The sequence below is a fragment of the Argopecten irradians genome, chromosome 1, assembly GCF_041381155.1.
Source record: "Argopecten irradians isolate NY chromosome 1, Ai_NY, whole genome shotgun sequence".
Classification (NCBI taxonomy): Eukaryota; Metazoa; Mollusca; class Bivalvia; order Pectinida; family Pectinidae; genus Argopecten; species Argopecten irradians.
In genome coordinates, this window is record NC_091134.1 from 27422741 (window position 1) to 27494829 (window position 72089).

At 34.8% G+C, this 72089-nt stretch overlaps 2 protein-coding genes across 6 annotated transcripts; one reads left to right on the forward strand and one right to left on the reverse strand.

Annotated features, from left to right (window-relative positions):
• The first annotated feature begins 851 nt into the window (after positions 1-851).
• On the forward strand, positions 852-32262 carry LOC138322669 (aromatic-L-amino-acid decarboxylase-like). Of its 4 annotated transcripts, none has more exons than XM_069266699.1 (15): positions 852-1099; positions 17708-17921; positions 21357-21470; positions 21702-21753; positions 21965-22029; positions 23128-23262; positions 24163-24273; positions 24626-24658; positions 24992-25153; positions 25994-26061; positions 26448-26518; positions 26872-26891; positions 27189-27287; positions 27739-27840; positions 29033-32262. In XM_069266699.1, exons 2-15 carry the CDS (start codon positions 17721-17723, stop codon positions 29540-29542), a joined length of 1743 nt encoding a protein of 580 aa, XP_069122800.1. In that variant the 5' UTR covers positions 852-1099; positions 17708-17720; the 3' UTR covers positions 29543-32262. The 4 variants fall into 4 exon arrangements, with proteins under 4 accessions (XP_069122800.1, XP_069122818.1, XP_069122791.1 ...); XM_069266717.1 differs by lacking the exon at positions 852-1099 and adding an exon at positions 3270-3446; XM_069266690.1 differs by lacking the exon at positions 852-1099 and adding an exon at positions 13868-14640.
• A 66-nt stretch (positions 32263-32328) lies between these two features.
• LOC138322689 (zinc finger X-linked protein ZXDB-like) lies at positions 32329-40955 on the reverse strand. Of its 2 annotated transcripts, none has more exons than XM_069266727.1 (3): positions 40698-40955; positions 32938-33290; positions 32329-32594 (listed from the first exon to the last, which is right to left on the reverse strand). In XM_069266727.1, exons 1-2 carry the CDS (start codon positions 40897-40899, stop codon positions 32959-32961), a joined length of 534 nt encoding a protein of 177 aa, XP_069122828.1. In that variant the 5' UTR covers positions 40900-40955; the 3' UTR covers positions 32329-32594; positions 32938-32958. The 2 variants fall into 2 exon arrangements, with proteins under 2 accessions (XP_069122828.1, XP_069122837.1); XM_069266736.1 differs by lacking the exon at positions 40698-40955 and adding an exon at positions 35006-35154.
• Positions 40956-72089: the final 31134 nt, after the last annotated feature.

Here is a 72089-nt window from a genome sequence, read left to right on the forward strand (position 1 = left end):
TTAAAAGTTGAATTAAAAATTTCTATCTCCGTTTTATATATTATATTCCATTGGAATTTTAACAAAGTATAACATTGATATTAGGTTAATCCCTAAAGAATAAAATGTATCGTATCCTATACGCGAAGCAGAGTCGATATCCGTTGAACATCGGAAGTATTGTCGCCCTGTAGATAAACACCGGAAGTGACACCAGAAATAGCATTTCCTTTAACATCATTTATGACATCATGATATACGAACAGTTTCTGAAACAAGAAATGTCTCATCATACACATTTATGTTTTGATATTGTTTGATTTTTTTTATTAATTTCAAACACTTGTTTTTTTAGATTTATTTATTTATTTACTTATCGTTTTTGAAAATGGTACAAAGGTTAGGACTCTAATCTAGGTCTTAAATGTGCATTATCGCCATCTGTAAGAGCAATAAATGATTCCTTTTGCAGTTTTATATTTAAAACAGTTATGATAACCAAGCAAGGGGAACAAACAAATGACATTCACATAAATAGCTCTGAATTACGGAAAGACAAAAAGTTCCAGGACATTTCTTGATAAAAGAGGTACAGATTCTCCAACACCCACACGAGGTATGCCTGATTAAATAAACGATTAGGTTTACATCTGTCACCGCGTCCTCCGCTTGATTTCACCATAAACCCCTGCATACGACACCGACCATATGCTGGCGACCGTCAGTTTATGGCACTCAATTCTAGCTTTATTTGATATCCAATTGCCCACGAAATGTTGATTGATAGTACAAAAGACGATTGGTAAATTAATATGTCAATACCATCGCACTTCCTTACGCTAAATTTCCTATCTGCATTAAATTTTATGGTAGGTTATTGGGGACTGGGCTTGTGTATTAATTACCGTCAAAGTCTTCATCAGTGACAAGCATCTCTATGGTGAGAGAATTGAGAGGTAATATTACACTGACATAACTACTTAATCACACAAAGTCCACTCCAATATCAGGTGAGGACGACCCCCATAGAGTGCTGGCTTTAACTCAGGTCTAGGACTACACGATGGAATCAATCGGAAGGTGGAAGTGATGGAAGGTGTGGCATTCTGATCATACAACTGTAAGTGTCCTACTCGTTTTTATGTATTGGGTTTAAAGTCTACATGATATTGTTATTATTTTGGATGGAATGAACAGGATATTTCTTACATTTGCTTCTCAAATTGAATTATAATTTCTAATGGTTGGCAAACATGATAAAACAGTTCAGAATGTCATCAAAGTGAGGAAACATTTCGAGTTATTTTCATCTTTAATAATGATAATAACAATGGATATGCACATCATCTTCAAGTTTTAACATTAGCTCATCAAAGTGCTTGAAATTGTAATCTCAAGACTCTTTGAGTATCACGTATTACTTTGTATTTCATCTCGTAATTAATACAAGACTGTGATATGATATTTGTATATATATTTAATGTACTCCACTTTTTATATTGTCCTATCTAGTGTTATTTGATTAAATTACAGTGAAAGAATTAGCTTTAGAACCAGAGTGCTCTTGCTAACTGCACTATGGGTTTATATAGACCTTATGAAATTCGTGGCTTATTGTTATAAGATTCTGGACTTAATTTCAAGTACGAACTTATTTTCGAAGATGACGAACATATTTTCCGTAGGGATTTTGTGGTGTAGAGATATGGTGTGGTGTATTTTCGAGATTTTGTATGAAATGTGCAATATGGGTTGGTTTCCCACAAACATATACGAGTTGCTTCAATTTGTCGCTAATGGGAATAACGCTAGCAATTATTATCAATGTAATCGTCTACAAAAAGAGGATTTAGAAAAAAGATATTTAGATAAATCTGTTTCGTGTACTAAAATTATTTATTCGCATCCGATCGCAGTTAGTCAATTACATGTATTTTGCGAATCCACTGATTTAAGTGTGTTCATTCGGGAATGCATGATCTCTGTCTCAATGGTAAATAAAATGAAATCGATGAAACAAAGCATTAAAATTAAATAACAGTTTTGCAAGTCAAGAGGAGAAAAATATATTTCAAGATAAAGTAAAAACTAAACAAAATCAACTAAATAAAAAAATGTCACTAACACCATGTCGTTGTCAATTTTACGGCTGTACGATTCTTCCCAATACATTTTTTTGCCATTAAAAAAAGTAAACGTAGTTTGAAGCAGATGTTTTGAAATGTATTCGATAAGGATACACAAATCATCAGAAATGGCCGATAATGATACTGAGTAGATGCGGTGTGGCTATGTTGATGTGTATCACTTTCATTTATAATTAACCTCTGTGGATATATCTACACGTCTACATATTATTTCAATATCAATATACAACGGAACCGAAAACGAGTTCATATGTACAACATGTAATAAAAGAAATTCACAAGTGAAACTATCAACCGTTACAGTAAGTAATAAAAGGAAATACCAATAACGGAATTAAAGCCGACATCATCAGTGAAAAAAATGAATTTGCGATTGATATTAACGCAAGCTAAATATCTTCCAAAATATGAGACATTCTCATCAGTAAATCGGTCAATCAATTGAAGTTTTGTACCTCATAAACATATCCTTATGTTCTCGCGTTGACTACATCATATTGATTGTCAAATCATTACATATGGGATTATATAAAACATATCCGGCAATGCGTAATAAAAACAATACACGTAAACAATGTCTCCATGTACATGACTGTGCAGCTAGATGCAGAAATTGACGGCCACAGATGGAAGGTTTGTACATAACGAAATCACGCTATATTTACACTAAATACAAAGCTAATGTTTGAATAGGGTTGATTTTCCTGATAGTTATAGTCGTTTGTTATATCCCCCCCTACTTTTTCTAACATATTCAAAGGAAAGAATGTCCATTACTATTTTAGTTTCTAAGTGCTTGTGACAGCATATCAATTTTTATTTATCTTACTTGTAATACCTGTTCCTTTTTAAACCTTAAAGGAAGGTTTCGCCAAACCAAAAAAAATATTTTTATGTAAAATGCGATAAACGGAAGAAAAGATGAAAAAACATATTAAAAATACATCAATTTAATTTATTAATGCGTATGAGATTGAACAAATGTGTCTTGAATACAAAATTCAAAGAAATCCTTGATTTATTACGATATCAGGCTGACAGGATAGTATGCAAATGAAACTGCTATGGATTTATGTTGTCGAAGTTTCGCGCATGCACATTGTTACGCAATAAAAGTAAACAAAATGGCTGAACGAAAGCGTGTGAGGAAAAAAATGCATTTTAATCGGCAACAAAGAGGAAGAAATTACAATGGAATCGGTAGCACCCTTGGATATCACTAGGAATGAGTTTCATAGATGGCATGTAGCAATAGAAGAGACAGAAGCCACAACTCAAGCGGAACTCGCTCGAATTCAGTTGGGACTCGTGTTGCACGTGGTGAGTTAAATTTTAACACATATGCCAGCGCACATACAGTGGCAGACTTACTACATGTACATACATGTTTAATGTACTAAGCTAGCGAGCGTATGTAAGTAACTTGGAATGTTATTAGATTATATGATATGTATAAACAATCCATCGCACTTCGATTTGTTGGTTTTTTGGTTTTTTTTACTTAACATGCCGTGGCAAGACTGTAACTTCTATCTGACATTTTGTTGCACCCTTCCGTTTGTTGATGCGGCCTCGTTTAGGAAAAATACGTAACGTTCTATGTAAAGCTTGACTTTTCGCTTTTTTAGAGGAGTATTTTCCTGGTCAAGCTGGGCAACTGACTACACTTATTGTTCGCTGTATGCATCGAACATGATGTGAAGTTTATATCTATGTACAGGATAAATTTCAATTTCGTAGTTTTTATATTTCATTTGGCGAATCATAGCTTAAACGTGGGTATTTTTCCACATACCATTTCGTGTTTATTTGAACGAATGCAGTGCCTAAGCGTGATCAGTTTAAACCTCCTTTACAATATAAAATACATATCTATTGTTGATTCCCTGATTGTCTTACAAATCATTTACGGCGTCGTACGCTCGTCCAACCAGCGGCAAATCAGCGAAATCAACCCTCATTGCTAAATACACAAGAAATATTACATTTGTTTTATGTTTGACCTGAGGGAAAGTCATTATTATTATTGTGCTTTTAGTTTTGTTCAGAGCGAGCATGTAATGGGCCATTAAATTTCAGCATAAGTACTAATTAGAAAGAACTTTCTCTCTGAAACAATGTTAGAAGATCCAGATCTGAGAACCTTTTTATTAGTGTTTTCCTTCATTTGACTTATTTATTAAATAAAGTCTTTAAATGCATCTTAGGGTTTTTTCTCATTCAAATTTTTTATTGATTTTCATGAACATGTTATTACACAGAACAAGGAATACAATTCATCACAATACCAATAATATGTCTTACATTACAATTTTGTATATATGCAACAAGTAACAATTGGACATACACATTTACACAAACCCTACAAGACCAACATTTCATCTATCTACAATATGTGAATTGTCAAAGAGACAACTAAATTTCAATGTTTTCTTTTTCAAACAAGGCATGCCATCCTCCCCATCTTATAAGGAATTTTGTATATTCATTTTTAGATTTATACATAACCTTTTCCGCCTCATAATGTTTATATATGTAACTTAAGTACTTCAAAACATACATAAATTTTCTTAATTCTACAGGGATATACATATTGTTTGAAAAGTAATGACATTATATTAAACATATTGTTATGTCGACCATGTAAACCAAGCAGTATTGATAATGGTGATAAACTAACATTGAAAGTGGTGCACCTTTGGTTTTGATCAGGTGCCAAAAGAAAAAAAAACACATGGCAAAATAACAGTTGACGACTTATTTAGACTTGCTAAAAGATTTAATTATTAAAATACTGGTCAGAGATTCCTTCTATTTATATATATACCTGGTATATTACTAGTAGTATGAAAATGCATGAACATGTATCATATAGTAATATATTACTTAGAAATACAACATTTTGTCCTTTGTAGTATGTTTGTCGTTTTGTTCAAACAATCCTCGATATTCTACGACAGTGAGAATTTGGATAATTGTGTTAATATCAAAGCTTGTAGTCTCATTATAAACATGTAGATATATCAGAGAATGAACAGACGGAGAGAAGGGCTGCGTGACGAGTGAGCGATACCTACTGTGGTGATTTGTATAGATCAATAGGTTAGCAAAATTATCATAAAGTTGTCGATATATCAGTCAGCCTCAAACTTCAAGCTTTTAGAGCCTTTCCTATTTGCTGTTTTCCGCTGTGAATACAAATTTGAATGCGTCATTTTTACTGCTTGAAATGTTCTTTTGAATAGGAAAATGACTTTGTATAGTCTACACAGGGACATTGATATTCAAATAAAATTGCATACATCTTGTTTTATATATGTATTGTTTGATAATATTCAAAGATTATCTCATTATCCACTCGGAAATTAGAGTAATGGTTTGTAATTCCAAACAGGAAGGACAGTTTGTTTATAGAAAAACTGTAAAGAAAATGCGTCGGTTAGTGTTTCTAACATCTACATGAATATTTGGATTTCTTGAAATTCTCAAAAATATGGATGATCGATTCTCTCTCTGTGTTACACAAGTTACATAATGAAATAAAGATAAATCATGTCTTAAACATTTTCGTTAGGACACGGTGAGAAATCCTATATTGCAGCAACTGTAGTTTCATTACATCAAAAGGCATTTTATAAATAAATTCCCTGTCTCTGTTTTTTGTCTGTGCATTTTGCTTTACCAGTTGGTTGAGACGGTTATTTGTTTAAACTATCACAAAAATTCCTTTGTTCACTTAACATTTTCAAAAACGTATGAATATAAAATAGTAGTTTGACCTGTATTACAGGATTCACAAACAGTAAAGGATACGTTTTTCTAAAAGAGAATATTCCCTGATATTTGAATAATTAGCTGTCAAACTGTATGTCTGTTTTAATTCCTCCAAACCGAAAATGTATCAAATGTCTTCAAGCAAGTCTGCTATAGTTCTTACTCCTTTCATATTTTCATAGTGAGGATTTGAAACCAGGAAAAGATGTCTTCTCTAAACCCAAAACACACTAATACATTTCGAAAAATTTCATTAGAAGGAAGCTTAAGTCTTTTCAAAAGTTAATTATTAATTAATATCAACATCAAAAAGATATGGCTACTTGGTTAACGATGAATGGCGCAGTTTCGAACGCACTTTCAATCTCCTCTAAATCTAGGTGGAATATGGAAAGTAGCGTTAATTTTCACCACCTGTGTATCGAACCAGGAGAAATCATCTTTGATCTTTATTAATCATGTTATCTATCACGGATTTGATTCCATTAGATATGACTCATGGATCAATTTTTAAGTGATGTTAACTAAGGATATTGCACACACCAATTTTGTTCCCTTCAGGTAGAAATGTGACTATAGCTTGATGTGGGTTATTGATAATTCCAGAATATATATTCATAATTTAACGACCTACAATGTGTAACAATAAAATGTCTAAATTGATTCCAGAAGATTTGAGGAAACTGCAGTAAAACCGTTCTACCCATAACTTTTACTGTTTTCCATGTTCATTAGGAATTTACCAGTATCTTCCACAGAACTGTAAACGTAGTTATTTAATCGCGGTCAAATTTAACCTAAAAAAACCTGTTAATAATGATTTATATGCGTGGATATAAATAAGCGCAGTTCGGTGATTTAATACCGGAAGTACCCTTATATTACAATATTTAGCCCTGTACATGAATTATTTCTTCAGAGACAGCACGAAAAGCGATATATGGCGGATGATGCGATAAAATGAATTTTTCATTACAAAAGGTTTGGGATGTTGTTGTTCAGAAATTGAAGTGGAAATCTCCTTGTTACCATCTCTAAGAGTCTATATATATGATTACGTTATGTAGGAATGTCTGATGTTATCTGGATGTAAATCTTTATATACACAACTAGTTATTTAGACATATGGACTGAACGACAAAAACTGTCAGTGATATAGGAACATTCTAGAACACGGAGTATAAAAATACATAGGTATTAACATTCCAACGTTGCAGACTTTATGCATTCAGCATCATTTCTGTTACAGTACAGTGAACGCAATAAATACAAATACAAAATGTGATGATAATTTATGTACATCTAGATTGATGATCTTGCATTTCTTGAAGTTGGTCATCACTATATTGTTTCGAAAACAGACCAGCACCCTAATAAATGTACATTTGTTTCCACAGAAACTCGAGCATTGAAAACCTCTAGGTAGGTATTGACGTGTACTGCGAGAGAAGCTAATTGTAACACCATTTTTATGTCCTAGTAAAAGGGACGTACATTCTTGTGGTGACGGTTAAAACAATAGAAATAGTTACACAGTTGTTTTACATGTCACCAACAACGTTTGTGTATGTGCACATGTTTATCAGCAGAAAAATAACGGCAGAAAACATCAAACAGAAGACGTATGAGAAGTGTAATACATACAAACGGGCATTATGTTAAGTACCTGTTACTCAATGGAATGCCATCCGGTGCTATGTGGGATAAGGTTTATATGGTCCAGCGTGGGAACTCACAAGACTTTGAACGCTCCTCTGCCTCTGCTAGAGTGGGTTTATGAAAACACACATTGAATATGACGTTTGATGCTATATATCTATCTATAATGACGATATATATCTATCTTTAAAACCGGTATAAAGGTCCACGTGGTTTGGAAGGAGGTACTTTATATTGTAATCTGAGACTTCAACTGTTTGCAATTATCGTTGGGTTGTGTTGTGGACGACAAATACTCAAGGTATGTGACGATTTATATCATCTAGAATTATCTTTCATCAAATAAGTGTTACTAAGTATGTTCTGCCAAGTCGTGCAACGTCATCAACATCTTACGATATATTTGTAACAACACTATTGTGACGTCATCATTACTTTTTGACATCGCCTAAAGGCCCTTGCCATTTTAAACAATACATCGATCGCAGGTTGGATTTCCCTCTCCAGATTCTTGATTAGATAGGTCTGCTGTGGGCAACGTGTTTCGTCAGCTTCAAACTGAATTAATGATTATTTTGATTGTTTGATAATTATCCTTGTACAATCAAGGTTACGTTTTAAAGCAAGGTCGTTTGCCATGAAAGGAAACTTTAAATGTTTTCTAAATTATTAAATCGTGGATTTTGTGTTTGTGGTTTTCATTTATTTCGTACTTGACATTGATTTCGTGGATGCTTATCCAGATTCGTTTTGGTCATAGTTTGTCAAAGTTTATAGTCAATACAAGTACATTTTGCATGTTTTCGTATACATATTGCTGTGAATAATCCACATGCTGAGATATATACACTTAGACATTGGTTCCATAGTTATGTACGTGGCATGATTGACAGTCGATGCTACTAATGAGATAGTGTCATTTATAATTTTAAAAATGAGCTGTTAATGTTTTGACGTCACCAGATGTCTTGCTGACAGTTTTCATTCATTTCATTTCATATTTTTTAATTCAAATATTATTCCATAAGTTATTAAACTTAAAAGTTATCTTTATTTAACGTAAAGACTTGTTAAGGAGGGACCATTTTAAAAGTACTAACCATTAAAAAGAACCAAAAATTAATAATTTATTTTCTTTTGTTGATAACAGTTATTTTAAGATACCTTTTTTGTACTTCAAAGATATTTTTCATATTTTGACCCTACGAGAGCATTAAGTACGTCTTTTACTCTGTGTCATGTAACTGTTCAATTGATTTTATCCAAATAAACAAATGAATTACACAATTAGGCGACGAGTCAGAGACTTTATTTGACAAATGTCCCGTTTTATGAATAAGATATTGACATCATGGAGTCTGGCCTATCAAAGTCCTCCCTGTGGGATGTGTGATGTAAAGAGATAGTGTCTACAATGTCCTCGTGAGCTGGCGTCTCGGGTAGATCCTGTTACAACCATCCTGCTGCTCAGGACTCGGAAATCCGATGAGTTTTCTCCGTGATCGTTATGAATTTCCGTATGTCAACAGTACCCGGTTAACCCATTGCGATATAAATATATACTTTATCACGTAGATTTATACACCCCTAAAATACATTAGAATTTTTATCTTTTTTTTTCAGGTTGGAGCATTTTAGCAAAATGTATGTTAAACCCAAGGTTGTTCAGGTGTAGAATTGATATGGTGACAGATTTTAAAACCATTAAAATAAATATCATTTATTTTATAACGAGTTATTGCTTCTTCACACCTTTATGACATATACACTATATGTTCATCATGACTTTTATCAGAAAACTAACGTACCACGCTTAAGCAGACATGTAAATTACCTTGCTAAAATGGTAAATAGATAGTCCAAACCTAATCGTGTTCTATATAAAAAAAAGATGGTTGCAGTTGTCTGACTGCACAACGTTACACGATGTGCAGTGTGCGCATGATGTGCGCATGATGTGCGCACGATGTGCGGGCGATGTGCGCACGATGTGCGGTCTTTGCTATGTGCGGTCGGAACCCCAATGCCGTCTAAGCGCCCCCTAAGTCAGAAGTACGCACGGTGAGAAAAAGGCCCTAGGCCAAGTGACCATAACGACAACCCTGTGTGCCTATAGTTTACAGTTCACAAGTCATTAATAATTACGTGTATGCAGGTACAGTGTATACCTATATCCCCGCATACATATTTACACTGTACAGTACATGTATATAAGTGTATGTGACAGACTTTTTTACCAATTACATTGGTTACACCACACATGTACATGTACATCTACGTACATGTAATATGCTAAAATATTGTATTTCATATGTAAAAAAAAGATCTGTATGTATGATTAAAATGTCTCTTGACAACATGAAATATATATATGACGCTAATAAATTTATTCAATCAGCTAATAAAGATTTATAAATCTACACAACTTAATATAGATTTCATGTTTATACATAATATATACGAGATCGCCCAAACTGACAATACAATGAATAAATCAAAATTAAATGTATATCAATCCAAATATATTTCCAATATTATGATGAAATATTTCATGTGTAGAAACATGTGTTTAATCAGAAATTGATTATTAGATTTAGATATCATTAAAATGACATTACAAGCAAATAAGTCTCCTCAACAGGGTCCGCTTATGGAATGATTTCGCAAATTTGATTGACCGATCGTCCCGATCGCACAGCTGTGCAAAAATGAATGAATCAGAAAGTAAATTTCATATTCGTAATGTAACCATTTTTTAGTTAAAACTATTTTTTGTATACGTTCAATTTCACAGTGTTTATAAATTAATGCTAAAATCCCGGAACATAATCATGTTCCCTTGAAACCTACCTATCGTTAGAATACATATGTATTAGACTATCTAGCTATAGAAGTACTACACTTGGGTGGCGGGATGGTGCAGCTGCGATATAAGCTTGCCATTCCTGTCGCCACCAGGCCAGACCCTTAATTGTTAATACGAATTTCTCAACTGAATTTTATAACCGTTGAGATTATCTCCTCCTAGTTAAAAATTCAGATATAATCGGACATGTCTAGAGACAAAAATTATAATAAAACATTTGTGACTATTGAAATTTTTTGTAAAGACTGTTGTCTCCCCAACACAGCAGTTACTTGATTCCCACTTCATAGTGAAGGTATTTTGTGTCATATTCATGAATTATTTTCCCTAGGTAGTCAGTTTTCCTTCAATACTGAAACCGTTCGCGCTCCATGTGGAATAACAAGCGTTAAAGCTATAATAAATAAATAACTTCATAAATATTGAATATAGATATATAGATATATGGCGTTTAGTAAGCAGGGCCCAGTTTCACAAACATTCCTTAAATCTAAGAAATCCCTTAACTTAAAAGTCTCTATTGGAAAGATTATCAAGAAGGCTCCTTAACTTAAGATTTTTTCCCTTAACTTTTGTAATGCATTTTTATGGGGAAATTTAAGTTAAGGAATTCCTTAAAGTTAAGGAATGTTCATGAAACTGGGCCCAGAAATCAGTATTGCAGGTTTTTCCATACACAGTGTAAACCATAAGTGATACCATCAAACTACCATGTGATGTGACGGTACTCGGAAATGGTCTGATTTAAACATACTTTATTTGTATCAAATTTATACAAATGGATCGGGCACAAGTTGTCCAAAATATTTTAAGCCCTCTGTCGATACAATTTGATATATACGGTAACATACACCAACAATATGACAATATATTTACATACGTACGATTTGAAGAGGGAGAGATAGATAAAGATGGAAGGAGGTAGAAAAAAGGCACAGTAAAATATACAGATAAGTCCAGGGGAGAGAAGGGAAAGGACGTTTCGTTTTCATTTTTAAAAGATTTAATTTACAAATGAAAATATTCCCCGATACTGACAGTAGATTAAATGATTTTTTTTTTAAATTAGATATTAACTTATGTAAACAATGGAAGAACCATCATCTCATGTCCGGGTCGAGTGACTCCAATTCTATACAAACCTTAGCGTAAGGCGTTCTATTTTACTCCAGTATCTATTGTATGAATGCTTGTAAAATGTCTGTTTTTGATATCTATGCCGGATATTATATACAATACAAACATGTCTCTGTTTTCCGTACTTTTCTAATGTATTGGAACTGTTGCTGAATAGTGAAAAGAGTTATTTGAATAACTCTGATGACGTGTTTCAGCAGACGGAGTAAATGAGGAATAAAAAGGTATCTGACAAAGGAAATGTTTCGTAATATTCACTGTTGTTTTCTTCTTCTTTTAGTTTTGTATATAAAGATAAATTTAAAAAGGAGGGGATTCAATATCAAAATAAATAATGAATCGTATCCAGTGTATACACAGCAGGAACAGATCCGGGTACCTAATTAGGTCGGACTAGGCGCGTTCTATATATTATTTTCTTTCATACATACACGTGTAATACTGGCTGGTCTAGGGCAATACACTCATGTCGCCTGAGACTGTATTGCATGGCTACCCATGCAATAAAGCCTCGTGACGTCACGGCGTCAACAAAATCTCTATTTCCTCGGTAAAATTTTAACATTTTTTTTCACAAAATTGACTGGTTTTACTATAAAAGATGCAAGCAACGGAATTTGTGTTGAAAATATCACGTAATTTTTCATGTATGGAAATTGACTTCCAGTCGTGGATTTCTTCGAATTTATTTCAAAATGGCGGGATATTATAGTTGTAAAATTGCAGTAAAACGTCGTGGTATGAAAGAAAAATACTCTTTCATAAGTGGATATGAAGGATAGGGATATTCTACCCTCGGGATCACAAAATGTTGCAAAACCCTCGGCAAGCCTCGGGTTTTACTACATTTTGTGACCCTCGGGTAGAATATCCCTATCCTTCATATCCACATATGAAAGAGTCTTATAGTATGTATACGTGTAATGCTTGCTTCTGTATTGTACAACGTATTGCCTCAGAAGGCGAAAACTGTATAAGGTATAGACTATAAACGACAAAAAAAAGTTTAACAAATTCTCGGTCATGATTTTATACAATAACATTTGATTTTTCTACAATATAATTGTGCTGTAGTATGGTATATTTTAAGATACAAAAAGCGTGTGAGTGTATCATTTTTAGCTTTTTTTTGTGCTGGTAATTAATTGCCTTGAATTTGTATGGATGAGCTATCATCTTATGTCCGAGTCGAGTGACTGCAGTCCTATACAAACCTTAGCGTAAGGCGTTTTATTTTACTGCAGTATCTAATTGTATGAATGATTGTAAAATGTCTGTTTTTGATATCTATGCCGGATGTCTATATACAATACAAACATGCCTCTGTTTTCCGTCCTTTTCTAATGTACTGGTACTATGGTTAAATAGTGAAAAGAGTTATTTGAATAACTCTGATGACGTAATTTCAGCAGACGAATAAAATTTGAAATAAAAGGTATCATTCGTATGGTGTCGGGAGGAGATTCGATATCTAAATAAATAATGATTTCCAATTCAGTGTATAAAGCAGGAACAGGTCTGGAGGTATATTATTGTATGTATAAGTGTAATACTGCTTCTGTATTGTATGACGTATCGCCTCAGAAGGCGGAAACTATCAATACTATTGGCTATAAAAGACAAACAAAGTTAAACAAATTCTCGGTCACGATTTTATACATTAACATTGGATTTTCTACAGTAAATTGTTGCTGTAATATGGTCTAAGTTAAGATACAGAAAGCGTGTGAATGTATCATTTTAGAATATGTACGCGCAGATAATTAATTGCCTTATACAATGTACTTGTATTTGTAAATGTATTATGTATATGCAAAAAATTAAAACTAGATCAAATTAAAATAATGAAAAGATAAGTAAAGAAATGCAAACAAGGTCATGTTAAATACGATAAATAAAGCTATCGTTTGGACCTGGGGTTAAATACACTAATGTCATCATGGATCCATCTAAATTTAGATTTCACAATATATCAGGGAATGTTCTAAACGTTAGCGAACCATGCTTGATATACTGCAAAACATTTTTTAAATATCCAATATTTGACGTCATTTGTATTTATTATGCTGTGTTTGAGAATTTCATTGAAGATTATGCTTGATGACACAATTCAATGACGTCAGGATGAAGTCGTTCCACATATCACTTCTTAAAATGTTTTTTTTATAAAATAGTGTCATGTTATTCTTTTTGTAAATTCCTTCGTGCATTGTACTCAGCAACAGACAGGTTTGCGTTATATGGGTAAAATGATATCCTCTTTTGTAAATATGTAAACCAGTGGGACCCGGAGATAGTAGTGTGACGTCCACGACGACCCAGCGATAGAAGGAAGTTAGGATGCTACGGATGGCTGCCACCAATATAAATGAGCATAATTTGGGTGAAAGAAGGGTTTAGGGATTGTTGTGTTTAATGTCATATTGAAAACCAGGTTAATTCTAACAACGTGCCCACAATGGTAGAGACTTGTAACACTAGCAGAATCTCCACCGAGTTATGGTCAATGTCTGGTAACTATCTCATGTATTTCGAACTCTAACATAGGCTAGAAACCCCTTATAACCGTCACTTGTCATGCAAACATTTTAACAAATACACCATTTTTACTTCTTACTTTGTTCAGCTTACGTTTCTATAGTGTTTCATGGCTTGTTTAAAACAATGAATGTCTATGAATGACATTTAAACGATGTACCTATTAAGACGAAAAAGTTTGAAACCCAATATGTGGCCTATACACTTTTTGAAGTTTCCATTGTTTTCGTCTCTTTTGTTTGACCATTGTTATTCTTATTGATTATAATACAATTAAGACGTACATATCCTATACCAGATATTACGTCAAAATAGGACAACACGATTTTTTTTAAACATTAAAACATCCTGTTAAGCATTAAGACATTAACGACTTCCGATCGTATCAGGAGGTGTGAGTGATCACAGAACGCCTACTGGCTATCCAGGTATATATAATGAAGGCACTATGGCTCAAAGAGTATAAAAACATACCGGGTATAGACACGGCGTACAGTAAAAACGGAACAAGTGACTGTTAGAACTACGTGTTTACGTCAAGTGAGTACTTTTTGTATCTTACTACCATATTCTAATTATTAGGTAATACATCATGTATTATTTCGAATAATTATTATATTTTATTACGAACTACATATTTTTTTCATTAAGTTAGGCAATATAACACGTTCAGTGTATTATTTAGAAACACACAATATATTATAATGTTAGGTAATATAACATGTATCAGATGATGTGCACCTTAGACGAATGGTTTCGACAACGTACATGTACTATACTGCACAACTTCTGTTAATAGTGGTCAATATATAGTTTTCTTCCCATGACCCTATTGGTGGTGATGACGGTACGTTGTGTTAGAGTTGTTCTTAATTCCATAATGAACTATTTCATTTGCATCAAGATTTCGACCTTTCTTTCATCAGCTTTTATATTCTTTTATCGTAGTATCAACACAGAGACAGTCGCCAGTGGAGTTGTACAGTCGTATTTTGTTAATGCGATATTTTAACTGTTTTTACCTCTTTAAAATTCAAATATCAATGACAAAACGTTATTTTACATTATTCACCCAGTAATTAGTTTTATATCTTGTACGATGTGGTTTTGCAGAAACATTTTCATCCAGATTACTTACCAAGATTAGCGCTAATGATTGTTGTAATTTCAGCTACACTTCCGTATCTCCGTGTTCAGTTCTACTCGAACTTTATAAGTGATATACTCGGTTTGGTCATACTTTAATCTAGAATGACTATGATAACGTTATGATGTAATAAGACATCTATTTGTCTCATCATTTCCACATTAATTTGAATTATTGACGTTGATGTATGATATTACTAATGTTATCTTTTTACATTGAGTATGAGATATAATATTACAGAATTGACTAAACCCATCTGTCGGGATATACAGCTGGTGTGGAAGTCACACAAAACAGACTAGGGTTAATTACACATCTTAAGCCTGGGCGGGTTAGGTTTCCTTTTAATATGCAGAGAAACAATTAATCCGGGTTTTTTTTTCATTTGGCAATTGAGAAAGATGATATTCTTTATCTTAGGTTATATATCGTCATAAATTGTGTATAAATATAATGACTTTTTAAGTTTAAGCGAAGTTTACGACCCAGTTTGCTATGTTTAAGATAGTTAACTTTAATTTTACCTTGGCTTGGTTTGATGTATTTTTCAGATATGTTTGCTTTTAAAAATTACAAATGAAACATTTCTCTTTAGTTTTTTGCACATCGTTTAAATGAGTTTTAGGCATGGTTTATTTTCATTATCCACGAGGAAAAAATCGGCAGCGCAATCTTACTAATTCATTGTTAGCATTATTGGCGGATTTTTATCCTTACACGATTGACAAATGATACACGTGATGATTGGCACGAATTTGGACGACTTCACAGTTGGCTAGGCCAGTAGGCCAACCCTGATGTCTGTTTTACTGTGGGAAGGGATTACTTCCGGTGAGGGTACACCTTCTACCATATACTACTCCCGAGTACTCACATCTGTGTGTATAACTTCCGGTTTGAGCCTATTGGATAGTAGGTGGAAGTTGATTAACCTAGATAAACGTACTGTAATTATAAATTATATATATATAACAATGTGATCAGATACGTGTTTTGTTACGCGCTGTATATAAATCAGACAGGGCTTCGAACGTTCAAAGTCTTCTGTGTTCAGGTTTAAATTTCGGAATAAAGGACAATAAAAACTCTACACCGAGGTACGTATACATTAACTGTTCCATTGCCAATTACAATGCAATGCTATGGTTGGTAACAATACAGAGAATAGTTGTTTAGTTTGTCTATGATACTTAAGTTTTACAACTTAGTGTATGACGTCTGGTTCATTGGGGGCGAAATTAGTATTAGTGTAACGCTTCATTTGTGTTAAGTAAGAGAGGCTTTGTTTTTTCTCCATTTACGAGAACTTTATATCGACAAAGTTTGACAGCTAGCAATCCTGGCATATTTGCATATAAAAGTTATGAGTATCTCTAGATATTAAAGCAATAGTTGTCTCTTAAATGCTCTAATGACAGCAACGCAGTGACAATTTAATTGGTTACAAAATACTGACAAATTCGATTTTAAAATACTTATGCATATTCCTAACATTATGGAAAATAGAGGTTATCACAAAAATTATCTTCCCGCAGCAATTCTTTCAACAGCCAGCATTTACTGCTTCAAACAGCAATTCTTTCAACAGCCAGCATTTACTGCTTCAAACATCGGCTTTATAAAACTTAGGAGATGGTATGCAAACTACAAGGCAAGCATAACCTTAATATGAACCTTATAAACTAATTGTGGATTCATTGAGTCCGGTAAAGAGGAATGTTTAGTTCCAGTATCTATAGCAATAAACCTTACTGTTGAAGCATAATTTGTTGAGCAGCTTGTGTAAAAGATGAGAAAACGTTTCAGGAAGAAAGCGCTCCAGATGATATATTTCTATTATCAAATTATGTGTATTGGTGTCTATTAATTGACTTTCACCGCTTGTTTCCGGTTATACAACATATAAGAATTTCTTCGAGTGTAATAGAATAATATTTAAATAAGCATGTTTAAAAAGCAATTTAAAAATGTTATTGACCTTTGCCAATATATCGCGATGAACAATAAATTATTTCAAATCTTTTCAGTTTTGAATTCTACAAAAGCGTATTGAGTTTTGTGGTCGCAGATAACAATAAATTTTTTCCAAATCTTTTCAGTTTGAATTCTACAAAAGCGTATTGCGGGCACATCAGTGTTTTTTTCTTATAATTTGAAAAAAAGAAATAATTACTCTATATGAAGCACCAGAATATAATAATGTCTTATAATTCACACCCTGTTTAATGAAAATTTTGTATCAGATTTTTATTTCTTTTGCACTTGACTAGTGTAAGATTTCACAGAGATACTTAAATCTACATCACACTTAAAATACGTATTGTTAATTAAAGAAACGTATTTATAGTGTTACTCGGGTCAAATCAGTCTATATTGAAACTTTTCTCCCCTCGCACATCCGGCTTGTGGTTTGTATCTTTCTATATCTGTACTAGAATCTGTTAATTATTATAATTACAGAAACCTGACCACAATGGATTCGTGTGAATTCCGTAAAAAGGGAAAGGAGATGGTGGACTACATAGCAGATTACATGGAGAACATACACAACCGCAGGGTCATACCGGAAGTTGAACCAGGCTACCTTAAAAACCTTCTACCGGATACAGCTCCGGAAATGAGCGAAGGATTCGACGATATCATGAAGGACGTAGAACGAACTATAATGCCAGGGGTCAGTACTCAGTGAACTTTTATATTACTGCTGTTATCATTCGCAGATCATTATTGCAGCTTTTCCTAAGTATTACTTTTTCTTCTTGTCTCTTTTTTGTACCCGCCCTGGCTCGGTTATGCGATTCTTACGTAATCTGTACATGACCTAGTTAGTTCGCCGACGAAGGAGAGGACGCTTTTACTCCCGGGGCAGCATGCTCTATCGTTCCAATTCATCTAATATAAATTTAAATTCGATTTCTTCAGTGTCCTGTCTGCTATTTTCAATTATTATAAACTGTGTAATTTCGCTATGGCAACAGTACACTTCGTGACATATCGTGCGTTCCATTTGCAGATACAACTGGTACGAACCCGCTGTATCTGTAATGGAACGCGCTGTACCAGCCGAACCGAACCGGTACTTTCAGAAGCGTACCAAATGTATCCAAGATGGCGGACCCGAGATTCTTCATTTGTCACCGGAATGTTTTCTTTGTTGAAACAAACAAGGCAGAGCGTATTTATATCCGATAAAATTACATGGATCGTTTATTTCAATGTGTGCTGATACTACTTAGGTATTATCTTTATATCCATTTCATTCGTTAACACTGAAAATACTTAGTTTTTATATCCGAAGCGTATTTTCATATGGTGCCGCCATCGAATTTGGCTGTGGGGTAGCACTTTAGTGCAACTGGTACGAATCCGCAAATGGAACGAATAGTATCAATAAAACAGAAACTTGTTTTCAATCAGCTTTTTATTTAGAAAAAACATATTGCAACAAAAATAGAGTATTAATTGTCAAACGTTGCATTAAAACTGAATTTTTATTTTTCTATTTTTCAACATCTTTACTTTAAAAACAGTCATTTGTATTCTATATCTGTAAGAAAAATGCTTATCGGTCATGGCCACCAGAGGACCCAAATTGACACTATTCCTTTGCATCGCCACTTTATGAATAGAAAAAAATCATCATCACTTTACACGAAACCTCGTGTTATCTAAAAAATGATAAGTTGCAAATGCATCCAACTCAAAGTATAACAAGAGAACAGAAATTTCTGTTCAAATATCATAAGCAATTTTGAGTATATTTGCCATAATGCCAATTCTTTGAGAGATATATATGTGTCAAATAATTAACATTGTAATATCTTTGTGAGTAACGGTATAGCAATTGTTTTGCCTTTCTCCTACCGCCTATACTACATCCTCGATACTCCAGGGGTTACCATCACTGACGTTATATCCACCCCTGAACTATCTCATAAGTAAAACTGAATGCAGTTCAGAAGAAATATCTGACCAATCACAGGCCTACGCTCGACTTCAAAGCCATACATTCAACCAAAATGTACCGTTTTCTACGATTCTTTTGATGTCCACCAAAGGACTGTATTACCTGTTCTGTTGCCTTCAGTTGAAATAACGATAGTATATAGTAACACTAACTGGAGTATTGGGGATGCCTATACCTATACACTATCCATATTACCAAAAATAGTCCGAACATCACCTGGTGACTTATAAGAAAGACGGGATGTCCAATTGTTTCAGACAACTGTAGAATCTAGATAAAATGAGGGTGAAATTCAAATTCAGTACGGACGACATCATGTAACACATAACCTTGTGTGTATCAGACGCACGTCGTGGAATTAATAATTCAGTACTTTGACTAAATTACCATTCACATATAGACACCATAGCTTGGGTGGATGTTAAAAGGAGATATTTGCCTTAAGATTGTATGAATTCTTTATATCTGCTGAATTGAGATGAATAAGATTATAATTGATCACCACGTAACTACACTGTAAAATGTTAATGTTTGTTTCATGTTCGATTAACGTGATAAGACAATTAATCACTTCCCGCATCGTTTAAATTTCGACAATCAAAAAGCTATAAAAACAATAAAATTCGTTTGCTTAAGAAGCGTTATAAAGAATGCATTATTATGACATAACTACAAAGTAATATGTGTGTGTGCTATATTTTATTATAGAATCATAGGCGTTTTAACAGGTCTACGCTGAGCCTAGTTAGGTTTGACTACAATCTCTCAAAATCTAAGTTATAATTCTAACTGGACACATATAGAGGATCTTACATGAGTGACTATGTGATATGGAATTTATCAAACGAGTTCAATAATTTGATATGCAACGAGCGAATGGAATATCAAATTATTTAACAAGTTTGATCAATTTCATATCACATAATCACGATTGTAAGATTCTGTTTATCACATAACTTTTATTAATATACATATATACACAACGTTATATTTCGTCTAAAACAGTAGAAATCCGGCTCGGATACATGTGACGTTTCCGTCTCCTAAAACAATCATGTGATGTCATATATATTTGATGATGCAAAAAAATATATGTGACGTCACAATAATGTTATTACACATGGGTCTTTCGATATTTACGGCATGGCCGTATAGCATGGCTGGACGTGCCAGTGAAGTGACAAATTTTGTTTCCCATTTAACAGGATTAGGTATATCATATATAGAGGAATAATACAAATGACTGCTGATGTTTTATTTTTTCATATAAAAAAAATACATAAATAAACAAAAATCCTTTCAGACGCAAGGTTGTTTACCAACAGTATTTGAGCTGGTGTGTTTAGTTGAGCACGAAAACTATTTCATTACAAACATTTGAATCGCGTTGTATTTAAGATGGTAACAGGTACACATATATTGACGTTAGTTAGTATTTACCAGCGTTGATACCAGCACAGTATCAAACAAAACAGGATGTAGTTTATGATCCTGTGTAACCCATCAGGGAGACGTCATCGTAACTAATGTAACTAATGTCCGTTTATTGTGATTAACCTACTAAAATTTTATATAGTATAAATACCATACCTAGTGTCGCCTGTATAATGGTAATTTGTCTTATAAAAATACCATGTGTCTTCGTATTACTGGTTAATATCTACCGTTATTCAAAAACATAAATATGAAATGGCACTATGAACTTTTTCTTTGTTTTAATATTTCCTCTTATCAGGTTTTCACTGTAAGGATACAGAGAATATATGGCAAGAACATAATACATTAAGTACTCTCATTTTGATTTAAGATTTTCAATAATTCTAGAAATTCATGACAGCTGTGGTTCATTAAGGAGAGAACGCTTTCTATTCCGAAGCACTGTTACCGTATCTTAACACATTCAGGAATCTCAGCGAAATTTATGTATATATTTGTATTAAAAAACACAACAATAAAACAGTTTTTGTATCGCCCTAGCGCTTTCGCGGCTCTTGTCGTTCTTCAGGGGTTTAAAATGTTTTGAAATGTTAATGTTTATATATATATATGAATGAATTAGCCCTTGCATTATTGAATTTAAAGTTTTAAAAAGTTTTACAAAGTTATTATGAATCTGATGTGTATATTTGTTTATATTTTTAGATTACGCATTGGCAACATCCCCATTTCCACGCCTATTTTCCGTCCGGGAACTCCTATCCATCTATCCTCGGAGATATGTTGTCTGATGCAATCGGGTGCATTGGTTTTTCATGGGTAAGTTGAACAAATCAGCAAACCTGTAATCAGTCAATCCAATAGCAATAAATGCAACTATGGCGATCTATCAAAATCACGCGGAAAATTGTTTTATAGTTGTGTATAGAGTGACAAAACATAGATGATACAGGAATAGAAACACCCATCCCATTTTAACAGAAGAATAATAGAAGACAATGTTTTAAATAAAGCTGACTCTGTAAGTAGTTGTGATGTTTATATTCCCAGGCTTCAAGTCCTGCCTGTACAGAACTGGAAGCTATCACTATGGACTGGTTAGGTAAGTTCATCAATGTATGAACTTCAAAATTATGATTGTATGTTTGATTGGTTATCTGCAGAACGCATTATTTCTTGATAATTTGTATCAGAAATTCTTTTCAACATTTACCTTTGATAGAGAATTTGGTATTTCCTACTTATATCATGATAGAACGGGCGATACTGCTATCGATATATATTTATAACATTTTGTTTTCTCATGTGTGCAGGAAAAATGATGGGTCTCCCGAAATTTTTTCTACACGGGTCCGGAGAAGGTGGTGGAGTCATACAGGTATGATAAAATTGGGCAACCGACACCACTTTGACTTCACTATCGGATTTGATGCTGACGTGGCTATTCAAGCTGTGCATTTGGAGGATGCGTAGTTACTGGATAGTGCATGCAATGTGGTTTTAATGGAAATCAATTCATTTTAATGTATTTGCGTGAAATCTACTAGCAGTTGCTCATAGGTTGTGGTATTAGGAAACAAGTTAGGTAGTTAATGTCTATATATATTTGTCTGTAAACTCAGAAACTGTAGATTTCATTATTTTACTACCTACATGTGTATTATGAAATCCTCAATGAAAACAATCTTTACACCACAGGTGTAAACCCCAAACTAAAATAACATGTTTGCTAGTGTTTTGAAATAAAACCAGCGGAGCTCTACCTTTGAAGACATGCTTTTCCCACGTTATCATCCACAGTATCCGGATTGGCATCGGCGGACAAAGAAGCTAACCGCATCCTCTGTGAGCACACAGGTGCTGCACGGGGTTTCGATACCTTCCTTATCGCCGGGGTTCGATATAGACACATGTTGTGTGTGTGGCCGATAGAGGGAGATGGGTTCAGTTTTTATAGTTAGAATGTAATATCTCACTAGGAATAGTTTATCCTCATCGTTATGATAAAGTGCAATTAGGCGTGAAGTAGCTCCAAACTTGTGCTATGAAAGCCGGGTAAACAAATGATAATTCAGTTGGATGTGAAATGTTTTAAAGCAATTACTTTATATACGACTAAATTATATTTAACACGTGTTTTATCACCAATCGCATTACAATCCAGTTTCAACATCAACAAACTTCAGCACGATTCTTTTAGTCGAATGCCGTCTGAAATAAGCTAGGCCTTTTCAATAGATCCAATCACGCTCATAATCCGACACTGATATGTGTAAAAACAACCAGTGAAATACCTTCAAATAGATAGAATAAAGAAACAAGATTAAAATATATGATAAATATTTTAGATACGTGATACCTACATTTCAGAAGAGCTGTATTATTTTCAATTTATTTACATATTTACACGTAATAGAGTTACTGATGACCAAACAGATGAGAGTTTAACTCTCTGATTTCTGTCTTGTGTTCCCAGGGCTCGGCCAGTGAGTGTATCCTAGTTACATTACTCGCCGCCAGACACCAGGCTCTACAGGAAAGGGAGAGTATGTCTCCATTGATCCGGAACGACACCAACCTACCCAAGCTCGTGGCTTATTGTTCTAAATTGGTATGGCATAGAGCAGATAAGTCATTTGTTAAGGACAAAAGAATAGATAAAACGTTTTAATTAAAGTTTTTTTTTTTAATTGTTCTGCATTTGTAACGCTGTATTGAATGTTAGCATATTGTATAAATTGTGTTGAGTTTGCCAAAATGATTTTAATCGTATGTTATAGAAACAGAGAGGGAAAAGAAGGAATTAAGCTAGTAATTCTAGGGTAAAACATCTATCTTATGGAAAGGGGATCTTGTAGTGGTAAAGTTTTTTTTTCAAAAATGCAAGGGATAGTTCAAAATGAAGGTCACCACGTGATATCTATGAAAATACCATTCATCTGTTGAAACTGCAAATCCTGTATTTTGATGTGGCGTTCCCACGACGTTAACACAAGTTTCACTTAAGTAGGCGTAATACACACTGGAAAAGAATGGAATGTTACTAAGAACACTATGTAAGTGGAACCACGTTCCAATATGATGTAAGGTTCCTCTCTGAGGACACGCATTCATAAACTCAAGTGGGGGAAACTCTCTCTAGTGTGTTGACGCGTGCATGCAAAGCAATATAGAAATACATAGGGTGTGATGTAGTAGGATTGGAGATAACACAGGACAGATCCTTATTACCTTATATATTTTTAATCTAAATCCACCTATATGCAATGTACTTTTGGTATTCTCTGTTCCTGTAACCTGGTATGCCTGTCATATTTTGTCAAGAAAACAAAATCCTCGGTAATCTATTTCATATCACAATATTATAAATGGGAAATATGATTTGTTGGAAAAAGAATAAATGTTTTACAAAAGGTAACAATCTGTTGATGCCTTTGTTTTAAGGACGAAGAAGCTAATTCTAAAGCAGAATTAAACAAACATCATTTATGAGGAATGATTTATTTTGTAGTCACATTCCTGTGTGGAGAAGGCTGGGATGTTGGGGTTTGTCCACCTACGTCAGCTGGACGTGGACGATAACCTGTCACTGAGAGGCAATGTCTTAGAGGCTGCTATACAGGTAATCTCCTTCCAATTGTATTAAAAACATACAGGTAATCCCCATTGTATCACAAAGAAGCTGCTATTCAGGTAATTCTCATCCCATTGTATCACAAAGAAGATGCTATTCAGGTAATTCACATCCCGTTGTATCGCAAAGAACAGCTATACAGGTAATCCATCCTATTGTATCAGAAAAATACCCTAAAAATTCGATGATAAGCTGGGCTCGAAAATAGCTTGAAAATAAGTCGTATTACAAATTTGGCCTTAAGAAATTCCAAAATATAGAAATCACATTATTTTTTCGAGATTTTTAAATGCAACTCCATTCATTGTTATTTCTTTAAATTGTTTTTTTTTCATTTCAGGAAGACAGGAAACTGGGGTTCATTCCATTTTATGTAAGTGATGGCAGCGTCAATTATTTGAATCGAGCTAGGGCTTCTCGACTAAATTAAACAAAAGAGAAAATGGAGAATTTAGGACAAGTATCTTAAATTGAAGATATCTAATGCCCTTTTTCGTTATGATATATATATAACTATAAAACTTTCTGGCATACCTACATGTACGGGCGTAATACTTATTTATCCTATTCAATACACTCATGTCCGCTAACGCTGCCCTCGTAACGTCACAACGTTAACATAATTACCATTTTGTTCGGTGAATTATAGGCCTAATGTTATTTTCAAAAGCTAAACTGGTATTACCATATCTGTGCCCTGTTACAGGTATGTGCTACCCTAGGCACTACTGCATGCTGTTCTTTTGATAACATCGCCGAGCTCGGAGAGGTGTGTGCCCGTGAAAACATATGGCTGCACGTTGACGCAGCATACGCCGGGAATGCTCTGATCTGTCCAGAGTTCCAGTACCTCATCAAGGGAGCAGAGGTACACAGACTATATCATAACACAATCGATAATCTTTACCCTTTCTGTCATACAGAAATTATGTCATATCTATAATGACCTTAGCAATAATTCAACAGAATTATATTTATGGAATAAAATGGTTTTGGGGTTTTTTTTAATGTAAAGCTGACAACTGTGAATTAGGATAGTGCAAGGCGAAATTATTGCATGTCTTAACTATCCTAGAAGTATCTAAATAAATGTTGTCACACTTGATATCATATATGTGTATGTATTTAACATGTGCTTGAAAAACAATGTCGATGACGAATTCCGATATTCGTTAAGCAAAATATGGGATGACTTTCTATGTAATAAGCGAGGATCTGAAATTTTCTGGCTATATACTTTCATTTAGGTGCAAAGATTTGTTCTCTTGGTACATTTAGAAGTTAACTATTCCATTTTTGTCAGCAGTGACACAGGTTATTTTTGTAATTCTTAATAACATTTCATTATAACTTAATGCGCCGCTCATCCTTTCATAAGGTTGTTTTAACTTCATTGTGGCCCACATTCATGTCGTTAACTATTACTAACTGAAGGTTATCAATTCACGCTCCCTCATTTGATATTAATGTAGAAGACAATCAGCTAACTTCCATATGACTCATTTCCCAGTCACAAAGACAAACCAATGTTTTACCAATGATCATTTTTATTGTTAAAACGAAGGAAATTAGTATAGGCTTCCACTAGTTTAAGTCAACATCTAGTACCTATTAGTCTGGTAAGAACAATCAATACTATTTATATGTCTAATTCTGTGGTGGATGTTTAATTATTTAAAATAACAATGACCTGTTATCTGTTTTTCAGAATTTGACATCGTTTAGTTGTAACCCTAACAAATGGATGCTTGTGAACTTTGACTGTTCCCTGTTGTGGTAAGTAGGTGTGTGTATTCTGGAGAATCATATGAAATTCGATGTCTTGGCCTAATAAATATATTATTTATTGTTGCTATGGTAATTCGTTTAAAAAGTTTATTTTGGTGACTATTTGTTTTAATGTTTACAAGCAATACCATATGTTTACGGCGATTCAATTTTCCGATTTTACAAACAAAGTAGTGACGATCAATAATTTTGCCAATTCTTTTGCCTACGAAATAAAAGTTTGATTACAGTATAAATGTGATGGGATATTAGCCAACATTAAATTTTACTTTAATTATAAAGAATCAAGTAACAACAGATAACGAATTGGAGACAATTTTGTAATGTACTTGTTCAAGCCAGCAAGAGTTACCTCCTCTTTAACGACATTGTAGGGTACGAGATAGACTGCTGCTGACGTCATCGATGACTGTAGATCCACTGTATCTGCAGCACAAACACGAAGGTACGTGTCTATAGGGTCACGTGTTCAGGATCTTCATTAGATCAATGTCAAAAGGACCAGCAGAACATGATGATAATTTAAAAATGCTTGCATCACATTGGGTTTGTTTTTTAACCTCGTTTTTTTTACATCAATTTTGTTTTTCTTACTAACATGTAGTTTTTTTCTTATTGTAAGAAAGAGAATCTTCTTTATCAGGTCTAGAAGTACTAGAAGTAATGCTAATATCTGTTTAATTCTTTTTGACATCTTCATTTTGGAATTTTGATATATTCACTTCGTTAAAGTTAATTATATTTGCATGTATCAATAATGAAATCTGAAATAACAACAGAATGATTGGCCTGTTTCAGATCAGACTATTGACTTACGGGTATGTATACGGCACTAATAGACATTGATATCTAGATAGTTAGTAATGACAGGAAAAATCATTTAACACAATGTTGACACATACAGTGATTATTTAAGGTATAATGTACTGCACGAAGGAAACATTTGATAAAATTTACCGCGAAATAAGATGGAATTATAATATTAACCACTAAATGAAGAATATCACTTAATATTAATCATTAACATTTCTTATGTAATTAATAAATTGCTACAAGCTGTAAATGTATGAATTATTATGGAGTTACATGTATGTATAGCTTTGTTTATGTTTCAGCATTGGGGTATACCGTTGAGCAGGAGATTTAGGGCTCTAAAACTCTGGTTTGTGATCAGATCGTACGGTGTCACAGGTCTGCAGGCTTACATTAGGAAGGTAAATAAAAAGATTTTGTATGAAATAAAATGCTAACAAGTTAAGGAGATCGATATAAAGTTGTTTTTTTTAAATCATATTAAATATTCCAGATAGTCGTTCTATACATTTTTGATATACATGGTTTACGTGTGATTATCTATTTATCTATCTCTCTATACAAAAATTCGATTTTATAGTTACCTTTAACTCACAATATATTTTGGTCCAAGCCACCACGCATATAAGAGAAAAACATGACGCATTGATTTCTAACAATTTGTTAATATCCTCGATGGTATCTCAATTTTATCCGGGACTAGATTGAATAATGTAAACTATAGTGATTTTCGAGCTTTGAATTACACGACTTGGATGATGCCGAGATTTGACCGTGTCTATATTCAAGCTTGAGAAAGCTTGTTGTTTTACATATTTTGATGCGTTATCAGATTGATGATTTCTTTTCCAGCACATCAAACTTGCTAAATTATTTGAAACGTACGTGAAGAATGATGCCAGATTCGAAGTGTCAGCACCGGTCCATATGGGTCTAGTGTGTTTTCGTTTGAAGGTAGGACTTACAATGTCATATTTGATCAATTCCATACAACGCTTATCTTGCAAGTTTGTTTGCTAAAAATTGATAATTTCTTTGTTTAGGTCCCAATATACGTAACTAGCTGCAAAAAGTTAAGTTAGAATCTGTTTTAGATATTTATACTATTGGATTATGTAGTTACAATTTAGATATACCAATAATATCTATAACAATGTCTTACTAGTATTAGTCCCGCAGTTGTTGAATCTCGATGGTTATAAAGATACCCTCATTTTAAACTGGCCGCCATAGAAGTCACGACTGTTTAACATTCTTCTAAATCGTGAAAAAAATCGAGCAGATTCATATATTGGAACTTAAAGATGCTCCACCGCTGACAAATAGTATTTTTCCACTATCAAAAACAGGAGCAGACGATTAAGTATTTTTCTTCTCTTACAAAAGTTACTTACTTTACACCATTACCACCAATGGAAAGTTTGAGCTTTTAATTTTACTTCAAGTTCAAATTACAAAAAATAATTAATTGCATCCCGAAAAAATTCCGTGACACTATATCCTATATGGAATGAAGTACTGATTGCGCATGCACCAAAGGCAAAAGAAATTAATTTATGTAATTTTTGTGTGAATTAGACATATATAAACACGATTAAACACCAATTATTCTGCAATTGATGAATATCATTAATGCTCTTTAAATGAACTGTCAAATATGTATTATAATCATACGTTGTGTAAAATATTTTCATGACAGTAAAACTTCCTAATGTATTATCAGTCGCATTACTTTCTTTGCTTAATATATTTGTTAACACATCACGATTTACAGAATTCTTTCCCGGTCATCTATGAATTTAAGTATGTTAGCGTTAATGAAGTATACAAAATGGACGTCAATTTAATTTACTTCATAACCTTGGTTGAAAAAGGGTAGTTGCAAAATATTCACAAATGTACAACAATCTTCTTTTACTCCCAATAAAAAAAATGTCCTTGTTTTGCTCTCATATAAATATTGAAATCTGTAATTGGTTGTCTAAAATGTACCAAAAATCAAATTATGAAATGCAAACCCATTTTAGAAACATTTATTCTTAATCTTATATTCGACCTTTCATTTTGAGGCGAAACAAAAACGATGGCAAATTATTCCAAGTATAGTATATATTTATAATAGAGAATGTTTCGTTTGATTTTCAAGGGAGTTAACTCGCTGACTAAAAAGTTAAATAGAATGATCAATGAGTCTGGACAGCTACATATGGTTCCCGCTCTAATCAACAAGAATTACGTCATTCGTTTTGCTCTCTGTGCCGAGGGTGCTAACGAAAACGACATTGAGTTCGCATGGAAGACAATTTCAACAATAGCCTCGTCGCTGTTGTCCAGGCCTTCAGTGGAGAAATCTGTGAGTGAACTAAGAACGTCGGAATCCGACGAGGAGGAGAAGGCTGTAGAATCGTCCGAGGATGACGAGGAGGGAGACAATGCCTTCATGGAGTTCGACAATGACATTATATTTGACGAGTCGACCACCAGGATGAAGAGTGTAATGTTTAGGCGGAGTACATTCCAGAGGATGATTTCTGATCCAAAGTGTTATGACCCGAAGGCTAGAGGGTTCTCTCGGGTAAGCAGGCGGAGGTTCATGAGCGAGTCGTGTAGTAAAAGGAACCCGTTGTCATTTGACGAGCCTATATTTAATTTTTGACTCTGACACAGTGATAACGGCTAGTCTAGTCACTGATCAGTCAGGACTTTGGTATTATGTTGTTGAATGGCTATAGCATACATGTAATATGACCGAATATAGATCTATCGAAAGTATGTTTTTCGATTGATCATACCAGTTATTATTAATGCATGTCATTGGGCCATTGGGTCTTGGATAATTGAAAACATCTAATTGCGAGTACCGATGATGCAGTATAGATGAAATCGCCATGGTTACACCGAGTATATCTTTAGCAAAATCGTCATGATTGCGACAAGAATGTCATTTAGCAGCGTGAGGAATATTAGTTTAAACACGTCATACTTAGATATATGATAGAAATTCTAGTCATATTTACGTTCAGGATGTTACTTTCTAATTGTCAGTTGGGCTGAACTGATTTAAATAATATATTTATCAAATAATAGCAGTATCAGTGATAAAGCAATCTAAATTGTCTATATATATCAAAAGAAGTGTTCATTCTATAATATACCATATGCATATGCATGAGCTAAGTTAATTATTTCATCAATAATTTTTCTAGTCTAAAAAGTGTCACCACCAAAGAATTAATGAAATCTGTACGGTTCCTACCCTAATATATACGAAGATATGATGTTACGATTTCATCGAAAATTAACATGATTTGTATAGAATCAAACCTCCACATTATGTGTATCTTATGATATTGGAGGACTTCGTCATGTAATATACATGTATGTCTGGCTATGCAAGATACCAGTATTTTGCAATATTATGCATGAAGAACTATATTTCGATCGGCTTTCTTCACAGTGAAATCGATAGTAAATGGAAAGAAGTATATTGACAAGTGGAGAAAACTTATATAACTTTGTTTCAGTAAGAAAACGATGGATCTTATATAGTTCTGTAATACTACTAAAACGTTTGGTTTTGCTAAATGAATTGCTTGAAGATCAACAAAGATATCTCTATGAAAAATGATATGGCACTGTTTGAAAGCTGATTCAGTACATTACTTGTGTATCATTATCGCAACGTCCAATTTAATCGAAAAATGTCCACATACGATGTACATCTTGACATTTTTCAGTAAGAATCCATTTATCAGCATGTACGTATTATCTATTAATGATAAAAACTAAAACCAAACAAAATTGGACAATGAATATTAGCATTTACATTCAATTCTGAGAACAACTTAATATTTAGTTGAATTTTTGCTTTGGTACAAAACAAATGTGTTTGTTGGTCACATGTTTTGGTATCATACATTTCTCATACTATTTGATTAAAAGGATGAGGATCCGGTTGTATTGAGGTATTATCTTATTATGTTATTAATTACTTGTTCACATTTCATCATGTACAATAGTCTACATAGAAACCTATATTATATTTATAGAGCATATTTGTATTAAATTTGTCGAATTATTAGTTACATTATTTATATTTATTATTTGGTGATTTATGGTTTCATTAAATTGAGGCTCTACGATATTATTAATAGTGCATATGCTAATACCAGATATAATCTTGAAACCACAGTATGTCCTAAAACTACTACTGGTCAGGGACGGGGATTGGTGAGTGCATATCATCTCATTTGAAATAGATTTTGTAGTTACAATTTATCTATCGTGTTCAGCAAAACCAACAAAACTTAATTTTAATGTTTGAGACATTGAAATTGTAACACATAGCCAAATATTTAAATAGGTAACCGTGATAAATGAGTCTCAATGTCATAGCAAAAGGAGGGTTGGCTTTTAAAATTGTACAGTAAATTTATAAAGCGGAGAATACCAAAGGGAGAAAACCTCTCGTGTCATGTAGAATTGAAATTATCAAATCGTTTGCGTCAAACTATTTATGGACGTTAACAAATATTATTATAATCATATGCGATAAATCTATATATAAAAAATAGTCTGTATAAAGAAGTTATGTATTTTACTATAAATTATATATCGAAAAATCTAGTAAAGTATTTGGTGTGTATTATCAATCTATAAGATTTAAAAGGGATGCGTCAGTATTCTATTAAGCCCTCCTTGATAAATAATTCTTACTTTAAAAAAAACCCAAGAAAATCATATTTTTTTCCTATTTTTTTAAAACTTTTTTCTTTCTTTTTTAATTTCCATCGAAGACATGCAATTCTTCCTATACCTATCGTTTCCCTATGCTAGACCGTAGTTATTAACAGAAGTTCATAGCATTGTATAGATCGAACTCATTGTTCTCGAATGGCCTTGTTACCTTTGAGTGAACGAAGCACTTTTGACATTGTTGTGTAAAACGTTTCGACAGAATGGTTTTGTGAATTTGTAATAAATAATTTGTTTTATTAATTATTATTGTGTCTAACGTCACACAATCACTTCTCCTTTATATTGTGACGTAAATCCATACTTCATGTAGACTAGAATACTCTTAGCCAACCTTTAAAAATTGTATTTACATGCCAAACAACATATCGCGGCAATTTGATTTTTCAAAGCACAATTATAATTGTTATTTAGGACGTCTATCCATGTAAAACTTGTACCACTGATTTTATTTTTGTTGGCGATTTACTTTGCCACATTAGGCAGTAAAATTAACCGCATTCGTAAGAATTTTACGGTGATTTGAGTTATTATGATGAGAGTGTTATGTAGTTTATGTATACATGATTGACGTGTTCAATGTTGTTATTATGTTTTAGAATAAAAGATTGTTCTCTGTGATGTTTTGGCTTGTACCTTTATTACGCCATCAACCTTGAAGATGTAACTTTTGGTTTGATAAACACCTTTATCACACAAAACTTTATTTATACAAAACAATAACTATTAATATACACGCAAAAAGTATTCCAAATTTTGTTTTGTCTTATATAATACATCCCAGCTTCTGAAAAAGCATATAACTGCTCTTTGACGCTCTGGTACTTCTGTGACCACTTTGTAGCATTGTATAACGTAATCAAATACTGGACGACCCTCTACTGCACAAAATCAAAACTTCATTGTTCTTCGACTGTTCCAGATGAGTATTGTCCTTGAGTGTTGAAATGACACTGGAAATAAAATTTAAGAAAAGTTAAAAAACAAATCCCTGTCCTAATGATTTATAGCATTTTACCTTATTACAGTTCAAGAGATATGTCTGATGATTTTACCAAACGTGTAGCGAATAACGATTCAGATGAGAAAATAATAGAGATATGCCCATTTAATTCAATTAAATTCAAAATACATTAATATCGAAAGTGAATTCAAATAACCATTATACAATAATTCATGACGAGAAATCTTACAACGAAATGGGTCCTTCTAAAGGTATATGGAATGACCGCTAATTGATATTTGAGACATGAAAACCGCACAATAGAGCCATGAAAAGTCGATCGTTACGCGTACCTGATAAATATGATAATGTGATCAAGGCCTCTGGTAACAACACACGCCTCCCGTCCTTCCACAGCTGAAATAGTCAAAATCGAAACTCATACAGTTCTGGCGGATGTAATGCATGGGATATTGTACCATCTGTCTGGGTGGTGCCGGCGTGGCTGGTGGTGCTGTTGCGCCGGGTTTACCAGGAGTTTTCCCGGCAGCTCCTGCCCTCGCTCTTTGAGCAACTGGTTGTGGAGTCGGTGGTCCTTCGTGTTCAACTTCCTGTGGTTCGCCGCCTCCAGCGCCACCTGCCGCTTGTGGAGGTGGATACATATCTAAACAGTAACCGCCTTCTGTTTGGCAACCGTATCTTTGTTCTGAAAGGAAAAACAACAAAATCATTCTAGAAAGTTTACATATTTTAGATAAGTACAAAATTGATAAGGATAACTTATGCAAAGTTTTATTTTACAATTTTCTGTTTCAAGATTGTTATTACCCTTCTTCATTTTAATGCGGCGTTACATATTGCGTGAAAGTCTTTTTCGTGAGAAAGACTATCAAGAGCTTTTGTGATTCTGTATCGTCTTCGGTAAGATCACATATTGAAAGCAATTACATTTGTAGTTTGAAAATTTAAATACAGACTAGCAAACATTATGTTGTATCTGGAATATTTATATACTCATTATATACTATAATGCTATAATTTCTTGAAAACAATTTTAATTTGATTTATATCATTTTTTCACGACGTTTGTTTCGTTTTTCCGCTACCTAAAGCTGACAAAATTTGAAGACCTTATTTACCTGTCGTCAAAACATAGATATCGCTCAATATGCTGAATCCAAGCAGACACGCATACGCGAGCAAAAGACGACACGATATATTATGGATAATATTTGGTTGAGTCAAAGACAAAGATATCTACACAAATGACTCGTGATAGAAAGATACTTTACTTTAAAATTTCAAAATAGGATCGATTGAATTGTGATGTAGCCTGATTGTTATGTTACGAAAACATTATATACAAACACATTATTTTAAATACCCTATTTCCAGTTTTAATTCTAAAGTGAATGCGTATATACATATATGAATTAATTCAAGCGTAACGACGCACAGGCTGATAAGTGGGAAGAGTTTCTATGTGTACTTCACACGGTTTGGGCAGCTGTCCATCATACCGTTTTAGCAAACGTTTACCAACCTTATATACTTGGACATAAGAAATATATTTATGTCATTTCTGTGTTTATGATTCATAGTTCCTTAATCCGGATGTTTGTCATTTTGGTGAAGGGGCAGTGGAGAGTTAAAAAAACTAATTCAAGAAAAATAACTTGATTTACTTATCCATGGAGATGACACAGTATAAAGTCTTACTACATATGTTTACTGCTGCTTCTATTTTATAGAGTTTTCCTCTATATGCTATTTTGTTTCTTTTTATTTTCTCTGCAGGCCAATTTCATTTTTTCCCAGATTGCAAACATTATATTTTCTCTGCATTTTTTTCCCAGATTGCAAACATTATGAACTTTATGTAAACGAAAATGAAAAGAAGTACGTATAACTTAAATTTTACAAAACTAAAATAACTTCGCGGCGAATTATTGAGCGCAAATAGGCAAGAACCAATCTTTTGAATACATATACACTACTTAAAAGGTAGTACACTATACGATATTAGACAATCTCAGAAACCGCACAATTATAAAATTGGCATTTCCAAAATAATATCTTTTTTTACTATCCCCATGTATATATCACAGGAATTGTTTCCATAATTAAATATTATGAATTTTTATCAACAGTACGTATGCCTACTGTCAATGACTATGTTTTAGTGTAATTTCGAGTTCGATTGAACTATCTCGCCGGAACATGACGCGAAAATGTATATCTCGTAAAGATTAAGTGGCCTACAGTACACAAGACGCTAATTCTACATATTTACTTAAGTAATAATTTCTATGGTTTTCGTCATTGTTTCACACATTAATAAAACAATGCCTAATATAATGACGACATTCACTTATCTTACGACCGGACAACATCAATATAACCAATAGCTTTATAGCCTACCTTGAAAGCTGTCGTAATAGTCAAACATATCAAAAAATCCCAAACATGGCGAAATAAAAATGGTGAGAGCACAGAGAAAGATAAATCCGAAACTGGTCACCATTGTTAGACCTTAAGTGATCCTGGGTCGTACGTGGTTTAAACTGACCAGTGTGTTTCTACCCCTCCTTATAGTGCTAGCGGTGTGTGGTTATCTTTATAAATACGTCACTTTCTCCGCCGCAGGACCAAAATTAATTACCTGTTTTGTGGGGGAACACGAATGGAGCAAAGAGTGAAGCAAAACGATCAACAAAGAAAATAGTAATTCACGTAAAAGGCACTGTTTTATTACTTTCTTTTATCCTATCATTCATCTTAGTTGTTTTTAGCTTCAATCTATACCTGTTTAGAAAAGCTTTTTTAATAATTTGGTCGAATGCCCCCTTAAGTGCCTCACTAGGCCATCACCTTTGATCACAAACTGTAACAGTGCATTAGAATAATATATTGTGATTTATTCGGGCAAACAACCACAGTGACACAGATATATATAGAGGACTGGTCAGTAGCTATTAAAAGACTTATTTATTGCGTTTTGTGCTAATCCACAAAGCATGGAATTTCCTTTAAAGAAAGCCGTCAAATCAGGCTAGACTTTCTTCTTGGATAGAAACAAAATCTTAATTTACAGTAATTTTGATATAAATTAATATTCAATATTCAAAATGACAATTGTAGAATTTTGTTACTATTTTTTATTTGTTTACATAAATAACTGATTTTGCTTGTTTTCAAGTCGAAAATTTCATTTTTGTTTCTCCCAACAAAATATAGCGTCTACACCAGGAAATCTTTAAATCATTATCAATATGTTACATAAATAATACTTATTAAGTCACTGATATTGTATCCTTCAATGTTTTTATCCAATTCGGCTTGAAAAATATTTAAAAATCAATTTTGAGTTTTATTTATCGACCTAAACGGGACAAATGTAAAACCTGAAACTATTTATATCACTTACTATCTTCTATTCTTTCGAATCATGCTACATGAACAAAAAATACAATAAACGTTCAATTATGGAAAATACATGTATGCCAAAATGATATTGATTTGTTTTTTTCACTTATTACAAAAATTAGTTCATTCATTTCTGCAAAAGAGCAACACGGCAGCAATTTGGAACAGTGGTAAGTAAAGACTATGTTAATAGCGACTTTATGTATTACGTTTTAAATAGCGAAGGTGCAACATATTGTATACCGGGGTTTAATATCTATATTTTGATTGCTTAGAAATTCTTAAATTATTAAAAATGTGGAGTTTGGTCGAGTTAATGCGATGTTTCACTAATATTTCTGCGATGATAGCATGATATCAACATCATAGTGACATCAGATGACCCAGATGTTCCATTGTGGAAGTAGAGGATTCTTTCCAAACGATTATGAGTTAACATGGTCACTGTTTACTCACTGTTTACAACCCAAGAGTTCGTATTAAAATGTGTCAATATAAATTAATAGAGGACATTTTTTCTGCATTCTACCATTAACATTGTTGTACTATTTTATATGAATTGATCAATAAATCTTAGAATGAGTGCGAAATAATAAATGGGAATGTGCAAGTCGCCTATAATTAAGCATTTTTTAAAATCATCTTTCACATTATATGTTATTTTCACTGTATTCGATATTCACTATGATAATTCATCACCTCAGGTTGACATGCATGTATATATAGAAAATATACCATTGTCACTCAAGCATGACGAGAACATTAAATCGCAAGTAGACCGTATTAATTATCTGGACATAATGTCCAGGAGATCCAGCAATATGGATTTCATCTCGCCTTTGTTCACTCGAGTATGTGTGTGACATTGGTCACTTGGTAATCTATCACAGGTCGGTCGTAGTATATCACGACAGCAGTTATGTAATACCTTACTGTGTGTGGTATGACAGTGGAGAACATAATTACATAAACTTTATATCAATTGTATATAGTTGGTTTATTTTACTTGCCATTTTCTTATTTACAAGTCTTTCTCGCCTCTTTATCCATTCCGGGTGTTTTACCGTCAATTTCTATTTACACATTTGGTTCTAAGTGTTAAGTCATTGGTGGTGATTTAGTTCTTAAACCTATTATATGAGTAACATTAAGGGCATTCTTGGAACATATATGATAATAAATGACTTATATGCATCCTTGTACTTAGCTTAAAAATTTATCAATTTAAATGTAATTCTGTTTGAACATACAAACCAATACTGGAAACCAATTTCCTTATGCGTGCGATAATTTTGCGATCAAAGTAAGCTTATCTCCGCCAATTAATATCTTCCGCGATTCAATCTAAATTCATTTTATTCCGTTGACATTACGGTCCATCAGTACAAATTACAACATGTAAAATATACAATTGTTTGTTGACTTCAACCTTCGCGAATATGCTTTGCAATGGAAATCGCAAAATTCAGGAGCCTTTGTTTATAGAACGTAATGGAGGTAAAGGAAGGGTCAGTAATTGTCTGTGAAATTTTCACTATACCATAACCACGAATCCGAGGCTGGACATTCCCGTAAGTATTGATGGATGTATTATTCATTTAGTTTATATTGATACAATTAACATCATTAACTGTTGAGTGTTAAAGTGTTTTAAAAGGTCACGTGCTTTTATTCATATATTTTCTTATAAAGGTAAAAAAACAATTAAAACTATCTGTGAAAAAAACGCATTTAACCTAGTACAGAAATGACAGAAAATATGAATATTTATGTCCGCGAAGGAGCTTTCCGACACTTATTATTGTCGCAAAATACATGATACTGGACATTCGTCTAGAAACATGTCTCATCAAAACAGTCGCAGGTCGTGCCTCATAAAATCCTTACACTAAAAATACATACGGTATTCACCGAGTGTCGCCTAACCTCTGTAACACAAACTCACAATCGTATTGTCATCTGTCCTACAAAATCCTCATGCGGACAACATAACAAATCAATTCTACTTATGGTAACAGTACTAGTAGCTATGTGCAATGTGCAGTGTATCTACTTGAACGTGGATTTATGGGCTTTATATTGTGTAGAATGAAGGGCGACTTTGCAGGTTATCTGCGATACATATGTTTCTAAAATGATATATATGTAACTCTGCAAGCGAAGGCACATGACACATGTTTTATGTCTTGTGTACATATTCTCCATAACGAGCCATCTATAAATAGTCCGCGGTAAAGTTTTAACATGGCAAATCATGTTGTAAATATTGATACACCAAAGACCAACCAAATCTGACCTTAATCAATTAAAGTTATTTTCGTTGCAATACACTCTCTTTGCGTACTGCCTCTTACGAATAGGTATCAATTGTGACGTCACAACTTTGTTAGTAAAAATGACATTGTTTTCTGTGTAAAATATGACTTAACACTTCTGTGTAAAATATGACTTAACAATTAATACCTCCACACAAGAGCGGATAACTCTGTAATATACAAATAGAGAATATAGAATGTCGTATGAATAAGACATAGTAGCATAATCCACACATATTTTCTTTTAACTATTCATTTATCATTGTCAAGTTGTCGTAGATAAAAATACATTACAAGGCGGGAGAAATTTTGACGTAATTCGACGCAATTTTAAAGAATCCCTAAATATACAATTCCACGTGTAAAACAAGGTGTTGCTTTCAATGCTATTTGATATGATCAAATGGAAACAGTTTAGATGAAATAATGTTTACTTCGTAATTTCAAAAGTTGCTATCATTTTATTTCAGAGTTCTTTTCCAATATAACATTTAGACGAAATAAGTCTACGGTTTAACAATCATTTATCTTGAACTGTTAACCCCGGATAAATGCACTTGATGAGTAGAAAGAATGTGTGATATGTCCATCTAAGGCAACAAATCAAAAGGCGTTTGACGGGACGTGATATTGTGTTAGAAGGCGTAGCAGAAACTACATAGCGCATCAAAATTAACAAAAACCAGCATATCCATGTCATATATCCTCCATAGTGAAAAACGGATTGCCAAAACAAAATTTATACGACGAAAATATTGATACTGGAGACTCGGCACTGTAGTTTAAATATATATCATCAGACATACAAATACATGTCAAGTCCTAGTCTAGTCACCTTTCCAACTAACAATTAGGTACTGCAGTAGATATATCATATTCCAGTGGCTTAAACTTATAAGGCACGTCGGCTGTAGTTCATGTTGTGGAATATAATATTTTCCTTCATCAAACAATGCGTACATTGTACAGCATTATTTTTAATTTCAATTTGTTTCCATTTTCCTAAGATTCTCCCATTAATGTATTTTTTGTGTCTATGTTTTTTCAGCCGTAATTTATGATTACAATCATAGAAATATTACATTGGATGAAGGAAATCTGTGATAAGGTTTTTAGAAGAAAAAAAACCCCACTATTATTGTTCTTGAATATCGTAGTAAAATTTTATGTTTTACCACAACTTTTGAACAAGAAACTTTTTTTCGTAGATTATGAGAAAACTCAAAATGCATATTATGTTATGAAAGAAACAAAGTGTATTCGAACCATCTTTTTAATTCTTAAGTAGTGATGTCCGTTCTACGTCAACAGATATTATATAGGAAAAAAAGGAGAATGAGGAGTTGGGACAACAGCAGCTGTAACCAGGAGAGGAGGAACAATGAGAATGAGGAGCAATAAGTGGTAGCACGAACAGGAGCAGTAGCCATCATTAGGTTGTTTTAACTTTTATTCATCAAACATGTCAACCTATTTGTCCTCAAAATAAGGATGATTAATCATACCAGGAAATGTTCAGGTGAAAACATAGTAATAGTTGGATGAATCAGCTGGTTCTTTGGTGTAAGAACATAATTATTATCACACAGTTACATTATCCTATAGCTCTACTTGTGAGCAGCGTTACGACTTATACCGTGTGTTTTCTCTTAATACACCGTCACAAGCCACGATAAAGTCTTGTCTTGTGATTTAATAATTAAAGAGCAATATCTTTCGTATTCATTCAGTATTGTTTTTTATTCATTCAAATTTTGATACATTTGTTACCTGTATTTTGAATATCAACAGAAATTGTTGATTTCCGGATTAAAGTATATGTTTGGTGGTTCTATCGAAAAATGAAGTTAATAGGGTATTAATATTTTGGAAAGACGGCGAAGCGTATAATCCCTTCCGTGATTGAATTAACGCTGAGTATGCAAAACCAATGCAACATCAAAATCGGCATACATTTTACAAAGAAAATGAACATTTCACATACATGTATATCATCATCAATAAATATATTACAGATTATGTACTAATATATAATAAATGCTCACATGTTTAATATAAGTGCATACAATATCTTTGAACTAACATTGTACATCAAGTTTAAAAAGTATTCTGCATAGTTAACTTTAAAACCTCAAAAGTTAACTTAGTAACCTTTTTATGGAATTTATCCAGATGTAAACATTTCTTTCAGTTTGCCAATTTCTACACACAAAAAACAAATATTATGATATAAACATATATATTTTTGGGACATATTTAATCTTTTTTATTTTAAACTCCTTTTGGAACGAACATTTAGAAGAAAAAAAATAATAAATCAAAAAAAATTTAGGAATAGATAAATTTTAAGTGAAGAAAACACTGTTACTCACCCATTATCGTGTTGTAATTGTCAGCTCCTCCCATGGCCATCATTTGAAACATTCCTGCTCCTCCCATCCCTCCTCCTGCTCCTGCCATCCCTCCTCCTGCTCCCATTCCCCCTCCCATCCCAAACAGGTCTCCGAACAGGAAGCCATGGCAGACACCAAGCAGAAGTGTAGAACAGAGACAGACTGTTAGTGAAAAGTACATCTTAGTTCTTAGGGAGCAAACTGTCTCAATGTTCTTAGTTGGAAATGTTTTGTGGGTCTGCGCCGGTCACCATGTAGAGGCAGCTTATATACCTACATTATGGCCTAGGCTTTAACGGCCTTGTAGATGGTCACTATTTGGAGCTTGCTTACTTCTCATTGGAGCAAGGTCACGTATTTTTAACGTAATTCATAAGGAAATGATTAATAGAAAAAAATGTTAATGTTACTTTAGGAATGCATTTTTTCGTAACACATTATACCAAGACGATGATATATTGTTGACATTGCGACATTTACAAAAAAAGTCCTGTTATTTGAAAGAAAAACAAACAAACGTTGTAAAATTGAACTCACTTGGGACCTATCTATCTTGCATAATGAATCAGAATCCGAGTTTAGATTATGCGGATTGAACCTAACTGAGCAGCAAAGCGAAGTAAAATATCCACGAATGTTTTTAAGACAGACATGTCCACAAACTGCATCAGATAACATGTCATTTGACCGGAATTATTAAGACATTGACTCAAATATTAAAACTATGAGTTTACTTCCACTCCGTAGGTATTTCTAATTGCTAAATTGAATTTTTGAATAACGTTTCATCACCAACTGGTATGTATATACCAGTCGTGACAATTTTATTGGAGATTACTTTTTTCACGAATGTTTTGTTACAATTGGATATTGCGATTGCAATGTTCTTTCATCCGTCCTCTGTATGTAATATTATCAAGTTAACCAAAACGAGACAAAAAAACTTCGTGCTGTAGGAACTTGCAAATTATTGCCGTCGAATCAAGCTTTCAGTGTCAAGACGAAAAAACAACAACAACAGCTAAATAGTCAATACTTAACAATATTAGACCCAAATGTGCAGTTCTGATGATATGATACCTTCATTGACTCGACAAAAAATATCAACAATAATTCTGCTATTCTGGAAGTTATTTACTTCACAAGGCAAATGTAATGTGATTGCTATGTTAATTATATTTTATTTCGATACACATGTTTTAAGGGAATTTTTCATTTCATTTAAAACAAAACGTCATTATTTCACAATAAAATACTGTTTAAGTACATCACTACTTCTGGAGGTAAAATACATTATCTCGACGCTAGATACTTCATAACCCGACACGAACGTTGTCTAAATCTTTGTGTGTTGCGTTTATCAACGCCACTCAACTTTCTGTTTATCATTAACATTTATAATGAATTTCACAGTTTTCATAATTATTATAACCCACGGGCTGACCACGAAACAGGGACATCAGGCGTTAGTAAACTTGTGAATATCCATACATGGTATATTAAAGATGTTCCACCAACATAGCATAAACGATAGCCATCCTTTAAACAATATTTGGTGTAGCACAATAACTATCATAAAATAAATCTACACAAGCAGTACATTGTACTTCTTTCAATATAAAACATAGTGCCGTTGAGACACAATTAATTTTATTTTTAATATTTTTATCTTGAAGTTAGATTAGAAGCTCAAACAACTTTTTCAATTGTGATAATGGTGTAAAGTAAGTAATTTTTGTAACAGAAGAATTATACTAATTTGTCTTCTCCTGTTTTTAAGAGAAAGATACCATTTATCAGCGGTGTAGCAACTTTAAGTGAATAGAAAACGGATTATTAAAACTTATATTATATAATGTCGTGCACAAAATATAGCAGGAACGTCATAATACATGTGTATGTTTCTGGTTAGAGAACGTAACATGATATCAGTACATGAGCGTATCATACAGTGTAAATGTTACAGTGTAAATGTAATACTAATAAACATGTAATAGCGCTATCAGGAGTTAGTGAATACTAATAACCATGTAATAGCGCTATCAGGAGTTAGTGAATACTAATAAACATGTAATAGCGCTATCAGGAGTTAGTGACCTACTCTCTCTGCATAATACGCGCCAAATCAAAATTTTCAGTAGCTGAAAAAGTAATTTATCTCTTTTTAATGTTTAATCAAGATAATTTTTGTTATATCTATTATGTTTCCAACATATGTGAAAAGTTGTGAGCGTAAAAGCTTGCAAATTCGCATTGCGTTTGAGATAGATAACAAAGCCAGACATACACATTTGATATAAACGAGGCCATGACGATATTTTGACGGTACTTCTGTGAGAATAATATACCTGTATTTTATAGCGACACAGAGCGACAGAGATAGTTTGTCATTTTTCTACTTCCTTTTTACCGGTGTGCATTAGGTTATTAATTCCGCAGTATTCGTACTTACAGCAATCTACGTTACATCCTACACCCGGCCGGTGGTGTAGGTTCTTTATATATGGCCGTTTGTTTCTGTGCTATTCTCCTTTCCATTTTTCTATGAGAGGAAATGCTCTCCTAATTCGTCTGACAACTTGACTCAGCTGTGTACTGTTATCAGACAACAATCTAGAATATGTTCATACTATAATTTATAAAATGGTAGGGTTTTTTTTTTCCTTTTACAAAACCTTGAAGACCATCATGGAGCTTTTTATCCCTTCTTTGTCTTCTTGACGACGATCTGTTGGACCATCATTATGAAAGTGCAACAAATTTACATAAAATGTGTAGAATTTAATATGAAAAAACTGTCAAAAGTATTTTCACTTTATGTCATTGTCGTAAGAATTTTTACTATATAAATATGTAATAGGTTAACGATATTGTAGTTTATTCCATTGAGAATAATTATTAAAAGAAATGAAAGACATGAAAGCAAACATTAGATAAAGTTAAATATCCCAAATACATGTACCACTCATCACAACAATATTATCTGTAGTCTTTGTACTCCAGAAATGGGCAAGAGGCATTCATCATGTGGGTATGCTTTACGCTACAACTAGATTGAAAGAGTAGATCTGTAAGAACATAACGGAGTATTTCATTATGTGAACGTCCTTAAGCTACTACGTTTATTTTTCTGAACACTACAAAACGTTATATGGCATTAAATATCAATTATGGACCTTTTGGTGTTGTATCGTAAAAAGTGACCGAGGGCGTAGCCCAAGGTCATCGTTTTAAATTCTACAAGGGTGATATAAAACCATATGAACCGCAACAAAGACACTTAATTTTTATATTAGATATGATAATTATTTTAATGTTTTCTTCTTGCTAATTAATATAGAAATGCATGGAGAATGGCTTGATTACATCTTCCTGAAGAAATCGACGTCAGGGTATTGTGGCGTCATGTTCGCAATACCAACTTTGGAGTGACGCTACAATAGGGAATATTGACTCTAAAAATGGAAACATCTCGTCAATATGCTTTCTAAAAATGAAAAAAAAATCGAGTCAATATTCTTCAGATGGCCCTCACGTGATAGTGGATTAGCCAATGAGAATGGTGGAAAATCGGAGAATATCTTATATTATCACTTATGTCCTACAATGGTTCAGTGATACACGAACGCCCATATCCTGCATGAAACAAGGGGTATTCAAGGATCTCTGTTTATATTTTGCAGCATGACGACACAAACAAAACATCCAGCGGCCTTTGTAGAAAATATACACCAAGTATTACGACAGAAATGGCCGCTGTTTAAGCTCAGGTGAATATTTGACCATATGTGGACATCAAAGGCTATGCAGGTAAACGTTCCGGCCACTACCGGACATTAAAGGTCACAGTAGCGATTTGTACTGTCAGTCGCTGGTGCCCTTTCTAGTTAAATGAGATGTCAGTGGAGAATTTGTTTACAGCAGATCTAGACGGTATATCTATTATAACTGGACGGCGGTCATAAGCTCTGATGAGTGTCATTTGAGTTATTTATAGCTTCCAAGTAAGATATGTATAGGCTTAGAAAAATATTTTATGGGTACGAAAATTCGTGAGTCATAATTTACAGTTGTTGGAGAGGAATTGTTTTGTTTGAAGTTGATCATGATATCTTAATCTCGATAAAGCGAGCACCATGGATATATAATGCGATATCTAATCATGCACTTTTAGTACAACTCTCAGACAATATTGTCCTTAATTAATTTGAAAAATATTTGATACAACGAAGTCCATCAACTGTACAATTTAGGTTTTATAATAAAGCGATGAAAGTGTAAGGTATACATTATCCGTTGTCAGTGTTAATGCTGACTTTGCAGTGCCTGTTATAAAAGCTTTAGTACAAGTTGTGAGAGGGAGACATGTAAATCCTGTCAAAAGTCAAAATTATGAAAATTTCTTTAGTATGGAAATGTTAATTCTAATCAGATTTGTTTTTATGGTTTGGTGTGTTTCCTTTTTTTAAATAAAAACCTTTTTAGAAGGTAACTGGCTTTTCTCATTTTTTATATAACCTGTAAACATACTAGGCACGGCAAATCACATTTTAAAAAGTCATGCAAGATATTTAAATAAACCATCATTATCGTCTAAATTTCTTGTCATAAAGAACAAATAAAATAACAGATTAATCTTCGCAAGCTAAAACAGTAAATCTTAATATAATCATTTGTGTTGAAATCAGCTTAACCTCTTTGCTACTAAACACAAAAACATCTTGCACTTTCAGAAGTAAACAAGCACGTGTTTGTAGTTTGAGGACAGCTAGATGTTTCACCTTTTGGACGGGTCCTCTCCTCCAGCGCTGTGTCGGTGCCTGTCTCTGGTAATGTCTATCATTAGTCAGTTACTATGACCTGTAATCACTCAGACCACTTCGTTTATCAACGAAATGACAAAGTTAGTGATGTTAGTATTTATTACACAGTCAAAATATTTTTTAAGTGAATCCAGGTCAATTTCAGGTAAATTTCCATATCAATGTTTCTTGTAAAAAAACTAAACAGACACGTTTGATGTTTAGAATATTCTTCTTCTTCCATAGACTTCTTTATCGTGACTGGTCAAGTAAGCTTCAGAAATATGACATTCATCTTCAGGAAAAGGTAAAAGGTAATCTTTAGAAGATATCGTAGAGCAATATATCCCATTTTTACTTATCATGAACATTATCATTAACACTTCTAGTAGTGTGTGACAGTAATTCGGCCATTATAAATCCATAGATGTACTTTTATCGTTAACCTTAGGCTAATTAGGCTGACAAGGTCATCGACGACATCAATAGCCATCCATAGCGGCAATAATTGATTTATTTCTGGTATACTAAGATCAGGAATTGTCTTCATTAATTTACCTAATAAATTACAGACATGAAATGTATCATGGATTCTATCACAGCACGACATACATATATATAATTTACTCCATTACACTATTATGTCGGCACCCTTGGCAATCAGTATAGTAGAATCTAAAGGAGATAAGAATGTGATATACTAGCATAAAACGGGAAATATGTTTTAGTCTATTTGTTTTCTGTTTTTCAAGATTTTGAAAAGAAAGGTTGTCCATCAGACGCACTAGATTCTAGCCAGGACTTCAATAAAATTGTCTCTGGTGTAATCTTCTCTGCTGAAAAGTCAAAATTTTCCTATGACTACCTTTTTTCTTCCAAAGTTGAAAATGGATTAAAATTCCGACGGTGGTTTGCTTAATTTTAATTTATTTAATATGTGTGCACAAATTATTTCCTCCTTTAATACACCAGACACAATCAGTTTGACCGAATTGCTATTAACAACTATATGCTCTTTATTTCTAAACCTAAACAAAGTAAATGCAATACCGACACTTACTGAAACATACGATGATGCTATTTTACAACGAGAATGTTTGAAATTGGAAAAGGTAATTGTAGAAGAAGTTCTTCGCATTCTATAATTATGGAGATGTTTGATAGTTTCTACCTAGATAGTCATTTCATTTTGTTTTACAATGTAATTACGCTTTTAAGCTAAAGTAGATGGTTATTATAATTGTTCTCTTTATTTCCTCGTAAAAATGCGAAGATTTTATAACCAGAATTTATATAAACTATCAAATCAAACAAGTATGCTAACTTCGAGCAAATAGTGGATAAATATGTCAATGTAAAAGAGTTATATTTCAAAGCTTTACATTTCGAATTTATATTTACGAAAATAGTGGAATAAGCAATATACTTCATTGGGATATTACATATCCTTTTACAGTAGGCATTTCACCAGCTATTGATAATATAATTTTGACATTTTTTCAACAGTTAAAACTGAATGTCCACACCATAACATTTAAATCATAAACTCTGATCAATGGAGAGGACACCAATAATTTATGGACACCAAAATTTACACGTACATGTATATTACTGTTGCAGCTACAGTTTTAACAAAATATGAAGTAGAATATCGATGTAAAACTTTTCGGCATAACTCTCAACGGACTATAAAACCAGATTTTCTGCAATGTGGATATTCCATTGAAATATGACATAATGTATGTGATTCACATTTCATATGAATAATTTAAATCTATCGAATTTGCTATCGCTCTGCATTCTCTCTCTCTCCACTCTTGTCTATATCATATATATTAGGCCAAAAAAACTAATGATATAGGCAGGTTTAGCAGACTAGTATTGTCTGTGTTTCTGTCCTGATTGTCGCCATAAAGGGAGTGGGACGACTGGTTTGCCAGTAGTCAGTATGACTCCTTGTATCGTGTAGTGTGTTGTATGACCACGCGGCGATCGTAAAACTTCCGTTCAATACTTCCTACAGCCACCTTGATTGACATGTTGGGAGTTTTTTGAGGAAAGGCTCGTTGTCGCTGGGTAGTAGAGATTGCTTGAATTTTTCAATGTTTATTGTTTATTTTTTACATTGGATGTTCCTTTCAAGCATTGGTCGATTTTTTTTCAAATGCAAATGCACCAGATGCAAATGCGGATTTCTAAAAATATCATCAATTTTGTTCAAGAATTATCGTGTCCGACAAATGAAAATTCAACTTGATGTAGAGTCAGACAGTGATAAAAACATGTTAGTATATATATATAATAGTCCAAATTCATTTTGTTTACGTTTTGATTACTTTCATGTTGATATTCGGTAATGAAGATGCTAGTAACTCGATTAAGATTTTTCTACGTAGTTATTAATTCTTACTACTTTTTAATACTTTTTACTGGTTATTAAGTGCAGAACGCTGTGATATTCTGTCTGAATATCTCGATAGACATATTAATCATTCTGAAAGCTTGATGATAGACGCGGTATAAATGTACTCCCCCGATCATATCTCGCGCCTCCACTCTACTCTGTGGTCATTATTTACGAGTGGACGATGTCGTGTTCGATCCAGTTATGTCAATCATGTAAACAACTGGACACGGTCACGGTGACATACTTGACCTTGAACTTCATTAGTTCTAAATTTAACAACATTACATGCATTATCCTTTTTGGTGAAGAAAACTTGTAGTAGACAAATTTCCTAGATCTTCACAAAAGACACGTCTGATTATTTCTATATCACTAAAAAAATTGCACAATGCACAAAAGACACGTCTGAAAATTATTCTTCATTTTAGTCAAGCGTTTGACACAAAAATGATCAGTATTTTTAAGCAACGACAAAACAGATGAAAACAAGATTCTATAGATGCAAATCTTATCATTATCGAGATTAAGGGTAGTAAATGTGTTCGGTACATCTGTTTCATAAAATCATAAAACTGCCATCAAACTTTGCTCAAACACTAGTAATACTACAGAACAGAATTATATGATAATTATTTTTTTGCACATACTCTGCATTAGATAAAAAAAAGAAACAAAAAAATCATAATTTGATTAATCCCCTGGATTTAATGCCAAGTTTGTATCCCGCGCTACGTGTGATTTGGGGCTGGAAAATGTCGTTCACCCATGAGAATTTTGAAAAGTTGGCAAGTGTGAGTAAATTTGGGTTAAGGTATGAATAGCGTCTTACTGATTACTGTTGATCATAATATGTTGACGAAATTCGACAATTCACTTGGCTCTATTCTCTTTGAACCCATTTCGGGACTGTTAGAACCATGCAATTCGCGAATGGCCAATCTCTGTACCTTTCCTTTCGGCGTTTATTAATGTAAATTGTATACATCGGTCAGGGTACAATGCACAAATGCACATACCCTAAATTAAGTATTTTGAATCAAATTAAATGATAGTCAAAATGTTGATATGTGAAAATGAATAGTTACTTTTTAATTGCTGATTTTTTTTTCTTGTCTAAATATTGAAGTTTCTTTTAAGCCAATGTATATTGAAAAGTGGAAATATTTCCCCGCTACATAATCGGCTATGCAATATACATGTGTACAATCTTTATTTCTAAATGGTATTTTTCTCTATAAAGCACAGGAGATATCATTAGTATTTTTCTATAGTTACAAAAGTTACATTACTTTACACCATTGCCATTATTGAAAAGTTTGAGCTTAAATTCTTCTTTTGCTTCAAGATAAAAATATTTAAATAATTAATAGTTGAAAATTGCATCTTAAAATTCTTTTTTGCCTCTACCGAATCCAGATAAAAAAAATTAACAACAAACTCAATCAGTCGTATGTAGCTATGAATGGAATGTAAAACCTGACAAAATTCAAAGGGAGACAATCACACAAAATTATTCAAATAGGGACAATCACACAAAATTATTCATTGTAGCATAATAAATTATCTAAACTTACATTGGTAAGAAGACTCTATCAGACTAAAGAGAAATGGCAGACAATTCTTAAAACTTTTATTAACATTTATCTTCCTTCAAATTGTGGTCCGGAATATATAAAGATGTGTGAAAATAAATGTTAAAATAAATTCTTGAGCGATTTCCTTACATCATAGTATATGTTGAGCTCAAAATATAACGAGAAACTCATTCAGGAAAACATTTTGATAGCTCCCATTTGGTATAACAGATATATTAATGTGGATATAAAGATAATTTTCTATAAAAACAACTATTATCAGAAAGGTGTTTTTATCATAAACGACATTGTAAAGAGTGATAGAAACTTTATTTTACACATATCAAGAATTTGTTCAGATTTACCGAGTAAACATTAATTTCTGACAGTGCCAAGGTCTTGATTCAGCTAACAAAAAAATAATTTATTCATATAATTTACTGTTCTGAGAAAACAAATTCATTATTCATATATGCCTGTCAATCTTCAACTCTTTCTTAGAGATAGAAAGATATCAAAACTGTTTCATAACTTTTTAAACAAGTCAGATATGATATACCATCTGGTCCTAGAAAATGGGATACAATTTTTTACAATATAGATTATGAAGCTTCATGTAAAATATATATAAAATTCCATTTTATGTTACAAAAATTACAAAACTACAGTAGTTCTAATTTAGATTAATCCATTATATTTTGGCAACAACTCATTTTTGTTTGAAATCACAGCAGTTATCTCCCCTCTTTGTGTACTCTGCAATACTGAACCTGAAATAAATTATTGGAGTGTGAGGAAGTGCAAGGATTACTTGAACGTTTTTACACATTATTACAAGCTCTCTTAATTCCTTTTTTTCTGTTAAAATCCTTTCTTTTTGGACTCTTGCATGAAAATTATCTCCATAGGTACTTGTACTGTAACAGAGTGGACAATGAAATCATTATAATTATAAAGCAATATATTTACAGAATGTGATGTTTACACAGTTCGTTAAGCATCAACGCCTTTATCAACACAATTAAAGACCATTATACAATTTAAAAATATATTTCAATTAATAAAGATGAAAAAAAGTAAAACTTATATTTGAAAATGAATGGAGAAAATGGAAAAAAAAACTAATAAAGTTAAAATTGCACTTTGTCACATATATACTTTATTAAGCCTTTTAAATCCATAATTATTAATTTTTTACCTTTTTCTTTTCCTTCTAATCCTGACTTTGATTCCCTTCCATAATATTCAGTTCAGTATTGTTGATTTTTTTCCCTCCTTCATTCGATCTTCTTAGAACTACGTTTACTGTGCTCTTTTATGTTCTACTATGCACAATATTTAAGCCTCATATTTAGTTGTTATTGTATGTGTGTGGATGTATATATTAATTATATGATATCTATAATTAATGCAATTATGTGGCAAAACATTAATATGATAATACGTTTTATACAGATATACGTGAGTGTATATGATATATAGTTTGTAAACAGAAAAGAAAGTACGTGTATGTGGATTGTATATATCTGAATGCAAAAGGTATATGCATGTGTTAAAATATAGGATGTTTGAGAGTATGTGTTTGAGAGTCTATTGAGTGTATTTGTATATTTTATTGAATGAAAATCCTGAATAAAAAGATAATTATAAAAAAAAATAATAATTGCGTCCCGAAAAAAACATAGCATTATGTCCTATATAGAATGAAGTACGTGTATGCTGATTGAGCATGCACCGAAAGCAAAACAAGTTATTTTTATATGTATTTCTGTGTTAATTAGACACAAATTTACTCTATTAAGTATCAGTTATTGTTCAAATGATGAGTATCGTTTATGCTTTGTCGGCGGCAGAGAGCATCTTTAATTTACTTAATATAACACAGATTTTTCCTTTGATGTCTTAATATCTTACCATATGTATTGGATGTGACAAAATAAGGAATATGCAAAATACATTTAACAAGTGTACACTCTCGCGCGCATTCACAAAATAAAAAAAAATCCTTAAAATGCCTAAGTTAAAGATGCTCCAACGCTAACAACTGGTATTTTTTCACTATCCAAAACAGAAGCAGACGATTTAGTATTTTTCTTCTGTTACAAAAGTTACTTACTTTACACCATTACCGCCATTGAAAAGTTTGAGCTTCTAATTTTACTTCAAGTTAGAAATATGAAAAATAATTAATTGCATCCCGAAAAAATTCCGTGGCACTATATTCTATATGAAATGAAGTACTGATTGCGCATGCACCAAAGGCGAAATAAATTATTTCAAATTATTTTTTGTGTTAATTAGTCATATATATACACGATTAAACACAAAGTATTGTTCGAATGATGAATGCCATTTATGCTCTGTCGGCGGTGGAGCATCTTTAATATATTTGAAAGGGAGGTAACCTCAAATAACGTATCGCATGTAGATCTAATATATATCTTAATAATAGATTTTAATTAATTAATTATTAATAGATTAATAAACACAGTCAATCGCAATACCTCGGAGAAAATTCCGAGAAATCTTCTGAAATATATCATTATACTATCATAGGATGAAAGTAACATGTTAGTAACTCGAAATTTATCTCGAAATTTCGAGTTAGTATCTCAAAATTACTCGAAATTTCGACTTAATAACTCGAAATTTTGACATACTAACTCGAAATTTCGACTTACTAACTCGAAATCTCGAGATAACTTTGTAACGTTAACGTTAATTTTAAAAAGGTCCCCTTTCTTACAGTCAGGAGTTGCTAGTGAATTATTAGGGATTTCCATCAGGATGGAAATCCCTATTGTTATTGTTCTGTTTTTTCTTATTAGGGATTTCCATTAAGGATGGAAATCCCTATTGTTATTGTTCTGTTTTTTCTTATTATTAGGGATTTCCATTAAGGATGGAAATCCCTATTGTTATTGTTATGTTTTTTTTTATTATTATTTATTATTATTAGGGATTTCCATTAAGGATGGAAATCCCTATTGTTATTGTTCTGTTTTTTCTTATTATTAGGGATTTCCATTCAGGATGGAAATCCCTATTGTTATTGTTCTGTTTTTTCTTATTATTCTTATTATTTCCACGAAACCTTCTTAACACTTTTTCTCAAGAACGGAACAAGGTACGACGTTCAAATTTGGACATGTTATGTAGGTACATGAGTGCTTGAAACGTACGTTCGATTTTGTACGATAAAGGTCAAGGTCAAGGTCACAGACATAAAAAACTACTTTTTTCGAACGAAGTTTAAATGCTCATAACTTCATAACTATACGCTGTACATCGTCCATGTTTAGTTATTCAGGTAGATCGCGATATTGAAAGTTTTTTTTCTCATTACATGTTATCAGAGATTATGTCTAGGTCATGAGTTCGCTAGAGGGTCAAATGAGGTCAAACAAAGGTCAAATATGAACTTTACCGTAGAAATGTTTTGAAGGGCGCATATGAAAGACCATGTTCTCAGGAACATAAAATGACCTATTTCAAGGTCATATGATCAAAAATGGCGGAGATATAGGACATCAAAAATCGAATTTTTAGTTTATATTTGTCCTTGCCCGAGACGTTTCAGCGCCTTTAAACCTGTATGTACAGTGTTGATTTTTCATACCTATGTTGTATGAACTTTTGTCTTCAAAAGTTATTTATTTTTAAGGGGTTATATAGAAAAATGGCGGAAATATAGCTCTCCAAATATGGCAATTTGTTTCATTTTCTTATTTTTGTCCGTTATTTGTGAGCTCGTAGGGCCTTTATCGTCTCATGTAGGGTGTTGATTTTTTTGTAAATGTTAGCTTTAGCCTATTGTCTGTACAGGTTTTTAATTTCAAACACATGAATTTGAAAATGGCGGAAATATAGACCTCCGAATATGGCGTTTCGTTCATTTTTTAACGTAAATTTTAGCGTAATTCATGAAAATTCAAAGGTGAAATGTTTTGAATTGGATGTGAAAGATCATGCTTTCAGACACATAAAATGACCAAGTTCAAGGTCATAAGATTCAAAATGGCGGAGATATAGGACATCGGAAATCGAAATTTTAGTTTATATTTGTCCTTGCACGAGACGTTTCAGCGCCTTTAAACCTGTATGTACAGTGTTGATTTTTCATACCGATGTTGTATGAACTTTTGTCTTCAAAAGTTTTTTATTTTTAAGGGGTTATATATAGAAAAATGGCGAAAATATAGCTCTCCAAATATGGCAATTTGTTTCATTTTCTTATTTTTTGTCCGTTATTTGTGAGCTCGTAGGGCCTTTATCATCTCATGTAGAGTGTTGAATTTTTGTAAATGTAAGCTTTAGCCTATTGTCTGTACAGGTTTTTAATTTCAAAGACATGAATTTGAAAATGGCGGAAAAATAGACCTCCGAATATGGCGTTTCGTTCATTTTTTAACGTAAATTTTAGCGTAATTCATGAAAATTCAAAGGTGAAATGTTTTGAATTGGATGTGAAAGATCATGCTTTCAGACACATAAAATGACCAAGTTCAAGGTCATAAGATTCAAAATGGCGGAGATATAGGACATCGAAAATCGAAATTTTAGTTTATATTTGTCCTTGCCCGAGACGTTTCAGCGCCTTTAAACCTGTATGTACAGTGTTGATTTTTCATACCTATGTTGTATGAACTTTTGTCTTCAAAAGTTATTTATTTTTAAGGGGTTATATAGAAAAATGGCGAAAATATAGCTCTCCAAATATGGCAATTTGTTTCATTTTCTTATTTTTGTCCGTTATTTGTGAGCTCGTAGGGCCTTTATCATCTCATGTAGAGTGTTGAATTTTTGTAAATATAAGCTTTAGCCTATTGTCTGTACAGGTTTTTAATTTCAAAGACATGAATTTGAAAATGGCGGAAATATAGACCTCCGAATATGGCGTTTCGTTCATTTTTTAACGTAAATTTTAGCGTAATTCATGAAAATTCAAAGGTGAAATGTTTTGAATTGGATGTGAAAGATCATGCTTTCAGACACATAAAATGACCAATTTCAATGTCATATGATTCAAAATGGCGGAGGTATAGAACTTTCAGCGATTTTGAGTTGTGATTACATGATGTGGCATGTGGCCAAAGGGAGATAATCGGTATCTAATACTAAAACTCTAACTGTACGAGTTATTCCGCATTGGTCCAAGATCTTCATACGAAAAGGAGAATTTTTGCACTTTTAAAAAACCTGAAATTCTAATGTTTTTACCTATTCATTATCAAAATTGATATTTTGAACCTAAATCTCAATCTGAATTTCCAAATTCATATCATGGTTATCAAGGAATAATTACCTGTCAGAAAACATTTTTACTTTTGAAATTCAAGATTAGCCAGCCAATCAGCGGCCGGGTTAAATTTCTGTCCTGGGCTCAATCTTCGTAACACACGGGCCGTTTCGAAGGTCTTTTTTTTTCATTTGGCTGGTTGTTACCTATACCCAACTTGAATACTATAATTTCGAGATGTTTTAAGTTCTGCATGAACAATGTACACAATCGCCATGTTTGCGTTAATACACGTACATGTACATGTGTAGCTACACCGCATGTATGGGAGACCGTCCTTACGTGAACCTAACTATTAATAGGATGTACATTTAATCAAAGAAAGGTAATGCACAAACCCAATAACTGACAGTTTCAAAAACCCCACATTAACCATTTAATGTGTGTGGCAGAGCTGTCACATGTGACACCGGCTGTTTAAGCAAAACCGGTGCTATGTTGGGGAAATACACGGCAGTTTTGCAACCACAGAACCAAACAAATTCACATCAAAATTCTTTACAAATTTTACATCTACATCTATTGCCCGACCCACACATTAACCATTAACTAATGTACCCTGAATATATCCAATCAGCAGGCTCCGATATATTCACCTCTCTATGAAATCTTGTGCCCAAAGGGGGATTCCCCTAAATCTGTTTTTCGGTTGGACCAGACTACTTTCGTAAGAAACGCTTTCTGATTAATATTGAGTGAGATCGTCCGTTCGTTCAACCAATCGTCTGTTCGCTAACATTACTTATATCATTACATAGGTGGAAATCCCGTGTTTTGATCGCGATCAAATCTAGTTATTATTCTTATTATTTCCACGAAACCATCTTAACACTTTTTCTCACGAACGGAACAAGGTACGGCGCTCAAATTTGGACACGTTATGTACGTACATGAGTGCTTGAAACGTACGTTCGATTTTGTACGATAAGGTTCAAGGTCAAGGTCACAGACGTAAAAAACAAATTTTTCGGAACGAAGTTTAAACGCTCATTACTTCATTACCGTACGCTGTACATGGTTCACGTTTAGTTATTCAGACAGATCTTGACATTGCGCGTGCTTTTCCCATGCCATGTTATCAGAGATTATGTCAAGGTCAAGAGTTCGCTACGGGGTCAAACAAAGGTCAAAAACGAAATTTACCACAGAAAAAATTTGAAAGTTGAATATGAAAGGTCATGCCCTCAGAAATATATAATGACAAGTTTTAAGGTCATGAGATCCAAAATGGCGGAGATATAGGCCTTTGAAAAAAGGCTATTTTGGCGTTTTCCCGCCAAAAATTTTAAAGGTTTCAGCGCCTTTAATACTTAACATACATGCTTGAATTTTTGTATAGATATAGCATGGACGAATGTCTACAGAACTTATTCCTTTTTATTGACCTTGACATTCATTCAAGGTCACAGGATTCAAAAAGCTTTAAATCTTTAAACGACTTCTTCTTTATAAATAAGAGGTGTAGAGCGCTGAAATTTGGACACGTTATGTACGTACATGAGTGCTTGAAATGTGCGCTCGATTTTGGAGGATAACGTTCAAGGTCAAGGTCACAGACGTAAAAAACTGCTTTTTTTCGAACGAACTTTAAACGCTCATAATTTCATAACCGTACGCTACACAACATGTGCGTTTCATTCTCCATGTAGATCACGATAATTCACGTTTTTTTCTCATTACATGTTATCAGAAATTATGTCAAGGTCACGAGTTCACTAGGGGGTCAAATGAGGTCAAACAAAGGTCAAAAATGAACTTTACCATAGAAATGTTTCGAAGGGCGCATATGAAAGAGCATGTTCTCAGGCACATAAAATGACCAAATTCAAGGTCATATGATCAAAAATGGCGGAGATATAGGACATCAAAAATCGAAATTTTAGTTTATATTTGCCCCTGCCCGAGACGTTTCAGCGCCTTAATACCTGTATGTACAGTGTTGATTTTTCATACCTATGTTGTATGAACTTTTGTCTTCAAAAGTTATTTATTTTTAAGGGGTTATATAGAAAAATGGCGGAAATATAGCTCTCCAAATATGGCAATTTGTTTCTTTTTCTTATTTTTGTCCGTTATTTGTGAGCTCGTAGGGCCTTTATCGTCTCATGTAGGGTGTTGATTTTTTGTAAATGTAAGCTTTAAAATAATGTCTCTACAGTTTTTTAATTTCAAAGACATGAATTTGAAAATGGCGGAAATATAGACCTCCGAATATGGCGTTTCGTTCATTTTTTAACGTAAATTTTAGCGTAATTCATGAAAATTCAAAGGTGAAATGTTTTGAATTGGATGTGAAAGATCATGCTTTCAGACACATAAAAATGACCAATTTCAAGGTCATAAGATTCAAAATGGCGGAGATATAGGACATCGAAAATCGAATTTTTAGTTTATATTTGTCCTTGCCCGAGACGTTTCAGCGCCTTTAAACCTGTATGTACAGTGTTGATTTTTCATACCTATGTTGTATGAACTTTTGTCTTCAAAAGTTATTTATTTTTAAGGGGTTATAAATAGAAAAATGGCGAAAATATAGCTCTCCAAATATGGCAATTTGTTTCATTTTCTTATTTTTGTCCGTTATTTGTGAGCTCGTAGGGCCTTTATCATCTCATGTAGAGTGTTGAATTTTTGTAAATGTTAGCTTTAGCCTATTGTCTGTACAGGTTTTTAATTTCAAAGACATGAATTTGAAAATGGCGGAAATATAGACCTCCGAATATGGCGTTTCGTTCATTTTTTAACGTAAATTTTAGCGTAATTCATGAAAATTCAAAGGTGAAATGTTTTGAATTGGATGTGAAAGATCATGCTTTCAGACACATAAAATGACCAATTTCAATGTCATATGATTCAAAATGGCGGAGGTATAGAACTTTCAGCGATTTTGAGTTGTGATTACATGATGTGGCATGTGGCCAAAGGGAGATAATCGGTATCTAATACTAAAACTCTAATCGTACGTGTTATTCCGCATTGGTCCAAGATCTTCATAAGAAAAGGAGAATTTTTGCACTTTTAAAAAAACCTGAAATTCTAATGTGTTTACCTATTCATTATCAAAATTGATATTTTGAACCTAAATCTCAATCGGAATTTCCAAATTCATATCACGGTTATCAAGGAATAATTACCTGTCAGAAAACATTTTTAATTTTGAAATTCATAATAAGCCAGCCAATCAGCGGCCGGGTTAAATTTCTGTCCTGGGCTCAATCTTCGTTACACAAGGGCCGTTTCGAATGTATTTTTACATTTAGTTTTCAATACTTTTCGGGATGTTTTAAGTGCTACTGTAATAGGGAGGGTTTTCCACAAGAGACCAGGAGGGGCGATCCGACTGTAGCTCCCGTTATATGTATAAGTCCCAAATCGTGATCGTATAGTATTTTTAGTATACAACAGAGTCCACAGTCGTCACAAATCCTCTCCGGATCCCGTTTCCTCCACAGGTTACAGGCCTGTATCTCAACAGGTTCGATCTCTAGGATGTAGCGGAAGCACTGACACTAATCCAATAACTCAACTAGGTAAATACAGGTACAAATAACTATTTATTATATAAAAGACAAGTAGATTAATTATTACATAGAAGATTCACAATAGTGCCCGTTAAGACAGATAACAATAAGAGATATATAAGTGCCGAAGCAGTTACAATGTATCCAAGATTAACTATAGCCAAACTTTAGGCCTAATTAGCTAAGTCCTGTGTGATTACCACGTTCCCTAAACAAAGCCTAACACCCTACGGAGCCAACTAACCACCTACAAGTGTTCTTAACTCTAGAGGTATATAAAACCAACGGTGTAAACTAGGATACCTTAGGATGCCTAAGCCCTAAGCCCTGACAACCCCTAATTAACACACAAACCCTACGTTAGCTATAGATACACTCTAAGTAAAGACCCATCAGCCCCTTTTATAACAACTCATCAACCCAGTACCCCAAAGTGACCACTGATTGGTCAATGTCCGGACAGAGCACCATATTTAGGTGAAACCGTTGCTACAACAACCCACCTACACACTAAATATAACTTCCGCTTAAAACAGACAAGGACTCAACTGACTGATAAAAACCTCCCACGTGTACCACACGTGTACTCCGGCCAGCGGTCATCATCGGGGTGATCATGAGGACAACTAGGTTGATGAATGTGACTGCTAAACAGCAAACACACCCTAGATAAGACCTGTTCTCACGGTGTTCCCCTGAATTTGGGTCCAAGATACATAAACAATCACTGAAGTGAAGACTTAGAAGAGTGCAATAACAAATATACATACTGTAGAAATAAATGCAACAATGATAGAAACCCGTTCTATCACACTACATATACACGTATATATGAACAATGTACACGTGTTTGCGTAAATACACGTACATGTGTAACTACACCGCATACATGGGAGGCCGTCCTTACGTGACCCTAGCTGTTAATAGGACGTACATTTGAACAAACAAACAATAAAAGTAATGCACAAACACAATAACTGACAGGTTTAAAAACCTTTTATGTGTGTGGCAGAGCCGTCACCTGTGACACCGGATGTTCAAACACAACCGGTGCTATTTTGAGAAACTATCCGGCCGTTTTGAGATCACAGAACCAAATAAATTCCCATAGAGGACCGTGTTAACGTTTGCTACTATTCAGGTTAATTGAAGTTATCAAAATTCTTTACAAAATTTACATCTACATGTATTGTTCCGACCCACACATATATCCAATCAGCAGGCTCCTATATATTCACCTCTCTATGAAATCTTGTGCCCAAAGGGGGATTCCCCCTAAATCTGTTTTTCGGTTGAACCAGACTACTTTCGTAAGAAACGCTTTCTGATTAATATTGAGTGAGATCGTCCGTTCGTTCAAAGCAATCGTCTGTTCGCTAACATTACTTATATCATTACATAGGTGGAAATCCCGTGTTTTGATCGCGATCAAATCTAGTTATTAGGATTTCCATTCAGGATGGAAATCCCTATTGTTATTGTTCTGTTTTTTCTTATTATTCTTATTATTTCCACGAAACCTTCTTAACACTTTTTCTCAAGAACGGAACAAGGTACGACGTTCAAATTTGGACACGTTATGTAGGTACATGAGTGCTTGAAACGTACGTTCGATTTTGTACGATAAAGGTCAAGGTCAAGGTCACAGACATAAAAAACTACTTTTTTCGAACGAAGTTTAAATGCTCATAACTTCATAACTATACGCTGTACATCGTCCATGTTTAGTTATTCAGGTAGATCGCGATATTGAAAGTTTTTTTCTCATTACATGTTATCAGAGATTATGTCTAGGTCATGAGTTCGCTAGAGGGTCAAATGAGGTCAAACAAAGGTCAAAAATGAACTTTACCGTAGAAATGTTCTGAAGGGCGCATATGAAAGACCATGTTCTCAGGAACATAAAATGACCTATTTCAAGGTCATATGATCAAAAATGGCGGAGATATAGGACATCAAAAATCGAATTTTTAGTTTATATTTGTCCTTGCCCGAGACGTTTCAGCGCCTTTAAACCTGTATGTACAGTGTTGATTTCTCATACCTATGTTGTATGAACTTTTGTCTTCAAAAGTTAATTTATTTTTAAGGGGTTAAATAGAAAAATGGCGGAAATATAGCTCTCCAAATATGGCAATTTGTTTCATTTTCTTATTTTTGTCCGTTATTTGTGAGCTCGTAGGGCCTTTATCGTCTCATGTAGGGTGTTGATTTTTTGTAAATGTTAGCTTTAGCCTATTGTCTGTACAGGTTTTTAATTTCAAAGACATGAATTTGAAAATGGCGGAAATATAGACCTCCGAATATGGCGTTTCGTTCATTTTTTAACGTAAATTTTAGCGTAATTCATGAAAATTCAAAGGTGAAATGTTTTGAATTGGATGTGAAAGATCATGCTTTCAGACACATAAAATGACCAAGTTCAAGGTCATAAGATTCAAAATGGCGGAGATATAGGACATCGAAAATCGAAATTTTAGTTTATATTTGTCCTTGCACGAGACGTTTCAGCGCCTTTAAACCTGTATGTACAGTGTTGATTTCTCATACCTATGTTGTATGAACTTTTGTCTTCAAAAGTTATTTATTTTTAAGGGGTTTATATAGAAAAATGGCGAAATATAGCTCTCCAAATATGGCAATTTGTTTCATTTTTTCTTATTTTTGTCCGTTATTTGTGAGCTCGTAGGGCCTTTATCATCTCATGTAGAGTGTTGATTTTTTGTAAATGTAAGCTTTAGCCTAATGTCTGTACAGGTTTTTAATTTCAAAGACATGAATTTGAAAATGGCGGAAATATAGACCTCCGAATATGGCGTTTCGTTCATTTTTTAACGTAAATTTTAGCGTAATTCATGAAAAATTCAAAGGTGAAATGTTTTGAATTGGATGTGAAAGATCATGCTTTCAGACACATAAAATGACCAATTTCAATGTCATAAGATTCAAAATGGCGGAGATATCGGGCATCGAAAAATCGAATTTTAGTTTATATTTGTCCTTGTACGAGACGTTTCAGCGCCTTTAAACCTGTATGTACAGTATTGATTTTTCATACCTATTGGTATTAACATTTGTCTTCAAAAGTTATTTATTTTTAAGCGGTTATATAGAAAAATGGCGGAAATATAGCTCTCCAAATATGGCAATTCGTTTCATTTTCTTATTTTTTTTCCGTTATTTTGTGAGCTCATAGGGCCTTATCATCCTCATGTAGAGTGTTGAATTTTTTGTAAATATAAGCTTTAGCCTATTGTCTGTACAGGTTTTTAATTTCAAAAGACATGAATTTGAAAATGGCGGAAATATAGACCTCCGAATATGGCGTTTCGTTCATTTTTTAAACGTAAATTTTAGCGTAATTCATGAAAATTCAAAGGTGAAATGTTTTGAATTGGATGTGAAAGATCATGTTTTCAGAAACACATCGCTCCCAAATACCAATTTCACCCTCCCAACCAATCGTTTCAAATATGATTCAAAATGGCGGAGTACCCCAGCTATAGAACTTTCAAATTATCATCTGTTGCCCCCACCAGTTGTCATGCAACCATGACGTTGCATGTGGCCAACCCAATGACAATAATCGGTAAAAATTTGTAAACTAATTTTAAAACACTAATAAAAAATTGTTACCCGCATCTGGTCAAAAAGTTATCTTCATAATACAAAGGAGAACCACCAAAAAAGTGAAATCTAAGCCAAATTTATTTTTAATATTATTAATTTCAAATTCACATTTTTTCCAACCTAAATCCAAATCAATCGGAATTTCCGAAAACATATCAAGTTGTACCTAAAGAAAAAATTACCTGTCAAAACTAAACAACAAAAAAATCCCCTCATAAATAGCCCCAATAACTGTAAACCCAAAAAAATCCTGTCCCTGGGCCCAAACCCCCCCAGAACGGAATACCCTTAACCAATCCCCAAAAATTTTTGACCACCCTCCCCCCTGCCCCACAAAAACCAAATACATTCAATATAATTTTCATAAATTCTATAAAATTTCAAAGTGCTACATGTAAAGAAAAGCTTAAGACTTCCCCATTTCCACAAATAACCCCCAGATTGTTTTCCCAAACTGTGTAGGGGGTCCCGAATTATAAAACTACAATTTAAAATCGTGATTAATAGATTTTCATTTTACCATCCCTATAATACAACATGTCCACAATCGTTTCCATAAATTATTCTACGGATTATGTTTCCCGGCCCAAACCCCAAAAAACCCCTTCCATACCCTTTTTCCCTAACTAAAAACCCCACCCCCCGGATCAAATTATAAAAACAAAAACCCCAATTAACTCAAAATTATAAATAATAAACAAATGAAAAACGCCCGCAAGTAGTTTTTTTTCAAAAAAACCCCCAAGTAAAAAAATTTATTAAAAAATTTTTATTTTTAAAACAAATAGTGGCCTTTTAAAACAGATAAAAATAAAAATTAAATGCCAAGATAAATTTTTACCCATTTAAAACCCCCAAATTAAATACCCAAACCCCCCTTAACCTCACCAAAATATCCTATAAATCCCCCCCCAAACCCCCCCCCAGGCATTGCAGCTTCCTAAACCCCAACCACATAACAAACCCTACCTCCCCCACTAATAACCTGGTTATCACCCCCCAAACCTCTCCAAAACCCCCCCCCCAAATCCCCAGGGTTCTAAAACCAACTCAAACCACACTTTACCTTACATCCAAATTCACCCTCCCCCCCAACCAAATGACAACCCCTAATATCAATAAACCAATCCCACCCCCTCCAAACCAAATTACCAACCCTAATTTCCCCCGTCCACCCACCCCCCCCTTAAATTAAACACCCCCCAAAACCCTGCCCCCCAAACCCCAATAACCCCCCCAAACCCCATATTACACCCCCACCCCACCCTCCACTCCCACCCCTCCTACCCCCCCCACCCCCATCACACAATACCCCATTTTCCAAACAAATATAAAAACAAATCCCCCAATTAAAAATCACCCCCAACCCATCCCCCCCTAAAAACCCCCAAAAAAAACACACCATTTATACATACCCCCCCCAATCCTTAACCCAAAACCCCCCCAACAAACCCCCGAACCACAACTCCCACCTAAATCGTCCACAATAACCAATGCGTGTTGAACTGACCCCCCCGCAACTATCACCCCACCCCCTCGACCCCAAAACCTAACAAAAACCCCCTAAAACGTAAAACGTTCCAAATTCCACATCCACAAACCACCCATATCCAAATCCCCCATACCCTTTTCCCCCCAACCCCCCCCCCCCCCCCCCTACGTCAATTTCAAAACCATTCCCCCAAACTGTGGGTGAAACCAACATACTTCACGACTAAAAACTAAGAAAATAACACCCGTACCAATATAACCTTAAATCCCATAAACAACCCATCCATTATTCAACCCAACACCATCACCGCCAATAATTCCCCCCAACAATTCAAACCAAAATTCCGTAAAGTGCATCTGAACGAAAGACACGTTTTCACCAATAACAATTGTACCACCCACAACAAAATACACTAAAACCTACCGTTCACAAAAAAACCAACACTTAACCCCCAATTTAACACCTAAATCAAACAAACAAAATAAAAAAAAATTCCAAAAAGTAAAACCAAAAAAACATGGACCCACAAACCCAAACATAACACCCCCCCCACCAAACCCCAACGTACCCAGTATCCAACCACACAACCCAACAAAACCCAATTTTACGATAAACAACCCACCCCCCAAACCCCCCCCACTACCAAAACCAAACCCCCCAACAAACCACTCTCACCCCCTTTATATTTTTGAATCAAAACTGACCCAACTTTCCCAATAACCGTGTAGCCGTCATAAAAAAAACCTAACAATATGAATGAAAGTTTAATTTTGAACCCAATCCCCCCCCCACCATTTTTCCCAAAACACCTCCCACCAATACAAACCAAAAACAAGTCCCCTGTAGACACCAACCTCCCCCCTACCCCAATAATAAAAGACTCACCAATAAAAAACATAAAAAACCCCCAACCACTCCGAACCAACCCCTCCACCCCTCTAAAAACCCCCCCCCCCAAACTGTCGTTTTAAGTTACCAAACCGACCACCTACACCCCCAAAAATCCCAACCCCACCCCCACCCACCAAATAATACCTGCAACCCCCCTAACCCCACCCCCCAATACCATCTAACCCGATACCAACAAACCAAAATTTCAACCACAACCCAATCACCCACAAAACCAAAACCACAACCCGCAATAACCCCCACCAACCCCCCACCCCAAACCCCCACCACCCCACAACCAGATTACCCCTACCAACCCAACCCCCCCACATACCCCCCCCAAAATACCCTCCCCTAACCAAAACCCCTAACATCTACAAACAACAAAACCCATACACCAACAAGACATGACTAATACACAAAAAAAAATCCGCTTTCACCCCCTGAAAAAAAATCCACTAAACCAAACCACCCCAATTACCAAAACCCTCCCCCACTCCCAGACACCCACCCCCCCCCGCCCAACAAAAAAAAAAACCCCTACCAATACCTTAAAATTCATCCCTCCCCAAAAACCCAAACCCCCAACCTCAAAACCCACCCAAACTAAATACAAATCCACAACCCACACCCCAACACCCCCCCACCCACCACACCCCCCACCAACTCCCACCCCCCACTCCACACTTACCCAACCCCCCCACCTCGCCCTCCCCCCACCCAAGCCCCAACATCCTCCCCCTCCACCCTCCCTACATCCCCCCTACCCCACACACAACCAACAAAACACAACCACCAGAACTCCACCCCCACCCATCCCAAACCAACCCCCCCTCCATCGAACCCCCACCCCCCCCACCCCCGCCCCCAACCCCACCCACCCCCCCCCACCCCCCCCCCCCCCCACCCCCACACCCCCCCCACCCCCCCCACCTCCCACACCCAACCCCCCCCCCCCCCCCCCCACCCCCCCCCCCCCCCCCCCCACCACCCCCCGCCTCGACCCCCCCTACCCCCCCCCCCCCCCACCACACCACCCCCCCCACCCCCACAACAACCCAACCAAACCCACCCAAAACACCAACCCCCCCCCCCCCCACCCCCCCCACCCCCCCCCCCACACCAACCCCCCAAACCCCAAACCACCCCCACCACCACCACACCCACCCCCCCCCCCCCCCCACACCCCACACACCACACACCCCCCCCCCCCCCACCCCCCCACCCCCCCCCACCCCACCACCACACCCCCCCCCCCCAACCCCCCACCCACCCCCACAAACCCCAACCCCACCCACACCCCCCCACACCACCAACCCAGTAAAACCCCCCCACCACCCCCAACCCCCACCACCAACCCACACCCCCCACCCCCCCCCCCCCCCCCCCCCACCAACCCCCCACCCCCCCCCACCACCCCACCCCCCCCAAACAAAACCCCCCCCCCCCACACACCCCACCACACAACCCCACCCCCAAACCCCAACCCCACACACCACCAAACACCCACCCACCCACCCCCCCCCCCACCCCACCACCCACCACACAACCACCCCCCAAACTCACATACACCACAAAAAACCCCCCCCCCAACAATCCCCCCCCCCCACACCACCCCCCCTCCCACCCCACCCCCCCCCCCCCCAATCCCCCCCCCCACACACACCCCCCCCCCACCCCCCCCCCCCCCACACACCACCCCACACCCCACCACACCACTCCAACTCCACCACACCCCCACCCCCTAACCCAAACAACAACCCCCAACCAACTACCACCAAACACCCTAACCCCCACCACACCACACCCACCACCAACACCACCCCGAGCCCCACAATACCCCCCACCCACAACCACAACCCAACACCCACCCCAAAAAAACCCAAACCCCACAACACCACACCACCACCAAAAACCACCCCCCCCCAACCACACCACACCCCACACACACCACCCCCACCCCCACCACCCCCCACAACAACACACCCACCCCCCCCCCACACCCCACCCCACCAAACAACACCACACCAAAAACACCCTCACCCCCCCCACCCCCACCCCCCCCCCACCCCCACCCCACCCCCCCCCCAACCCCCCCCAACCCCCAACCCCACACCCACCACCCACACCCAACCCACCCACCCACACAACCCCCACCCCACCCCACCCACCACCCACCACCACAACCCAACCACCCCCCACAACCCCCACACCCCCCCACCCCCAACCCACCCTAAACCCCCACCACTCCACCCACACCACACACCCCCCAACCCCCCCACCCCCCCCCCCCCCCAAAAAAAATCTAAAAAACACGGAAACACAAATGAAAAAACAAGCCCTCCCCCCCCCTAACCCCCCAAGCCCCAACCCCCTCACCAACCCCAAACAAATCCCAACCCAAACCCTGCATGCCCTCCGTAAAAAAAAAACACCCTCCCCCTCACCCCCGGCCCCAAACCACCCCATAACAAAACCCCCACACCCCACCCCGAACACCATACACCCCCCCCACCTAAGAATCCACCTTCCCCATAAAAACTGCCCTGGGCCAAAAGCCCAACCACCCAACAACAATAAACCCCAAATGATATAATTGTAAAACACATTCCATATGAATATATATATTTCTATTTATGGTGTGCGCATTTCGCACCAAGTATTTATAAGTATATTTTTTAAGTACCTTGTGCGTTGCTATTTGATATGCCTTTTTTTTAGAGAGAATTACAATAGCCCAAAGTATGCAATAAATTAAATGGACATGAACAAGGTTATGTATATCAAGCTCATTAAAACGGGATAAACTAGAAACACCCCGAATACTAGTAGCTACTACAGCGAATTGAACGGCGAAGCATTACTTACTTTTACCTTGAAGGCTTTCCTAAGATTCTTCCTAACCGCGGTTCGACTTTAAATAATATGTTAAATGGATTAATTCTAATTAATAATACACAAATTGGTCCATTTTTTTCATGTCATTATCTGAAAGAAGAAATCCAACCCGGTAACACACATAATCTCACGTTTTGATTTTTAAGCTTGGTGTCTCAAACCTTACACTGTTTGAAATTCGAAACCGATGCGACATTAGTCTGATATCGACACGACAAATTTGTTAAGTTTCATAAAGTATTTTTTTAACATTATTGTTAACAAATTTATATACCATATTTGTGTTAACGGGAAAGTCTAAAGATTTCCATAATTGAATTCGACAGTAAATCTCATAATCCTCGAAAAATAAGGAACTGGCAAATCGTGAAAAACTGCAACATAAAATCGAGCGCTGAGGTCTTCTGTCATGTGTTGCATATTCTCAAACAGGGGCATTTTTTGAATATATTAACCAAAACACCCTTGGACACGTCATAGCTTTATTTTATTGGTTTGGTTGAAATTACTTATCATACTCTTCACACAATCATTCATATAAAAAATAGAGGGGGAGGTGGAGCCTTTGACTCACATTTCTATGTGATCATGGGGGGCCGTATACACCACCTGTTAATTGATTGTTTACAGGGAATGACGAAGCACATGTACCCCTGGGTCTATCATGTAGCTTCTGAATCGCGGACTACCGCAAATAACGGAATCAAATATTTAATAAATCGTTTGCCGGTACTATTGCACTACAGTGACCTAAACTGCAATAAGTTTGAGCTGTGCAAACACCTCGGCCATCTATTGGCAGAAATGTCAACTAGCCATAGCAGGTAAACAAAAGAACTGATTACACCTTACTTCCTCCGGATCTAATAATCAGTCTAATATTATAGAGACGGCCAAATGAGGAGACCGAGTCGAGTCAAAATATTGACGTACCACGTGTAGACTCTATTACTAGATGTCGACGAGACGAACAACTATGTGTATGACAAATAATTCAATGGACTCATAATTCCCTTTATCCCGCGCCTTAAAGTTTCTCTACTAATTTGAATTTTGACACCATTTTCGATAAAAAACATCACTGATTATCCATGTTCAATCTTAAATATATTTGACCGTCCGAATTATGACGACCTTATCTAAACTTACCTGTCTAAAACTAAAGCCAGGTCTAAATAAAATTGTCCCGTGGTCAATAACTAATTTGTTATGACTTACGTATTCATAAACCCGGTCTGTGACGTGCATGTATAGTGTTTGGTCTCTAATTTAGCTAAGGACCGCTATATAGCTTTACCAATATACTTCCAGGAATTCATGTTTAAAAAAGGAACTTTATCGGTTTCTCAATATGAGTTTCATACTCATTGTCTAATGAAGATGGCCTTTATTTTAAGCTAAATGTATGCAAGCCTCATCCACAGACGACACTCTTCAGCCTCCCGCTGTGATAGACAGATTTACCTGTGTCCGGTCGGCTAACTGGTCATTGGAAGCAAGGACGAATAAATCCTTGTCGGAAGATAGTTCTGTGGACAGTTATATAGAATATTGTCCAGAAGCCGTCAGCAGGATCTGTATCTGGCGTTCTTCATATACGGAATTTTGTTTTCATTAATAAAATTCTCGCAATAGTACGGACGGATTTTATTTCGCCACGTGCAAATATACCCTCTACTGCTTCACATTTTCATAGCGACGGCTGTCCCAGATCATAGCCGAGGGCGTTTACCTGTAGACTTTTGTCAAAATGTACGTGTGCAGTCAGTTATGGTACATTGGTTTTCGATACGAGATCAAACTTTAGAACGGTTATTGTAATACGCATTATCCAAATTATCGAGGTTGTACGACTGTACAGATAAACTTTTTTGCTTTCAATTTTAGATACAGGTTTTGGTTCATTTGCAATACAATTAAAATTTTGATGATATGATTGGTGTTTTATATCGGTAAGACGTTGTATTTTGTTAAGTAATATATAGAACACCGTACATAATAGGTACATGTTCATATTATAGAATGTATTTTCGCACATATGTTTGCCGATGCAATTTTGTTAAATATCTTTTAGAAATGATTCGATATGTTATTCTGGTATGGACTACGATGTCTGGCGTGTAAGTTTTTTTTATATTCATCATCCGGAATTCCATTTTGAGGGACGGAATGTTCTTCTATGAATAAAATTAACGCAATATTCCGGACGATTATGTCGCCATGGACGTGCCGAAAAAATCCAATTGATACTTCCTGTGATGTTTACAATATACCCAATGACAATTACATTTTTATTCTCATTTGACTGAAGTTTAAAGTGCAATGAATTATACATATCAATTTTTACAATGAAGTCACATACGTAGTGATTTCTTTTGCGCACGCATCTCTTATATACAGTTACAGTATATATGTATTTTTACAGATAATAAATACAAAATAGTAGAATAATAGATGGACATCAAATATTGTACCGATAGTCTGTGTTATTATATATAACAGTGAAATAAGCTCGTTTTCTGTTACATAATTGAATAGAGTACCCGCTTTATTTTTTAATATTGTTATTATTATTTTTGTTTCTTTTGACCTCTTGTCACATATGTATATACATATATGTCATGAGTGAATATTAAAATCTTGAAATCTGGAACCGCTTGACACAGTGTGTGTTGTCATAGCGACAGCTGCCCAGATCATATCCACCTGTAGAACTTGCCAAAATGTACATGCTTCTGTGGGCAGTTATCCTTACACTGTATTACGTTTTTTGATGTGTGTTACTTAAGTTACGTAAAGTTCGCGGTTTCAGATATCGTTATGACCAAAGAAGATCGAAGAAAATATCAAAATAACATCATAATGCAATAACTATTGAAGAGGATACACTTTTGACACCAATAGAATTAAATAACATTATCAAGAATGTATGCTCTTTTATTCCGCAAATTTGAGATACAAAGAAAAAAATGAGATGTGAATCTATATACATTTATGCATACACAAATAAGGATACATGATATTAATTGTATGTAATGGTAAATAATTAAATTATGTATTATTATATAATATTTTGTAAATCTGCAGATATGTTTGAAATCTTCCGATACATGTTACGTGTTTTAGTAAAAAGGATAAACATTTATTTGTTTTCTTTTTCAGAAATATCCAGAGGTTATGTACTCTACATATTTCGCCTTTGTTGAATGGTTTGATATACATGCATCATATGATAAAATTTTGAAAGTCCTTATTTCATAGCGATGCTTCTCGAAAATACGTCTGACCTCCAAAGGCATTCATATTCACTGATTCGGTGATCCTGACCTGTGACGTCATAAGGACAATGTGGTTGACTCTCCTTGGCTTGCCTAAGTCAGTGTAGCGATTTTTGGAATTTGTTAACGTAATATAATCTATCTGTTTGTGCGTTTTTGCAAGTCAGATACGTATATAATTCATCTTTCACACAGTACATGACTTGTTCATATTTTGCCGAAGTTGTTCATTAATTAGTGTCTAAAGAGACTAAAGATGTAGAATCAACTTAGAAGCCGATGTCATGCTGCGTTGTAATCTCTGCCTGCGGCGGTCAACCCCGGCTCATGAGGGGGTCCACAGTGTGTAACCAGATTACATAAGATAGTAAAAATATCCACGGGAGTGAGCAATCGACCATCATGTAATTTCAATTCACATTGTACACAGGTCTTGGTTTACAGCAAGGATTGATAAGTTTTCGAGTTTATACCGCTTGTACATCTTAGCATCTTTTGCTTAAAATAAATAAATCACGTTAAGGCTAAACGATATATTTATTACCGTATCCCGAGCTTTGTAGACTAGGAGTATGTTCATCTCTTTTTAATAGATTTTTGATTCTTTACACTCGTCGATGTAAAAAATGCGTAAATTAAAACTCTAAATCTAACGGTTGTTTTTATATAGTTGTTATATATCGCCCCCCCCCCGCCAACCCCAAACTAATGTTCAGTTCAGTTCAGTTCTTTATTACTATAACGAATAACCATTGGTTTTATCAGTACAGTACAGTACATACAGTACAGTGCATAATTTATATACAGTGCAGACAGGAAAAACAATAGAATATGTACAGACACTCCACACACTCGTAGCGTACACGTATATAGTGTAGAGACATCTCACATTACGATACATTTACATCAGTCATATTTATTTTTAACTTTCATATCATAATTTCATACATTAATGCATTGTAACATATACCATTAATATATTATTGTCACATTGTGTATCTATGATAAACAACACAATTTTAACACTACATTACTTACAGTAAAACTTGATTTTTTTAGTGTAAAAAATGTTGTTATGTGAACAATTTTTGTGCGTTGCGTTATGGCATTTTCGTTATGAAGGTGCTTGGAAAAAACAGAAACATATTCAAATGGATAGCTGTCTCCAAGTTAAAGATTCAGAGTCATGCACAACTGATACGCATACAAGGTGATCCCTTTAGACTATGTATTTTAGCCTTAGTTCAATTGCAATACTTCATAATATATTCATATAACCATATCATCATTATAATTGAATATATATATACATGTAGTTGTAAATTATCATAGCCCCATATTAGAAATACTACACATAGTAAATACAGCTCACTGCCGGTGATGACGTCACATTCAGTTATTCCCCAAATCAGCGTGAGCGGCCGATTCCCTGATCGCATGAGTCGGGTAGAAATCGAGCAATTGTGAGGTTTTCGAATCATTGTCAGGAAATTAAACAGAATTACATGTCAAAATATTATTTTCCGTTCCGTGTAGAACATAAGCGAGTCAACATGAGCGAGGTACTTGGACAGCGGTATCA

Excerpts from the sequence above, each read along its gene's own strand:
- LOC138322669 (XM_069266699.1), top strand. The coding sequence starts at position 17,721 with ATGGATTCGTGTGAATTCCGTAAAAAGGGAAAGGAGATGGTGGACTAC. Across the intron at positions 26,519-26,871 it reads TCTGCAGCACAAACACGAAG|ATCAGACTATTGACTTACGG; the intron begins GTACGTGTCTAT and ends GGCCTGTTTCAG. Across the intron at positions 27,288-27,738 it reads TGCAGGCTTACATTAGGAAG|CACATCAAACTTGCTAAATT; the intron begins GTAAATAAAAAG and ends TTTCTTTTCCAG.
- LOC138322689 (XM_069266727.1), bottom strand. The coding sequence starts at position 40,899 with ATGTACTTTTCACTAACAGTCTGTCTCTGTTCTACACTTCTGCTTGGT. Across the intron at positions 33,291-40,697 it reads CAATTACAACACGATAATGG|AACAAAGATACGGTTGCCAA; the intron begins GTGAGTAACAGT and ends TTTTCCTTTCAG.